We start from the raw sequence: 59,284 nt of genomic DNA on the forward strand, positions 1-59,284 counted from the left end.
GGGCTGATGAGGAGGGGAAAAGAAGTCTGAGACTGAGCAGGCAGTGAGATAAGGGGAAATCTAGGGGGAGCGGTCCTCCAGGAAGCCTGGTTCTTGTCTCATAGAGGAAGAAGGGATCTATCAACTTACTGCTAAAGTGTCAGTACTGCCCAAGAGTCAGCTAAGATGGGGATTGAGAATTGACCATTGGGTTAGCACTGGGGACCTGGACACAATGTGTTTCAGTGGAGTGGTGGGGATAAAAGTCGTCTGATTGAACAGGGTGCCAGAAAGAAAAGAAAATTAGAGGATCAACCCAGGAGGTCCAATAGTTTGACCAAAAGGTGTTCCAAGAACATTCCTTTGACAATGATTTACTGAGCCTCTACTAAGGGCCAGTCACTGTTCTGGGCACTGGTGATACAGAGGTGAACAAGAGATGAAAATCCCAAAGCTTACTTCCTGATGGGGAAACAAATAAAATCTATAGTAGGTTGGACACTGGAAGTCCTAACGAGAAAAATGAAGTGTCGGGCTGGGAACAGAGGGGTGGGGTGGGGGAAGGTTGCAGTTGTGGGGGGGTGCAATCTACAGGCACAGACACAGGGAGTTTGGTAGGTGTAGGGGAGCTTAAAGAGTCCTTCCTGTTTGCTTCCACATTCTCAGAGAAATAGGAAGATCATGAGGAGGAGGACAGGGCAAGGAGGTGTAGAGGCTGGAGAAGAAAACACGAACTAACCGTCCAGGACAGCACAGGGTCTAGATCAAGGAGGAAGGATGCGAGAAGGCACCAAGCGCTCACCAGACGTGAGCTGTAGTAGAAAGCAGAGAAAGACGGTTTCTCACGAGCCTGGCTCAGCTACCCATGTGTGGGAAGAGGGCAGGGCTGGTGGTTTACCAGGTTAAGTTGAGTAGAGGCTGGCGAGTGGATCATGGTGCCATGGGCCATGAGGTTTAGCCTGGGAAGGAGGTGGACAGGGACAGGAGGGGCCTGAGGGGCAGTGAAAAGATGAGTGGATCAATGGACTGTAGGTCCTATTGAGGATGAAGAGCTGGTGGGGCTGGGATCCGGGACAGGGGAGCTGGAAAGAGGCAGTGGGAGATGTGCAAGAAGACCAGTGGGAGGAAGGAGGGGATCATCACTCATGTGTGACTGCCCCATGTCAAGTTCACTCCCAGCACACCCCAGGCACCTAGGTTCTCATGCTTACAGGCTGCACGTTTTTGTGCAGGTCGCTATACCCACTGAATCTTGTGTTCTTCCATCTGTAAGACAGGGATAACATATGCTTGCTACACCAGCCTTGCCGGACTGCAGGGCAGATAATGGTCGGGAAAACCAGGAGTTGATCTGACTTCAAAGTTGATATTCTACTCTGCAACCACGCTGTTTTTCCACGAAAAGCCCCACCTACCCATGCTTCTCTCACTGGTTGTATTTCTGAGTTAGAGCTGATAATGACAGCGTTTGGGGTTGCTTTCAGACACTCTGATCCTTTGTGCAGGCAGTTTTATAGGCTAGTAACTTATGTGGTGCCATACAGGTAACTGCATTTTCACACGCTTGATCTCACTTGGATGTTCTAGCGAGTGCTATGGACACAACTCATTCTCTCACAGAGGCCAGTAAGTCTGCAGGGATGTGAGAGGAGGAAGCCCAGTCAAGTACCCGAACCCTGGGCAGGTATTTTCAGGTGGATGATGAGATCATTTGAGCCTTGTATGAATGCTGAAAGAGCTTTATCTCATACTGTAGAAAAGAAAACCCAGAGAAGATTCTGAGAGGTTGAATAGCTTGCCCATGGTCTGACTAGTAAGCGGCAGCCAGGATTCGGGCTCTGTTCTGACAGTTTCTGAAGCCCACTGTCCCAGGATGGGCAAACTAAAACCGGTACTTATCCTTGCAGGGTGAGTCCTCAATGATATTTATTTTTATACCATTATGGTCTTTAGATTAATAACAATGTTGGAGAAAACATACAACATTATATAGAAAGACAAGTTTCATTTATTCAAATTAAATTATAGTATGAGTTTCATATACAAATAAAATCTTTGTGTAAATAAAAATACAAAATGCTACAAATTTCAATCACGTAAAAATGCAAAAATAACATCTGTATTTTACAAATACATATATTTTTTTCCCTTTAACATGACCAAAATGTACAGCAGCTGACCCAAAGTCTGTACTCTTTCATGCTGAAGTCAGCGAAATGGTCTCTCAAGCCTTTGGCCTCTGTGACGCAAGCCTTCCACCCCTGCGTCTGCTTCCACGGGGAACCAGTAGGCCGTTCTTCCCAAACCCTGAGCTCAAGATGCTTCCAATTATCAGCCACAGTCAGGAGGGAAATGGTCCAACCATGCTTGAGCTGCCTAGAAAGGGCTGTCAGGGAGAAATGGCTCCCTCCTGAAGCGTTGAGACCAGTCTGCTGAACTCAGAAAACGCCTCTCAAGTTGAGAACTGCGGATGGAGGGCATTACTGCTCTAGCTCATTTTCATTCTGCAACGTCTTCATCGCCAGCCCCCACAGAGTCATGCTGGAGAAAAACTGTCCTTCGGAGTTCCTGTAAGCCGTGGCAGACGCTCGGCTGCCCAGGGGGTCGCTGCAGTGATTGTCCAAAGCGGCCAGAGACGAGCGGATCATGGACATGCTGTCGGCCTGCAGTGGCTCATCGCTGGCTGAGGCGTCCACGTCCGAGTAAGCATATGCCTGATGCTGCGCTTGCTGCACCTGCGGCTTCCCAAGTTTAACAGGCTCCAAACCGAGCTTCTCCTGGTCACTGAGTCCATGAGGCTGGATCATGGACCGGAACTTACAGTAGGAGCTGGCAGAGTGGCTGTCAAATTCTGTCACTGCATCTTCCACTGGGTGGACGGGGAGCTTGACAGACACGGGCATCAACGTCACTGACACGTCTTGGGAAAAAGAATCTGAGCTCTGAGATTTCTCAAGATCAGAGGTCTCCATGGCCTGAGTGAACTCTTCCAGAGCGTCCTGCCCGTCGTCGTCGGCTCTGCAGTGCATCTTCTTGTGCCGCCGCAGCACAGCAGAGCGCGTGAAGCACTTGTTACAGATCTCACACGTGTATGGCTTCTCCCCAGTGTGAGTGCGGACATGCCTGCGGAGGTCCCCGGACCCCCCAAAACATTTGCCTGGAAAAAGAAAAAGGGATCCTTTTAGAAGAGGACATTCCGGAAGGATCCCCTCCTAAAACACTGGATGACTGTGCTTTGACACGAGCTGAGTCGAGCTCTGCCGTCATCTGCTCACTCTGGAGGACTCCTCCATTCTTCTCCAACTGCAGCCCCCTCCAACCTGCAGCCTTTTGGTTTTGGGTGTCTCAGTGCGAGCCTTCTAGAGACTGTCTGCCTGCACAGGAGTGCCTTGCTGGGTAAGCCAGGGTGCCCCTGCCGGCCCGGCCCATGCTGGGAAACCTTGTCAGTTTTGTTTAAATTTTCATTAATCTAACACAGCCAATCTATAATTTAGAAACAGCTTCTCTAAATGTACTTACGTATTTATCTTTTAACATAATTTTATGCATACTTCTCCTAGTTCTATTTCCTTTCTCTGTGTATATGATCAAGATAGGGGATCTATTTCCATGATTACTCAGAGTAGGTAAGATGATCAGAAGAGAAAAATTAATAAATAACCTTATAGAAGTCATAATATATTACAAAGGACTGCAAACAAACCTCACAATCTATGTGGACATATATTTAGAACTTTTCACTTATCCATATGTCACCTTATTTGAATTCTCAGCTATCCAGCCCTAGTCAAGCAATGGTGGGCTATTTTTAAAAAAAAACCTTTTTTTGAACAATCAAACTAGATGTCAACACCCATGGACTAAATTTTGGGCACTTTTTTCCCCACATAAAAATACTGAAAGCTACTGTACTAACTCTTTCTCTGTGTTTTTACTTCTACAATTTACACACAACATCAGGCTCAGTCTCCTTCACTGTCTTTATAACCTATATATAATATATACTTATTCAGACAAGTGACATTCTGTGGATTAAAAGCTGCACTTTTGGGCTGTTTCCACCTGTTTGCTACTATACTTGATGTTCAATTAGCATCGTTCTTTTTATTGTTTCCTTAAGATAAATTCTCAATAGCAGAAGTACTGGGGAAAGAAGATAACCATTTTTAGGGTCCTTATCACATGTAAAGTTTAGCCATAGCAGAGTTCCCACCAAGGAAGAGGAGTGTAGAGGGTGTTTCTCCTTTATCCCTCAAGTCTAGACAGGCCACAGGCTTGACACATGTCCCTGCCATGAGGACACAGTGGAGCGGCTGCTGCCTCCTGTGTGGAAAATTGAGGGGGAGACAGCTGGCAAGCTGCATGAGCAGCAGAGAGAGGAGGGTCACCTCTGCAGTGGTGATCCTCTGTGCTCTGCCCCTGGAGCACAGAACATGAGTGGTTCCACACATTGGATGAGGGTCATGCCTGCAAGTGAGCCGGCCTGGTGCCGTTATAAATCTAGCCTAAGAAGACTGCCCAGAGGGGCAATGAGACCCCCAAGAGAGAAAATTTCCTCAGAGTAAACTGCTACAAAACCGAGGGCTAGAGGAAGTCCAGCTGGAGGAAAATGCGTGTCTGCATCTTGGAAAGGGCAGTAAAATGCTGGGGGAAGGAAAAGAGAAGGGAAGGGAAGGGAAGGCTGTCTCTAGAAGCAACATGAAAAGAGAATGAGAGACAGCAAGAAAGAAGGAGCTAGGGGAGGGAGGGGAGAAGGGAGAGGGGAAGAAGGGGAGGGAGAAGCATTAAACATCACAAAGCCTAGAATGTGAAGCCATCTTAAAAGTGACCCTGTCTTTTGAATCCAAGAAAATGAAAACATACACCCAAACATGAACTTCTACATGAATGTTCATAGCAGATTTGCTAAGTGAAACAAGTCAGTAACAAAGGCCCACATACTGCATGATTCCATTTATATGAAACATCCAGAATAGGCCAATCTATAGGGATAGAAAGTAGACTAACGGTTGCCTAGGGCTGGGGGTGGGAATGGGGAGCGGTTGCTAATGGGTATGGAGTTTCTTTTTGGGGGCGATGAAAATGTTCTAAAATTAGACTATGGTGAGGTCTGCACAACTCTGTAAATATACCAAAAAACACTGAGTTGTTCACTTTAAATGGGTAGATTTTGGGGCCGGCCCGGTGGCGCAAGCGGTTGGGTGCACGCACTCCGCTGCGGCGGCCTGGGGTTCACTGGTTCGGATCCCGGGCGCGCACCGACGCACTGCTTGGCAAGCCATGCTGTGGCAGCGTCCCATATAACGTGGAGGAAGATGGGCACAGATGTTAGCCCAGGGCCGTCTTCCTCAGCAAAAAAAAAAAAAAAAAAAAAAAAAAGAGGAGGATTGGCGGATGTTAGAACAGGGCTGATCTCCTCACAAAAAAAATAAATAAATAAATAAATGGGTAGATTTTATGATATGCAAATTTTATCTCAATAACACTATTATGTAGGAATATTCTTGCTCCCTTTCCCACGGCCCCCAAGCTGGCCTTATCAGGTTGAGAAACCACGGTTAGGAAGGTGGGGAAGGGGTGGAAGCATAAGACGGGAAGAGAGGGTCCTGCCTGGCTTCCTCCTCTACAGGGGTCTTAGTCAACAGCAGGTCTGAGGTGAGGAGGGAAGAGAAAATTTAACCTTAAATCAAGTTGACGTTCTAATAATAATTTGGAACTGACATTTTAAATTAGTGATTTGAGACTGCATTCATGATTTAAAGTGATGCAATTTCATTTTTTAAAAGTGATCAGAATAGTCATGGAGTTGCCTAAATCTGTATACACTTAAGTGGGAGATAAAAACAAAGTTGCCTTCTGGTTACATCCCAGACGTCCTGCCCTATTTTAGATACCAGTTACAATCAGAAGGAGCCACTGTGAACAGTGCCCCAATTCCAGGCTTTCCACAGCCATACTGAGCATTTTCCCCATTTGTTCTAAACAGGAAATCATAAAAATCGTTATTCACTTATTCACCCATGATTCAATTCGCACTGTCAAGTACTTGTCATGGGCACACATGTGCGCGCGCGCACACACACACACACACCACACACACGCCTGCCCCTAGTTCTTCAGAGGCTCGCACACTCTGTGATCTCAGGTAATGGGTGACTTAACCCGGAGTCCCTGTTTCCTCGTCTGTGCAGTAATGTGCATTGAAACCAAGGGCTGCCACCTTTCCCTCTCCTTCCTTGATGACTTCACTGATGCATCAATTGCCCGCAGAAATGACCTTTGCTTCATAATACAGTCATGCACTGCATCATGATGTTTCGGTCCAGGACGGACCACATAAACAACGGGGGTCCTGTAAGATTAGTACCATAGAGCCTAGGTGTGTAGTAGGCTATACCATCTAGGTTTGTGTAAGTACACTCTGTGATGTTTGCACAATGATGAAATCGCCTGACACATTTCTCAGAACGTATCCCTGTCGTTAAGCGATGCCTGACTGTACATGAGCTCACAGAACCCTCCCTCTTGACCCCACCATGTGCTCCCGATGCTCCAGCAGCACAGACAAACCTGCAGCTCCCACATCCTGCTCTTCAGGCCACTGTGCTCCAGCACCTGCTGCTGCACACCATGCTCTCCTACACTTTTCCAACTGCCTACACCCCACAGACATGGACCAGGAGCACGCAGCACCTGGGACTCCTTATCAGTCACCTTTGTATCTGGAGCATCGAAGACAGTTCCTGTTACCTCAAAGACACTGAGTAAATGTCTGATACGTGAACACAGGAATGAAGGAGAGAAGACCAAGTGAGGTGGTAAAGAAATGACAGTACTCTCATTTTACCCATGATAAGAGGGATGACTTATGTGAGACTCCAAAATAGCCACTGACAGAGGGGGCATGAAGACCAGTGCCCTTGGGATGACCAGGTGACAACCTGGTCTGTAATGGTTAGAAACTTACCACAGGCAGAACAACTGTAAGGCCGCTCACCCGTGTGCCGAATTCTGTGCTTTACCAACTTCCTTTGCATATTAAAAGACTTTCCGCATTCATCACAGGTGAAGACTTTATCCGCCGTGTGTGTCTTTTTGTGCTCTTTCAAGTTACTGAAGTTACTAAACCCTAGAGAGACCATAACAGGTGTTCAGCTGAAGGACTGAGAACATTTTAATCAGTAATCTTCAAGAAAGAGAGAACACTCAGCTATACCTCGACCACAGATGTCACACAAGTGTGGCTTCTCTCCCGAGTGAATGATGATGTGACGCTGGACATCACCAGAGGCTGCAAACCTGCAATGCAATTTGGAAATTCCATTAACATTACTGCAGATCTTTATAACTGCAAGTCACTGAGGGCGGAGATGAACTGCTTCCTACACTCCTTCAGCATGTAATCAGAAGCGGCTTGATGTCACCTGAAATACGCATTTTTAAAAATCTTTACTTTTTTTCTCTTTTTTAAAGGAAAGCAGAAAATGATGCAAGTGTTTTGTGTTTAAAACATTTTTTTCTACCTAGTTTCATTAATCTTTCTTCTTCAGACATGGTCACTAACTTGACTCAGGGAGTAATTCCAATCCAGACCTATGCTCTTTCCTTTCTATTACACTCGATAATAGATTTATACATTATATTTTGGGGGGAAACGTTGCATACAGACGTGATTTTAAATGCATGCCTTACTTTTAAACGGAGTTCAGAAGGCTCACATTTAAAACATTATGCAAAACAAGACGTTCAGTGACCAAGAGTGAAGTGACACCATCTGGAGCAGTAGGGGGTTTACGCCACGAGGCCCCCGAAGTGCGCAGTACACGTTCCCTGGGCACTGAACTTGGCCTTCAGTGTTCAGCCAGCTATGGCAGAAAGGGAGACATGTTAGGCTAGGGAGCTTTTATTTGTTTTCTACCATCTGCAGAGACAAGTGTTTTCCCAGAACTGAATCAAGAGTTGCTTCTTCCCTGGTGTCCCACGGCACGTCCATCAGAGGACTTGACCTTTAACTGTTCCATGTCCATCTCTTCCCCCCAGACTCTTGAGTACGAAGTTATCAAAGGCAGAGAATCTGTACTGTTTATTTTTATGTTTTCCTCACAGCACTCAGCATACAGTAGGTGCCTAATAAATGTTGAATGAATGACTGGTTAAATAGATGAATCAATAAAACGCTCTGTGACTGGTACAGTCCTGGTTGATGCCTGTGGTCCTAGCATGACCATTAGATGAGAGTATGTGGAACTTGCGATAAATGACCCCAGCGAGGGGAGGAAGGGTCCACAGTGCAGTCCTGTGTGCACACAGGAGGGACCATCTCCTCATACTGCATCCACCTCCAGAATGAGACTCTCGGTTGCCAAGTCAATTCTTACTTTCCAAGTCGAAATCCTACCCAGCCCTCACGCTGAGCTCCCTCCTTCCTGCTGCTGAGCTCACAGTCCTATGGGTCTTGGCTGGGGCACTGCCTACCGCCCTCTCTGCTGAAGTCTAGCATTCAGGCTGCAAGTCTCATTTCCCTTACTGGCCAGTCACCTCTGTGGGGGCTTTCATCCATTTTAATACACATTTTTGGAGTGAATGGAAATTTTAGTATAAAATAATTTTGCTTCATGTAAAATCCCATTTCCTGAGACTTGTGTCCTAGATTTTCTTTCTTTCAATTAACATTTCTTTTTGTCATTCTTATATGTGTCACATGAAAAGCCAGAGTGTTTGACTTTAGCTGTGTCCCTTAGTGAGAGTGAGGCCACTGACTTTCAAAGATACCCAGACTAGAGCTGTTCCTTACACACGGGAGAACAAGCCCAGCACTGACCTCTTTCCACAGATTTCGCAGATGTATGGTTTTTCACCAGAATGCCGACGTAAGTGAGTCTGCAAGTTACCTGCCTGCAAAAAAGGAAAAGAAAAAGCATACCAATAATGAAAAGTCTTTTTCAAAAGGCTATAAAAATTCAAAAGGAAAACTGACAGACTTAGCCAGGCTCCAGTCCAACTTCCAAATGAAGACTACATACGCACAACTCAGAAGAAGCCATGCACAAGGCGATCAAGAACCAGCCCCATTCTAACTCTGGGGAGGGCCCCTGCCCAGTAATCTGCTGAACACCGATGTGTTTCCATTCTGTGCTCCTGAGCAAACGCGCTCCGTGTGAGCCCTGGGCTTGTCCCAGCTCAGGCAGCCCTGTGCTGCTTCCCTTTTAAATGGGCCCGGCACACTGTGGAGGCTGTGTTGGTGGCCACTAAGCTTGTATTTTAAACAGACCTTGATGTATTTTATTTTGTGTATTTTTTAACTTGAGCCATCTATATGCAAACATCATTTGAAAAAAAAGTAGCACTTGTTCTTGGTTATTTCAGTATTCATTGTTCCTTCCTAAAAGCATGCTTTCGTTCATAAAGAAGGTGAGACATTTCCAACAAGTACTTCCTCTGGTGGTATAGCTGTTCTGCCTGACAGGTCTGTCATGTTAACTTCTCTGCAAAAACGTAAACCAGGAGATTCACAGTAGTCATCCAGTTGCAGGCCTTTTTTAAAAATTTTTTTCTTTTGTGAGGAAGATCAGCTCTGAGCTAACATGTGTTGCCAATCCTCCTCTTTTTGCTGAGGAAGATTGGCCCTGGGCTAACATCAGTGCCCCTCTCCTCTACTTTACATGTGGGATGCCGCCACAGCATGGCTTGATAATCGGTGCGTAGGTCTGCGCCCGGGATCCGGACTTGCTAGCCCTGGGCCCCCAAAGCGGAGCATGCAAACTTAACCACTATGCCACTGGGCTGGCCCCCAGGTGCAGGCCTTTTATGTTCCTCATTTCTGAAACTAGCAAGGCTTTACAAAGAATAACTTATTTAAATGGAGATCATAAAATAGATTTCCATGTACTACTCAATAGGAAATCAATACTAAATTGCCTAAAGTACAGTGAAATTAAAACTGCAAATGCCTCAGATATTAAAAAAGCTACTGGCTAATGTTTCAAATTAGGATTTGGAAACAAAATCTTCCATTGGTATAATTTAAGTTAATAGTCTCAATCTTTTGTTTCCCTACTTAATTTTTTATAGTGTTCTGTTCCAAAAAAACCACTGAAAGGAATGAATACACCCAATGGTAATAATGTGCAGGCAAGATGCACAAAATAAGCTAAAAAGGGAGAAATAACAGTAGTACCCAACTAACAATCTTGGCTTTGTAAATTTGCAAACTATATTTTAAATAAAATGCAAGGACAGTTTATGGTTATAGGCTTCAAGTTGGGTCTGAAGTCCACCTGTGAGTGGAAACTTACAGGTATATGGAAAGTTATCTGGGTTTTATGATCTATAACATGGAAGATTCTTTATGTCTATGAGACTCTGGGAAACACTGACTTAGATACTACATTTCAGAATATGATAAATATGGCTTAGAAAAAACTCTGGTTTATTTCAGATAACCAAAGAGCAAGAATTTGGCCAAACATTGGGAAATACCCACCTTTCAATAGAATGACTATTAATAATGATAATAAAGCAGCAAATGTCAACAGCAATATACTTTTGGTCTACTGAGACCTTTACATGCATTACCAATCCCCCTTAGTAATTACTCTATTTTCTAGATGAAACACTGACATTCAGATAAGTAAATTAGTTGCTCCAGTTACATGGTTGGGTCAGAAATTAATATTGGCTTGTGTGAGTCTAAACTCTCGTCTTACATGAGGGGAAAACCTGAGGATGTGCAAGTTTCTGTGAATAACCTAGCCTTTGTTGAATACTCAGTAAGACAGAGTCACTCTGCCCCTCAGGAAACAGCTCACTGGAGTTAAGATAATGCACCACTGACTGTTTTAAATCAGTCACTTCCAAATTTCAGAAAAGCTCATCATTTATGTAACAATTTGAATAGCACCATCTGCTCAACTGTTAAATTAAATCCTCCTTGTTCCAAGTTATTTTGTAAACTACGTATTATGATTGAAATGCATTCTGAGTCAATTCTTAGCAACAGTGAATTTTTCCCTTTTTAAATAAAGCATAACAATTGCTTGTTTTCAAAGCAAATATAATTGAATGGTCTTCCACTTAATATTATAATAAACAATAGTAAAACATATCATAATGTTTCTTTAGCTATTTAATACTGGAAATGTATAATGAAAATAATTATCTTTCCCCTAGATAAAGGAGCACATATTAGTCTAATAAATGGCATAAAAGTAGATTAAATAATGGAAAGCTTCGGGTAAAAAAGTCCAATAATGCATTCAGATAATTTATACCAAATTACATAGCAAACTGAGGCCCAGATTATTTGACCTTTAGTCAGGTTTCTTTATTTTTGGTAGACTTTGATATATTTTAGTACTAATTATATCCTAACTACACAGACCATGTCTTAGAAATTATCTGTAGTTTGATCCATGAAAACTCCAGCAAGTGGTAATAATAATAGCTATCATTTGTTAGGAGCTTACTTATGAATGAAGCACTTTGCTAAGAAGTTGCCAACAGTATTTCACTTAATCATCACAATGTCCTTATAAAGTATCATTCACGTTTTACAGAGAAGTAAACAGAGGCTCTGGGAGGGAAATAACCAGCCTCAGCCCTTAACAGCAGGGTCGAATACTCTAACTCAGGTTTGTCTGTGGACTTGAAAGCTGGTCCTGCTGTAGTGCTAAAGGAGGTTTGTAGTAAAGGAAGTTCTATTCTTTCTAAGCAAACACCATTTTAAACTAGGATGGAGTTATCAGAATTTTGAACTGAAAAACTCTGTTGTAGAGAAGAACTAATATTTGATTTGCTGCGTAATTTTAAAAATAAACTCCTTCTAATATGTACTTGAACATCAGTATTTAAACATGATCACACCAACCATATATTCTCTACCAGAACTCTTCTAATAGCAGATGGTTGTTTATATAAAAAGTAGTCAGGGAATCATAAAACTTTGGAGATAAAAGGGAACTCATATCTTAAAAGTCATCTAGTTCAGGAGTTTTAAGACTTTAAAAGGGAAAAAAATCTGGAGATTAACATAGAGATGTCACTTAAAAAACAATGACCGTTATATTAATAAAATGACATTTAACACTGAAAGTGTGGGAAGTATCACCTCATAGTTGAAAATTTAATAACTTAGGACAAGCTCATTACAATATTCTTATTTTCATCCCATGAATGGGATGAAACTTTGTCACCTCTGGCCTCAGAGCCCTGGGAGCCACATTTCTAAGCAGCCTCCTCCAGAATGCAGTACCCTTCACTTACTCCCAGACCCAGGATACCCCACTCCAGACAGTGCTGCTGGCAGGACACCGAGCCTCTCAAATGCATCTTTCTGCACCAGCTGCTCACTGTTTCTATTTCTGCCTCCTTGGAGAGACAAAACAACCCTGCTCCTCTCCCAAAAGACAGCTAAAAGCTTCAAGGTTTTCTTCTCTTGTTTCTCATGGGACAGGCATTCTAGATGGTGTCACTACCTTGGTGTTCTCCTCTGGATCCACCAAATGGTCCAGGTTCTACTCTGCACAGGAGACATCACTCCAAACAGAGCCTCACTCAAGTATGGCATGACTCTTGCTTCCTGAGATCTGGGCATACACAGTGTCCAGAATTATAGTAACACATGTATATTCTGCTGTCACAATCTAGGCTTATTCTGCTTGCTGACTCATTATTAAGGCAGTGGTTAACATTTTTAAAAGACTAACCCTACTAAATACTAAATTGAGTAAACAGCATAAAAGATTAATTCTTACTGTTAAATCTGTTTTCTAAATTTTGAATCTTCCAGAAGGGAAAATACTTACAAACTCTCTTCTATGACAGCAAACACTCTGGCAACTACATGGGAGCATTCCAATGCACTGTAACCACAAACCTTTATTCTAGTTCATATGAGAAATGAACATTAGCTCAAGGCGAAGGACAGGTTAGTGGGCATTATTTACCAAGTACTCCTATGTAAACAACATGGCTGCTCTCTTGACCTCGGATGCCAGAGACTTCCAGGCTACCAAATGCCTCCTTGTCTTCACAGCTCCCCTAAGCAACCTCTTAATACATTTCACATCCTCATCCCACCCCAAACATCTTCCAGGTGGAAATGACTACTTTCTTTCCCATGTTGTTCCCTGTACGTATTTCTGTCCCAGCACTTGCAACATTTCACTGCACTTTATTGGTTATACATCTGTTTCTTCCTATAAACAATAAGCTCCTCGAAGCCTTATTCATCTTTGTGCCCCAGCACATGGCAGAACTTCTTGGACACTGTAGGCTTGCAACAAACACTTGTTGAATGAAGTTTTTTTAAGAGTCCTTGTTCACAAAAATTTCATCATTTCACTATGAAATAAAACAGCAATATACATCTGAAAACTGTAACTATATATAACTCTACATTCATAAAAACCTGACAAAAATACACACACCAACAGAGAAAAGAGGAGGATTTTTGCAGTGTCTATCAGAGAGGGCTGTCCTTGGTGGGACTCAAGAGGGAAAGCATAGGGGCCGGCCCCGTGGCTTAGCGGTTAAGTGTGCACGCTCTGCTACTGGTGGCCCGGGTTCGGATCCCGGGTGCCTGCCGACAAACTGCTTCTCCGGCCATGCTGAGGTGGCGTCCCACAAACAGCAACTAGAAGGATGTGCAACTACGACATACAACTATCTGCTGGGGCTTTGGGGAAAAAAAGGAGGAGGACTGGCAACAGATGTTAGCTCAGAGCTGGTCTTCCTCAGCAAAAAGAGGAGGGTTGGCATGAATGTTAGCTCAGGGCTGATCTTCCTCAGGAGAAAAAAAAAGAGGGAAAGCACAGGACAACGTCTGAAGCAGTGGATAGGGCTGCACATCAAAACTGTTGTATTAAAAAAACACCACCACTTGAGCCCCATCCCAAACCAATGGAGTCAATCTCTGAGGGTGGGCCCTGGCATCAAGGCCAGGGGAAAAGGCTGAGGGCAGACTCAAGATACTTGAAAGTCTGGTTTTACTTTATTTGGTTAGTAATGAAGAGTCATGGAAGGGTTCCAAGCAAGAAAAGGACAGAAATTTTTATTATCACAGTTTAAATGTATAAAGGGCTTTCAAAGGTCTATTTTTTCATTTAATCCTCCTAATATCCCCATGAAGTAGTAGTATCCATATTCTAAGAATTATAAAAATGAGGCCCAGAGAAGTCGTAATTGCTAATTATTAATGGTCATTAATCCAGGCCTTATGCTTTCCCACTACACCAAAGCTGGTGAGATTAAAATGGTGGTGGTGGGGGTGGGGGTGCCTTAGGGAGACAGATCTGCAAGAGCAGAGAGGACTGAAGAGATGAGAAAGGAGGTGATGGCAACAGGACGGGGAAATAACTATGTTTCCTGAGTTCACACCAACTATGTGCCAGGCAGAATTCTAAGCACTTAATCTTATTAACTCATTTACTCTACACACTCTATTGGGATCAGTAATCTTATTACCCTTGTTTTACAGATAAGGAAACTGAAGCGCCAAAAGGTTAGGTAGCTTGCCCAAGGTCAGAGTAGTAAGCCAGAGGCAGGATTCAGATCCAGACTGTCTGGCTCTAGAACCGAGCTCTGAACCCCCAGGCTAGGCTCATATGAAGAAGCACAGGCCTCAACCAGAATGGCAGCTGGAGGACTGATCGCTTGTTCAGTTATCAGAAACTTACTGTACATTTAGCGGGTGCTAGGCATTCTCCTGGATGATAAATGAAACACAGCCCTGGCCAGCAGTAATGACGCAAAGCAAGATGTCAGGACGTGGGGAAACGAGGGAGGGGAAACTGGAAGAGCTGGCTCCGCGGGGAACGTGTCAAAAGAGGGCGCTGTTCTTGCTGTTTCTGTGCTCCATAGGGCCTGCCTGCACAACTCTCACCAGAAGTCTCCATTCCTCCATCAAGGCCCAGCCCCAAGGTCCCTGCCCCACTGAAACGGCACTTGCACATGCTGCTACTACAGGATTTATCATGCCGCGTGTAGAAACAGCCGTGCGCTGACTGTTTCCTCTGCAGGACTGCGCATTTGCTCAAGAGCAGCTTCTGTCTTATTTACCTCTGGAACACCAGTGCCTGGCACGTGGCAGATGGATAGTTACCCTTCAATTTCAGAAGGAAAAGAAGGTTCCCATAAGCCATTCTATTACATTCAAAATTTTCTGTAAAACATTAAATCTCTAGGTTTCTTTATGTTTAGTGCCCAGATAAGTACACAGCCCATAGGAGGGCCCAACAAATGTTGGCTGAATGAGGGAATGAATACGTGTCCAAATGATCTTAATAGTGGTCAGCTCAAAGGTAGTAAGAGCAGGGAATGAAAACTGTTTGGTCTTTTCCCAACATCCTCACATCCACAGTCCCACTAAGAACAAGACGACATTTATCTTGGATCTAGCCCAGCATAATTTGCAGCCTCCAGGTGGATGCTCAATATGGTTTACTGGGAAAAAGAAGAAATATACTAGGATTGGATCCATTCCTTATGGGGGGATAAAAGGTATTGTGAGAGTTCACATGCTTATAAAAAATAGTATTTTTTTCTCAATGAACTAGAAATTTGTTTTCTTGAAAATTATTTTCTCCTGAGTCTGAAGTCTGTTAAGTTATCATCAGAGGCTTCTCTCACAAGTCCAAAAGTATATCTTACTTATAATAAAAATAAACACTGGGTTTCAGGTTTCCAATTATTAACAGTAAATAAGAGTATTCCCACCTGAGAGAAATGTTTCCCACAAATGTTACATTCAAAAGGTTTCTCACCTAAAACAAAACAAAACAACAACTTGTAAAATCATTAGTAATACTGGCACAATAATTTCTGTTTAAAATGTTTAGATGATCTCCTGTGTCCTATCTTTCAAAACAGAGCATTAGGGCCAGCCCCGTGGCTTAGAGGTTAAGTGCGCGCGCCCCGCTGCTGGCGGCCCGGGTTCAGATCCCGGGCGCGCACCGACGCACCTCTTCTCTGGCCACGCTGAGGCCGTGTCCCACATACAGCAACTAGAAGGATGTGCAGCTATGACATACAACTATCTACTGGGGCTTTGGGGGAAAAAATAAATAAATAAAATTATAAAAAAAAAAAAAACAGAGCATTAAGTTCTTTACCCTAATAGTAGGAAAATGGGGAGTTCTCTACATCCTCATAATCACCTCTCTCATCCTTAGATGACAGGCAGAGATGATAAAAGTGAAATCCATGTTAACTTTTCTCTAAAAAATTAAATTGTTCTCCAAAGATAAATCTATGTTAAAATCAAACATTTATTTGCATTCAAACCATCCCTAGGTTTTGGACACAGTCTTTCCCTTCAGTTGACAATCAAATGTGAGTTTTCTTGCTGAACAGCACGAGCCTTGTTCACCTGTCCTTCAGCCTGACTCCTCCACTTCACCACTGATTTCTAACAAAACTAGGGTGATGCATTCACACCACCCAAGGCGTGAACACGGGAGAGCCCAAAACGGAGTGGGAACTCCTGAAAGTGGGGCAGGGAAAAAGCCCCTCTCCACTGCCTTTCAGCCTTGGTATGCAACATACTAACAGGGGAAAACAAGATTTCATTATGGGAGATGTGCTCCCCTGCTGACTTCTTCCTCACCTCTGATTTTAGTGACTCTGAATAACTATGTTTTGGCATAGAATAGATCGTAGTGAATGCAACTCTACTACAAAGAAACCACAGCAGTTCTGAATATAGTCTCTAGAAAAGGATCTGCTCAAAAGTATACTTCAAGGTACCACCTTTAATCTATATAACCCTAATGAACAGACTTTGAAGACCAAGAACTTTCCATTTTCCCCATTCCCCTCAAATCAAGTGGCTTCATTAAGAGTCTCTTTAAGAAATAACAACATTTCCCTTCTTACTGTATTGCTGGGATGTGCTAGCTTGCTAGCTTTCTCGGCTCCTGCCAGGATTTTTTTTGTGAGGAAGATTAGCCCTGAGCTAACATCCATTGCCAATCTTTCTCTTTTTACTGAGGAAGATTGGCCTTAGGCTAACATCCGTGCCCATCTTCCTCTACTTTATATGTGGGACGCCTGCCACAGCATGGCTTGATAAGCGGTGCATAGGTCTGCGCCTGGGATCTGAACTTGCAAACCCCGGGCCGCCAAAGTGGAGCATGTAAACTTAACCACTACACCACCAGGCCGGCCCCAGGATATTTTTATTTTGATCTTTTCCTGAAACTGTTTAATGGCTTCCTCAAGGATGAGGGGGGAGCTTCTGACCCTGAGTAATTATAATCATATTAATTCTGTATTCTGGGACTATATTTATGTCTGAAATTATGGGGATAATAATGTTAAGTTAAACCTCCATTATGAGACATGAAAGTTTGAAAAAAAAGTCACTGGTTACTAAGCCTTACAAATGACCAGGGTTAACAACCCTACTCCAGTGGTTCTCAAATATTTTGCTCTCAGGACCCCTTCACACTCTTAATAATGAAGGACTCTCAAGAGCTTTTGTTTGTGTGGGCTGTATCTGTTGGTATAATCCACGTTAGGAATGAAAATTGAGTGATTTTTAAAACACACAACCAGACATTTCACTGGCCACCAGAGTGTGGCCTCATCACACATCCTGCAGCCCTTAGCTGACTCCACTGCACACTTAGAGAAGGAGAATGAAAAGGCAACACCCTACACTATGATGGAAGTAGTTTCGGCCTCACTGACTCTCTGAAAGTGTTCCCCAGATCACACTTTGAGGACTGCTGCCCATCTCAACTGAGTAACTATGTCCCAGGAAGCACCTTTGCCATATAACTGTATGACTACTGTCAATCAAAGATGTTCTCTCAGAATAAACAATTTAATTTTTGTTTCCTTTAAAGCTAAACAGTCAAGTTTCTCAATAAAAATTATAGTGATCATTAGGGTCTAGGAAATTTAAGCAAACAGAATGAGCTGTTATGTTTTTTCAGGGCAAAACTGAGTCAACAATATTGCCTTCGTATGGAGTAATTTTGAACCACTAGTAATAATAATGATTTAAAATACATTAGGATTTATAAAGGGCTTTCACAAATATTAGTTAAGTCTCCCAACAATACAATCAGGTACTAAACATCAAAGCAAACTTGTGAATGAATGTCGCATCAATAAATGCAATACATGAGCACCTTAAGAGCAGTGATTTTGGAAGCATCTTGTAGCATATTACTTCTCATGCCTATGAGGTAACTGTCATTAATTTATAATGTATATGAGAGTCATCATGTTTAATTACAGGAAGGAAAGTAATATATACGTATCGTATAACGTAATGTATACGTATAGTGTAACACTTAAAAAAGCTTTTGGAAAAAGTAAACTTTTTGGAAAGAGGAGGAGGTATGAATTAACATAATAAAACTTTGAAATTCAATGTTCAAAATGGAATAATTTTCATTTGAAAATATCAAATGGTCAAAGCTGATCCTTATTAAAAAGTTTACCCCCTGCCTCCCAAATCACAATTTTTAAAATCAGATATTTAAATTACTTCCAACAGAACTTTTAGAATTACACAAACTAAATTATTTTAGTCTGAACTAACCTAAATTATGCTTTTAAAAAATAAACAATCTAATTCTAAAGAGACAACTAAGTATCACTTATCTCTTTTAGAATTAATTTGAAATTTTCATTGCATCAAAATAATTACTATACTTCTTTAGAGATGGAAAGTTTATCAGATAAAACTGTAATTAAAATAAAAAGTAAAACTGGCTCTATGAAAGCATTTACATAACTTCAAGATTATTCTTTAAAAGGCATCACCAAAAATATAAAATAAAAAGTAGCTAACGCTCCTTGATTTTTTTGGTTAAATATCAATGATGTCATCAAGCAATAGCAAAACTTCTTACAAAAACAGGAGCAGGCAGTGGTGTCTGATCATCTGCATTACTTCCTCTCCGTTTGCCTGCGGGTACTGAATCAGTGTACCTGTATGAGACCGTTTGTGAAGCTCCAAATTGCTTGGGTGTTTAAAAGGTTTTCCACACAATTCACACGCATACTGTCTCTGTGACTGAAGCGTCTGGGACTGGTCTTCCAGTGCCACAGGGTCTTCAGGCCTCTCCATTTCATTAATGCAATTAAAATTCTCAGAATTGATGTGTTCTTCACTTTCTTTTGCCTCAGGACTTTGGCCGCTAACTTTCTCTACAGTATTTTCACGTGCAGATTCAATCCTCTTTGTTAAACCATCATCTGACTTGGGGTCAGACGTTTGCGCTGCAGATTTCTGTGACTTTAGGAAGTTTAGCTTCTTCAGGTGAATGGCCTTTTTGAGCCTCATCTGTTTGGTAGGTTGTTGGCATGCGTTGTCTGACTCAGGGTCCGGGGCAGATTCACTCAAAGCCTGGGCCAGGAAGTTGGAAGGCAAGTGCTCAGCAGACTCCAGGACACATTCGGAATGACTGACAGCACACGGCTCGTTTTCTACGGCACTGAGGTCTGTGGATGTGCTGAAAGTGAAAGGCTGCTCAATTATTCTCTCGTGATTGGGACAAGTAGCTTGTTTATAGTACTGCTTACTGTAAAAGTTTCTGAGTTTGTAGTAGTAATTTGGCTGTTTGAAAGGCAGTTCTGTGCAGCTGCCATCTAAAGTATCAGGGGCTTGTTTTGATGCTTCACCTGTAGAATGATGAAGATTAACTGATGGCGGAGCATGAGAATGTGAGTCATCCAAAACTTTACCATGCTGAACGTCTGCAGAACACTCCTGCAGCAAAGGAGGAGGGTAGTTTTCACTTATAACACAGTTATCGTGAGGAGTCAAAGTGCTCTGCAGGGAGAATGCACTGTTACAAGGCATGCCAGATGGCTGGTCTACTGTGGTTGATTTTAAAAATGTGTGACACAGATTCAGAACGTTCTGAACTTGCAAACACTGTGCTATGTCCAGCATGACTTGTATATTGTCTTGGTTAAGATCTAGATGAGAAGTGTACATGAAGTCCAGGATCTGCCCAATGCCGCTTACATTTTTAATATCCAAGTGAAAAACATCATTCTTCTGGCCTGAAGAATTCTGAAAGAGACTCCTGATAAAAGAAAAGATATCTGCTTACAGTGTTAATTCATACACTGATAACTTTTTCTTATAAATAATATTCATGTTAATATTCAAAATTACTATCCTTCTACAAATGCCAAGATTTTAAAATTATGTTTTCATCCTTTAAAAAACTGTGGCAAGCCATCCAGTAAAGCAGTTTGCATGAATTAGTGTGTTTAATATCCAACCTTTCAAATAGATCTCAAAGAAAAATTTTGAAATATACTCTTTGTTCTTTTTTTCAAAATGTAATTATCCATATATATTATTAATTGCATACAGATAGGATATGCAAACTAAAGGACACACATTTTTCAATATTTCATGTTTAGTCTGACAAATTATATATTTCAGGTCATAAAACACATACAAAAATATTTCCATATCTAGGTGCCTTAAATGCATTTAAAAATAAACATAGCTATAAAAAACCAATACACATACACACTCATTTTAAAAATGATACACTCATTTTAAAAATTTTAATATTTTAATTGTGGCAAAATATACATAACATTAAATTAAACACTTAAATATGGTTCAAATGGTAAATTCAGTGGCATTAAGTACATTCACATTGTTGTGCAACCATCACCACTATCCATTTCCAGAACCTTTTCATCATCCAACAGAAACTCTATACTCATTAAACAACAACTCCCCACTCCCCTCATCCCCCGGCAACTACCATGCTACTTTCTGTCTCTCTGAATTTGACTACTCTAGATACCTGACATACACTCATTTTGTAATCAGTAATTTAGTTGGCTGTCAGAGGTTTTTCAGCCACCCAGTGATCCCAAAACCAGGAGTGGGAAAAGCCCTATGAGTCAATGAGGAAAAAAGGACACCATAAAGCCCAGACACTTTATTCTGGGCACAAGTTCACAGGAGAACAAATTTGTACTGTGTATAAAACGCCAAGCTGAGTAAGGTAAATTGTCTTGCAAGTTTGTTGAAGACATTTTATCAAATGCAATAATCTGCTTCCCCCAAACAGCCTTCAGTTCTGTTCTTACCTAAGGAAAAGCCAAATTAGAAGTGGGGTGGAGAAAACTCAAAACAGCCAATGTATCACAACATGTAAACCCAACTGTCTTGGAAGACGGAAGAAACAGTAGCAAAGCCCGAGTCTGGGGCCATTTTGCACAGGGACAATAAGCACCGCCTACCTCAGTGAGTTGACCCATTACAATATGCACTTACAGCATCTACAATAGCTGAGGTTTAACCTGATGATTCAGGATTATAGAGGAAAGACTAAATCATGTTCCATGTATTGTTTACTAGAGCAGTAAAATGGCATACATTTTAGGGAAAAAATGGTACTAAAAAAGAAGCTTTAGCACTTAAAGAGAGATAAATCTCAGTTAATCAGAAAATGTATGTAGAATACTTAACTCTAATAATGTTAAAATAGATGAAATACTACTGCTTTATATTATTTGTAAGTAAATCTTTCATATAAGCAATAATGACTACAGGAATAAGTAAATTCACTTCAAACCTGTTTTCACAGAATACTCAAATGAGAAACAAAAAGTTTTAATTTAAAAACAAAACAAAACAGTATGTAGGAAGTTTTCCTCTCTCCAATTTCTTATCACAGAAAAGTTCTTACCAGAAATTCTATTCCTCAATCTTTATTTATTTATTTATTTTTGGTGAGGAAGAGTGGCCCTGAGCTAACATCTGTTGCCAATCCTCCTCTTTTTTTTGCTTGAGGAAGACTGACCCTGAGCTAACATCTGTGCCAATCTTCCTCTATTTTGTATATGGGATGCTGCCACAGCATGGCCCAATGAGTGCTGCAGAGGTCCGTGCCCAGGATCCGAACCAGCGAGCCCCGGGCCACCGAAGCAGAGCACATGAACTCAATGACTAGGCCACTGGGCCAGCTCCTATTCCTCAATCTTTTTATCCTAAAAGGATGAGAAATATATACATAAGACTGACATTAATTAGAATTATTAAAATCAAAGACAAAGTGCCAAAATACTTTCAATAACCCCAAATATATTTTAATTAAAAGGCTCTCTTCCTCTCAGGCTACTCTAAATACAAAAGCAAAATACGCACAATGTGCTACAAAAGGAGGATTGTGAAATTTCAGGAAAAAATAAAATGTAGTCAAAATATTTCCATGCTAGCTTTTTCTCCATACAATCTGAAGAACAAAGTCTAAAATACATACCTAAAATACTGACTGAACGCTGCTAGAACATTCTTATGTGCTTTAAAGCAGACTCCTTTCACCACCAACATACAGTCACAAAGCAGGCCCTGAATACGCTGCTCGTGCAGTTGCTGGAGGAGATGGCAGCTGTGAGTAGCAACTGGGTCCATGCTCAACCATTCAGGAGACCTGCAACAGAGAAGGCAGATCAAATAGTGATTGTCGATGACATGAATGGAAACCAAATGGCACCAAAACCCACTGATTGATCTGTGGTTCACTGTCATGATTCCCTGTCACAATTAAAACAAACAAACATACAAACTTTGTCTCTCAAGCATCTAGACTAGTGCTGTTCAACAGAACTCTCTGTGATGATCAACTGTGGTTGTTCCGTATCTGCACTGTTACAGTAGCCATCAGCCACATGTGGCCACTGATCACTTGAAATATGGCTGGTATGATCAAGGAACTGAACTTTTCATTTAATAATATGACCATGATAATACGATATGCATTTCTCTTATTTCTACTTAGGAATACTTCAATGAAAAAATATACATATATAAATACTTATAAGGTCAGAAAAAAGCCAACTGGATAAATTCAAATCAATATTTATTGAGCACCTGTATATGAGGCATTCAATTAGAAGTTGAAGAAATTAGGAGCCTATTTAGGGAGATAAGGTTCAAGTCAAAATAAATTAACACCACTAGACAATGATAAAAGAGGTATCTCAAAGCAGCATGTCCATTCATTCGTTCATGCCGCTCTCATAAGGCGCCACCTGAACAGAGACCTGAAGGGAGTAAGAGACTGAGCTTCGCAGGTACCCGGAGCAGAAATACTTGCAAGCATGAAGGGTTTGAGGCAGGTGCTTGATGAGCTCGCGAGTGTGGCCGAAGCCAAGAGAGTTGTAGGAGATGACGAGAGAGACAGACAGACAGACAGAGAGACCGAGAAGGGAAGGGGAAGGGGGGTGGGGGAAGGGGAGAAGAGGGTCAGACCACGTAGAGCCTTGCAGTCCCTTTTAAGAATGCTGACTTTGATTACAAATGAGATGAGAAGCCATTATGTGGATACAGTTTCATCACTCAACATCTATTTATTGACTGACCACTGTGTGCCAGGTTCTAGGGCTACAACAATGAATAAAACACACCAGGTCCCCAACCTCATGGAACTTAAATTCTAGGGAAGGAAACACACACACAAAAGTACACGATACAACTAAACAAAATAGTTCAAGCCAGACACTTGAATACACAGATGAGTAAGACACAGGTTCTGATGTCCAGGAGCTCAGGCCATTAGGAGATGATTCATGGAAGGGGAATAGTGGAGAGAAATGAAGTCAGCTTGGGACAAGACTGTGGTCGTTAAAATGGTAGTTTGGTACACTAAAAACCTAAAAAACCATTATCTCCTTTATTTGCTTTTAATCTCAGTGCATTATATAAGTAATATTCAGTAATTAGCACTACTGAAAAGTCACTAAACCACGAAGCTAAAATCTAAGCTTTTTAACATGGCTCCTACTTCGATTACTATTATTATTATTGCCTTATCTCCTATTACTCCCAGTATGTACCAGCCAAAATAAACTACCTGCAGCTCCCCAAACAAGCTATGTTCTTGGTCAGTTTTGGAGCCCTAGCCCACTACCCATTAGCTATACGACCTTGGGCAAATGACTTCTCCATGTCCTACCTTCCTCATCCTATCTCACAGGTTATTGAGATAACTGTGAGAGAACCCCTGTGAACTTTTAGAATAGCACTTGGCATATATAAGTACTCAACAAATGTTATCTACAAGGAACACCTGGAGAGCCTGTTAAAAATGCAGATCCCTGGACACAGGCCCCAAGTTTTGTTTGCTCTAGGTGGGGCTAGGTATCTGCACTGTAAGCATCTGGGTGATTCTGAAGTAGGCGGGTTGCAGACCTCTGCCTTGCTCTCTCAACCAAAAGCCTCTGGTTCTGATAGTTCCCGTCCTGGGAAGATTTTATTTACATCTGACTTTCCCACCTTCCATATAACACCCACTCCCCTATCAGGGCTCAGCTGAGCTGCCACCTACTCCTATAAGCCTTTCCTGATATTCTTAACATATTCCCTCTTCCCCACTGTTCCCTCCTCAAGTCTGTCTTTGGGGTCACTCTTCTGCCATCTTACCCCATAACATACTTCCATAAGATAACCCGTCATTATGTTCCATCATTTGTGTCTCCAACTCTGCTGTGAGCTCTGAGGGTACTACCTTATTCATCTTTGCCTGGCATGTAGCAGATATTCAACCACAAAAATTCATGCTAGCTAACCTCTGTTGCTAATTAATGGTGGTTAGTAATGTTTTCTATTTGTCTTTTTGACTCCCTCTACATTCCCCACAATGGCTCTTCTAAATCCTTTCCATTCTCTCCATTCCCACGTTTGTCTCCTTCATCCATAAAAATGACTGTGACCCTGACTTCACTAAGAAGCTTCAGCCCATGGATAACTTGATATAACCTGAATGCCTTTAATTTCTTTTCTCAATTCCAAATTTCCCACTCACCCCTCCCTCAATTCCTTCAGCTTCACAGGATGAAGTGTGCCTTCTCCTTTCCAAAGCAAACTTCCCCTCTCCCCTTGCCCTATTCCCACCTGCCTCCCCCAGGATTTGTTTCATAATCACTCCTTCTACTGCTTCACTCTGTCCTTCACTGGCTCATCAGTTCCTACAAACACACCAAGATCACCCCATGTTGAAAAAAAGGAAAACAAAACACGACAACAAAACCCTCCCTCTAGGTACATCTATTCATCATGGACCTCTCTTACACTTTTCAAAACAGCAATCTACACATCCCACTTTTCTTTCTTACTACTCCTGTTTCACCTTGCCACCCTGCTGCCATTCTCACTATGCTGAAACAGACTTGCCCAACATGGCCTGGACTCAGTCCCACCCTGCCAGCTTTCTGCAACATGTGGTACTGTAGTCTGCCCACCTCCAACTCAAAGTTCCTCCTTCCCTAGAATGCTTCTGGTTCTCTTACTGTATCCCTGATCTGTTCCATCTCTATGCTGTACTTCTTTCTCTGAAGCCCCCCAAATGTCAACGTCCCTTCAGATTCAGCACCTGCACCCTCTTTTCTTTCCCTTGACAATCACATCTATTCTTGGCCTTCATCTGTTCTAAGCAGACAACTCCTCAATTTGAAACTTTAGCTTTGACCACCAGTTCCAAATGTTCAACTTTCTGCTAAACATCTCCAACTGTAAGACCCCTCAACTTAGCATCTCCAACACTCCTCCCCCATCATCTCACTCCCAGCTGTATACTTATGGTTCCCCTATTTCTTTACGGAAAGCTTAGTTTTTGGTATGTTGAGTTTGGAGCATTGGCATGACCTCCTGCTTTGAAATCAGAGTGGTATTCAGAGAAAATGGAGACCAGAGATGATGTCATCTTTACAGAGCAACACTGAAACACTGGGAGTGGATAATATTAACCAACCCAAGAACACAGAAACGGAAGCATTATGTCAGGCGGTGGAGCACTGTCCCCAGTGTTGAGTCCTCAAAGGTACTGAACAACCAAACGATTGAGTAATCAGTTACCTACCCCTGCCCCATTGGTTGCCTGAAAAGAAAAGGCTTCCTGGTTTATTATTATTAGCTATCATTTACTGACTGCTTACTACAGGCTGGGCACTGTGTTAAGCACATTATACCCATTAACTCAAATAATGCTACAAGAACCCTATTACGACCATTTTACAAGTGAGGAAATTAAGAAATGGGGATTTTAGGTAACTTGCCCAAGACTGTAAAACTGTTTTGTTCCAAAGCCAAGATTTAAATCCTGGTTCCTAAACCCTGGAGTCTATGCTATCTTCCATGAGAAAAGGACATTAAAAAACACAACACAGAACCTTCCTCCATAGACTTAAGTGTTAAAATGCAGCAAATATTCTGAATCTACATTAGATATTTTCTAGCTATATACAAGTGATAAAGAGGAAAAATTCTTTGGAATGACTCTTAGAGTTATGATGATATGCAAAGTTATGAACCATTCCACAATTTACTTTGACCATAAAAATTTTAACTATTCTATATTATTTAATGTAATTCTCTAATTGCTTCATGACTTCAATCCTGTACTTCCTCAATAAGATTATAAAAAGCTCCAGAAAAAGAATCAGCATCTTATATTTCTTATGTGTCCTATGAATAACAACTATAAATAATAATGTATCCTGCACCTAATAACACATATTTATAAAATGTTTCCTATATGCTAGCCACTATTCTAAGTTCTTTATACATATTAACTCATTTAATTCTCAGGATAACTGTAAGATAGGTACTACTACTACTATCCTCATTTTATAGATGAGGACATGGAGGCACTTGGCAGATTAAAGATGAGAGCAACTTTTTTAACACTCCTCCTAAGGGCAGGATTTAGGTTTCTTCCCCTTGAACCTGAGCAGCTTCTGCCTTAATCAGTAGAACAGGCAAAAGCAAAGGTGTGAAGCTGTGCTCATCTCTGGGCCCAGGACCTAAGAGCTGACAGCTTCCACCTTCCACCTTTCAGAACACTGGCCCTGGAAGGCCTGAGTCAGCAGTCAGACTGTAAGATGCCCAAATGGAGAGCCACAGGGAGCAGGAGAAAGACTCAGCTGACCCCAGCCTTCCAGCCACCCCTTCCCAGGTACCAGATATAGAAGCAAAGCCCCAGTGAACTCTCCAGCCCAGCCCCCCTCAAGCTGAATACCACGTCCAGTCAACACCATGTGGAGCTGAAGAACTGCCCAGCAGAGCCCTGCCTGAATTCCTGACCCACAAAAATGTGAGATAAAATAAAATAGTTTTTAAGTCACTGTTTTGGGGTAGTTTGTTGCATAGCAATAGATAACCTGATCAGGTACAGAGAGGATGGTCACACAGCTAATAAGTAAGGGATAATCAATAAGGGGCAGAGTTTTGTTTTGTTTTTTTTTTGGTGAGGAAGATTGGCCCTGAGCTAAGATCTGTTGCCAACCTTCCTGTTTTTGCTTGAGGAATAATGGCCCTGAGCTAACATCTGTGCCAATCCCCCACTTCGCATGTGGGTTGCTGCCACAGCATGGCTTGATTAGTGGTATAGGTCTGCGCCCGGGATCCAAACCCTTGAACCTCGGCCGCTGAAGTGGAGCACACTGAACTTAACCAATACACCACCAGGCCAGCCCGAGTTGGGATTTAAACCCAGGAAATCTGACTCCAAAGCCCACAGCTTACCCACTACTTCAAGTTACATGTGACAGATCAAAGGCTTTCCTTGGATCAAATCAGTTGCTTCTTCAGTCTATTGCCTATGCCTGATTGTTCAGGTAACCCCACAGATAAGCACCTTACGGCACAGCACACTGAGGACTAATGCACGGCACACAGGTGGTCTGGTGTGATACAAGGAGCACAGGGCTCTCTTCCAACTTTGCAGCTAACTCACTTTGTGACAAGGAGCAAAAATCTTCGGTGGCAAGACATGTTCTACATCTGTGTTACTGGTCAGCTTATCTCTGGTACCTAGAAGAGTGCCCTGCACACAGCAGGTCCTCAACAAACAGTTTTTGGATGGATGGAGACCCTGGGGCTCAGTTTTCTCATCTATAAAAATGGAAACGTCCCCCACTGGGTTAGATACTCTCTAAGGTATCTTCCTGTTCTAAGTGCTACAAACCTATACCAGGAATGTGATGGTGGAAAGACAGACTGACTGGCATCAAAAAGAGTGGAAATATAGGAAAAGAGAACAAGAACAAACTTAGACAGATGTGAATGACAGGTGCTTCTAAAGGGAACAAGAGTCAGAACGGAATTTTAACCTACAGAGAGGGCTCCTAGAGCAATGGCCCTTCTGTTCTGCAGGGCAATTCCTCAACCGGTCAAACACCACAGGACAGAATCTGGGGAAGTTTGTTCAGCAGGCCATCAACAGATTAGTTCTCCAAGGGTCCGCAGTTCACACCCCTCAGCACCAAGCCTGCCTGAGAGTGGTCCTCCCTTCCTCTTTGGCCACCATGTTTTTCAGATGGCTTATTCCCACCCCACCCCAACCCCAACGACAAAAGCAGTGGCTTCCAGCAGACAAGCCTGGATCCTTGTCTTCCTCTATAATGATCTCCCACCCAGGCAGGCCAGTTCAGTTAAGCTGACACCGTGTCCTAATCTGCGGAGACATCCGGTGAGGACGGCATGCTGAAGAATTGAACCACACCCGTTCCCCGCCCTCCAGCGGCTGGTCTCGGTCTCCCCGTCACTCAGCGACTTCACAGAGCGCCCACTGTGTCATGTTCACCGAGGACGCGACGGTGAACGGCTCGATCCGGCCATCCACGCCTTCACGGGGCGTCAGTGTCGCAGGGGGAGCAAGGACAGCCCCGGCCCAGGGTACGCTGAACGGGGAGCAGCAACTCATCTGGGGAGGAGGGAGAGGGACAACTTCCCGGAGGAGGACACCTGCGCTGAGACCCGAACGTGAAGTCCGCCGAGGACGAGGACGAGGACGGGAGCTCGCCGCGCGTCTGCAGGGGATCAAACGGCACCGACGCGGAAGCGCCGGCAGGAACCGGGCGCGGCGCCCGGCCCACGAACCGCATCGCGAGCGCCCTGCGTTCCGACCCGGTGGCCGTGCTGTCCCCTCTCGGAAAACACGTCCCTCCCTGTCCACTGCGCTGACTTCTTCTGCCATGGGCTGGACTGTCCCCCAAATTCACACGCGAAGTGCTCAGGCCCAGCCCCCGGGCGTGCGGCTGCATCCGGAGAGGGGCCTCGCAAGAGGAGATGAGCTAACAGGAGGTCGCTGGCCCCACCTGGCTGCGTCCTTGTGAGGGCAGGAGGGACACACAGGGACCCCAGCGGCGTCCCGCACAGGGGAAGCCGGGCGGCGAGGACACGGCCGGCCCGGGGAGCGCCCCGAGCCCGGCCAGAGCGTGGGTGGGGATGGTGAGCGTCGTCAGCCCCGGCCTGCGGGACCCAGACACCCCGCCGCAGGCCCAACGCCGCCCGTGCCCGGGGACCGCCTCCCCGTCCCCGGGCGCGCGCGCGTCATGTCCCCCGCTGCCCCCGCCTCAGGACGCGCGGGGGCCGGCGTGAGGGGACGGTGCCGGGGCGGCCGAGGCACCCGGGCGCGGCGCGGCCGCGGCGGCGGCGGGGAACAGCACCCGGGCGGTCGGGGCGCCGAGCAGCCGGCCAGCTGCGCCGGGGGGCGTCCAGGCCGCGGGAGCCGCTCGAGGGGCAGGCCCCGCGCCCGGACGGGGACCGGGACCGCACCCGGTGTCTGAGCCGCGCCCGGCGCCCTCGCCGGTCACCTCACGCCGACCCCACCGCTCCCCGCCGGCCCTCGGCGGCCCTGCCCTGCCGGCCCCGGCGCTCGGCCGGGACTCCGGGCCGCTCCCACCGCGCCGCACCCGCCCGGCCTCGCGAGACCGGCCCCCCGGCCCGGCGGCCCCCTCACCCTCGGAGGCCGCTCCTCGCCCCGCCGCGACCTCTTCACCTGCCGTCCCCTCCCTCAGCGCCGCTCGCCGGCCTCCGCCGGCCGCGGAACCATCCCGGCAACGCCCCCACGGCCGGCCGGGCCCGCCCTCCGGCTTCCGGCGGCGTCACTTCCTCCTGGGGGGTGGGGTGTGGCCGCGGCGCGCAGGCGCGCGGGGAGGCTCCAAAGCGAATTCGGCGCCGGGAAGCTCGGGAGGGAGGTGGTGGCCGCGTGGGGCGGGAGGCGGCGATTCCACGTGCTCCCCGCGGCCGGTTGAAACCGTTGGCGGGCTGTGGCCGAGAGGTGAGGGGGTGGCCCAGAGATCCGACTCGGGAGGCCGGGCGGGAGGGAGGCCGCTGCCGCATTTCCATCGTTAGAGCCCCTGCTTCGGCTCGCACGCAGGGCAGGAGGAAATCCGCTCAGATCTTATGCGTGCCCTGGGGTGGAAAGAGGCCTGGATTCGGGGTGGCCAGTTCCTCCCGATCTTAAACGGAAAGGCCCTCGTGCCGGGAACCCCCCTGTCCTGGGCAAACCAGGGTGGTTGGTCGCGGCCGGCCTGGGCTTCAGGCTTGCTGTATGCTGGGGACAAGGCTCTTGTCTTCCCCGAGTCTTGGGGAGCTCGGTCCCCAAAGAGGAGGCCTTAGAGCATAGGGGTTGAGAGCACGGACTTAGGACCAGAATGACTGCGTGTGCATCCGGGTTTGCCACTACCTGGATGTGTGACCTGCTGCAAGTTACTTAAGCTCTTCGTGCCTCAGTTTCCTCGTCTGTCAAAGGGGAATAAGATAGAACCCAACTCAGAGGACTGTTGGGAGGATTAGGTGAGCACAAACGTCTTACCACCTACGACGCGGCTTGGCACGTGGTAGGTGCTCAATAAATGTCGGGATTTTCTGCAGCATCTGCCTCTGAGGAGACAGGGAGGGGAGCAAGGGGGAGCGTATTTGCAAGGCTGACTTCCTGCAGAGAGGGCCCACCTGGCACTTAGTCACACTGCACCCCCCGTCTCCAGCGCTCAGCGTGGTGCTGACAGGTGGTAGACTTCTACAGATGGTTTTTCCACCAGCAAAGGGATGCTGATAAAACAAGGCTGGTGATGGAGTCTGTGGGTGAGGTGGAGGGGTAGAGACGTGGCTTAACTTCTCCCAGCCTGTTTGCTCCTCTGTCAAGTGGAGATAGGTGTGCCTGTCTCCTAGGGCTTCTGCAGGGAGCAGGGGAGAGGTCCAGGGTGAATGCATATCGCGACTGTCATGGCCCCCACATTCAGGTGGTTAGGCAGGATGGGGGATAGTGTGTACTTGTGTGTCCTTCCCTTTCACCATACCCTTGGTTTCTTGGAATTTTACCCCCTGGAAGGGGCTCAGGGCTGGTCCAGTTGGCCCGACCCATTGTTTCACAGATGGGAAAACTTCAAGTTCAGAGGGGACAGTAACTTGCTCAGGGTAACAGTGCTCACTGGGGGCTGTTGCCAGCTTGGCCCCTCAGGTGAGCGGTGATGGGGTTTAGGTCTGTGTATGTGTGAGAGAGAATATTTTAAGAATAGTTAACGTAGTTTTTGTAAAAAAATAAACACCAAAATGTATAGGGAGGAAGGTAAAAAAATAACTCCAGATATAATCCCAGAAGCAAACCTGAGTTGATGTGATCAGGGAACAGGGCGGTGGCGTAGGCTCCCGTGGGCTGGAGATCCAGAGGAGACTGGAGTGAATTTATGAAGCTAGACAGTGGATTGAGGGTCATATTTAAAGAAGCATGAGTTTGGGAAGCGACTGGGTGCAATCGTATTGATGTGTAATTAATAGGTCACTGGAAATTCTTTCTACTATTGAGTAAGGATGAATCTTGCACATCTGGTATCTTTTTTAACTTTCCACTCAATGCTCCAAGATAGATGTTAGACCCAATTTACAGATAAAACAGATGCTGGAAAGTTAAGGTACCTCGAGGTCATTTAGTTTTGAATTGACAGATATGGGCTCCACCTCAGATCCTCTGGCCCTGTGTCCAGGCCCAGTTCAACAGAACCTGGCCACCATCTTGCTAAGAGGAGACTGAGGAGCCTGGATTCCTTCACAGGTTCCCAGTCCCTTACTGATGCTATCTGCTGCCCTCAGCTCGGCATCACTGTGCAACACCAGACATCCTCTGCTGAGACACGGTGGTCTCCTTGCCCGGTACAGGCCGGCCTTAGGATGAAGACTTAGGGTCCTAGTATTTCAAATGGAAGGTCATGAAATGCACGACATCTGAGCCTGGGAGACAAGGTGTCCTAAAAGTCTTACTGCAGCATGTTTTCAGCTTTTCTAACTTCCGAAGTATAAATGTTACAGATTTACTAAAAACATCGTTTGAAAGTTTATTTAAATTTCTTTGATATTTATTTAGTCTTGTGAAATCTGAATAAGTTTAATCTTCTGTTGTAGGCAATGCTTGCTATCATCAGTTGGAGGGACTGAATTTTCAGGTGGGATCTGTTTGTAAGTTTGTAGCATTACGCTTCTGACGTTGTTAAGCCTGCACTGACGCTGGGGACACCCCGTCTGCCATGCACTTAGGAGGATCCTGAGCTTGCGGTTCACGGCCCACCCCCGTAGACACACACGGCGGTGTTTCCTGCTTACATGAAAGGTGTTTCCTCGGGGGAGGTCAGGTGTGAAGTGTAATCAAGGTGACTCTTGGCTGGTGGTGGCATGTCCTCTGGGCTCTGAATAAGGAGGGATAAGCTCCTTACAGACCGTATCTCACTAGCAAGCAGGCGGTCACACTGTCCCCGTTTCAGATCAAGTGTAAAAATGCAGCGATGGCTCTGAAAGTCCAGAGGAAGGCACCAAGAGACTGAGTTCTGATTTACTGTGCAAGCCACCCATTCTGCCTTTAAAAAAACTTAACAAATTTCTAAATGTGAACATTCGCCACAAAAGACCAAATGAAAATGGTTGGAGAGGTATTTCTCCAATGGACATGTGACCACATTCTAATCCTCTCTTGAGGTGATGTTTACACTGTGTGTGGTTAATCCCCAGAGGGATGACACGTTTTGCACAGATACTCCGAGCATCTTTTTTGTCAACATCACTGGCTTCTTTCTGCTGATAAATTTTGTTTTCAGCTGTCCTTCTCAGGCCTTTAATTCCTGACCTTTCATGACAGACTGAGTCTCCCCACTGGATCTCAAGCTTGCCGAAACCTTCCTCCCCTCCGCCCGCCCCCTGGATCCAGAAACAGAATAGACCTCCACAGTGAAGGTCGGAAAGCTCTAGGCCATAGCTTAAGTTTGAGGGGGTATGTTTTCATTGTTGCATCTCATTAAGAAAGTACTTTTAAATTTTTCAGCAGATAATTTGGCTCCTCGCAGCTGTTTCTACCTTGTGTGTAAGATGACAGTCCATTTCTTGGTGACTACTTAATGGTTTACTCTTGTCCTTAGACAAAAGTGCCCCTGCAGACTCTGAATTTGAGAACGTGGTTTTTGCTGTTGTTCTGGCCTTGCTTCTCCTGTGTGAGGCAGGATGGCTGCTCTCGTTGCCCGTCATTAACTAAGCATCCATCTGCCATGTGCATGTGCAGAATGCTAAGCTTCGAGGGAGCTGGGTCCTAGTCCACGTGACGCCAGCTCCCCGGGACTTGTGACTGTTTTCACACATCTTTACCATAACCAGATGAGAAGATGGTCATGGTTGCCGCACGTCCCAGGACACTTGTGTTTGCTCTCCTCTGGATTCGGTGCTAGGCTGTGGCTGACCACATGTCCTCCCTTGCTACCCTTCCCTTATGGTGAGCTGAGGAGGGGGACCTGGGGCCAGGGGCCTGCATTTTATATGTAGCATATCAGGCAAACTGAAGTCCAACAGTGCCCCGCGGGGCAAGAGGCCTCCACGAGAGGCTGGCTGGGCCTTTGTAAGCCCTGGAGTAGCAGCCAGGACGTACATTTCCACTCAAGGCTGGATGGACAGGGACAGCCCTGATCCTTGCCTAGGGGTGACCTTTCCAGCAGTGACCCGGAACTTGGGAGTGGAGGAGAGGTGGGAATTCCATGCGTGAGAATTCTCATTTGTGCCGAAGGATTCTTGGATGAAGTCTTACCCTGAAGCAAATTGCCTCAGTTTACTTGATCCTTACCTTCATTTTCATAATGAGGAAGAAAGTGCTGCGTTAAACAGTTCTCAGAATTTTTGTTGTGAAACTTATTTATGACGTAAAACGACAGGGCTTTTAGAATCTAGTGATTAAAAAATTATATAACCATGCAAAGTTACTATGACTTCTGGAACACTTTTAGGTGAATTTGTGTTTTGTTGAGCACAATAGCATATCCATGAAATTTTAGAATGGGGGTTATATATAAGTGCAGACAAACTTAATCTTGGGCGGTACTCGGGACTCCTGGGTTGTGAACACCCTCCAGTAATTCAGCACCCAGCTTTTGGGACACCTGGATATGGTTCCATTTCTTTCTGATTGACCTGAGAAGAAGCCACACCTACTCGCTGTGCACTAAGATGGAAGGGCACATCCTCGTATTTTAACACCTGTGGATACATTGTTGTGCCTATATGAATGCTTTTTGTGCTTATAGAATTGTTTTTAGGCCTCTTCTCCACTTTCTAAACCTCCTTCAGTTTCCCTTTTGCTCTGTTCTTATGGTATTTGAGGACCTGAAATAATTTGCAGTGCACACCTAAAGGCATTAGAGAGAGAAAGAACACATGTGCACTTAAAGTTATTAGAAAAAGTAGGATATTTTGCTTAATGCCCCCAAAACTCTTCATCTCTAGAGGCAGGCTGCCAAGTTTAAATCTTGGTTCCGCTACTGTGACCTTGGGCAAGTTATTTCATCTCTCTGTGCCTCAATACCTCATGTAAATTGTCGACAATAATAGTCCTCCCCTCACAGGGTTGCTGTGTGGATTAAATGAGTTGATAGATGTAAAGCCCTTGGAATAGTGCCTGGCACACAGTAAACACACACTCCACAAATGTTAGCCATTATTATCACTGTTAATTGTAATTTTACTTACATGGTGGTAGGGTTTATATAGATTGCTAATCACCTTTGATTCTGTTGTGTAGTTATTATCGTGAAATTAGGGTTGAGAAGTTAGCTGTATGAATCATTTATTTGGAATGGAAGTTTCAGATTATAATGATAATTATCTTTTTAACCTTTCTAATCTTTTTTTAGGACAAGACTTCACCCTATCTTGGATAGACAATATTTAATCATTTAGCAAAAATGGTATTTTTTACATGCAATGCATGTGGTGAATCAGTGAAGAAAGTACAAGTGGAAAAGCACGTGGCTATTTGCAGAAACTGCGAATGCCTTTCTTGCATTGACTGCGGTAAAGATTTCTGGTAAGTTCCACATAATTCATGTAGATCCACAGTAAAGGTCCAGTTTTGGAAGCCCTGACCCCACAAAGCTTTAAAAGAAAATGAAGCAAATTTGAGGAAAGAAATTAAGAAAACATTAAAAGTGCTTTACAAGACCATTTGCATTTTAAGGACGATTTAAAGAGAAGACTAAGGGAAGGGGAGTTAAGATGATTAGAGATCTGATCAGTCAGTGGCTCTCGCTGTCTTCTTCCCACCATTACCAGACCCAGGGAGGTGACCACACTGAGTAGGTTTTCAGAATTGTGGTGTGTTGATCACACTGAAGGGATGGATTTATAGACCAGGAAACGAATTTATTAGTTCACAGTGGAGGGTATTGGGGAGAAGAGACTAGGTCCTCCCTAGAAAATTAGAGGTAATAGGGGAGTGAAGCTCCTCCTGGCGCTTCCACTGAGGGGGTCTCTGGAAAGGTGAGGACTTAGGGGGAGGGGACCAGATCCACTGTTTCTGAAGGAAGGCCATTTGCAGATGGCTAATGCTGATGCCCCTTCAGCTTCAGAGGGTTCAGGGGAAAAGGCGGCTTTTGGTGCATCTGCCCCAATGTCCGCTGTGGCATTTGGACGATATTTGCTAACAATTCATTTTAATTTCATTTCAGAGAAGTGATATTTAAAAAATTTTTTTGGGGAACTGCTAATACCTAATCCTAGGAGGAAGCTTGGTATATAAAACAGGTGAAAATTGGATTTTGCCCCTGACGTTGTCCCAAACATCTCTGTGAGGACCCCATAGAGCTTCATAAAGATTATATGAGACAGAATTGAGTTTCCTTTTTTCCAAGACTCTGAGATCCAGAACATGTTAGTAACCTGATACCACCATTGTATACCAGCTTTTAACTTATTCTATAGCTGATTATTGATTGCGTGCTGTGTTAGCAGGAAATCATACAGATTTTGTAATTTAGGATAAAACCACCCTATTGCACAGAATTGTTTTCTTTTTTCTTCAGTATATATTCACTTATGACTAAAAAAAAATATTACCTATCAATTTGGTTTAAGACATTTGTATATAAAGATGGGTGGAAAGTTTGGTGGTGAGTTTTATATTGAACAGTTTGGAGGAAGGAATGTGGTTATGACCAGGAGGTTATAAGCACAGTAAGTGAAATGGTAGGGTGCGTATGCAGTGGACAGGTGTGAAATACAAGTGTGGACTGCAGATGGTCAGAGCAGCATGCTAGCGTGAGACAGAGACTCCAGTTTGAAAATCAAGCTAATGGTGGAACCTTTTATCACTTTAAGGGGTGACGACTATAAAAACCATGTGAAATGCATAAGTGAGGACCAGAAGTATGGTGGCAAAGGTTATGAAGGTAAAACCCACAAAGGAGATATTAAACAGCAGGCATGGATTCAGGTAAGGTCTTTCTAATTCATTGAGTAGCTTCATCTGACACCTTCTACTTTCTTTGGAAGCCTGAGAAACTAAGAATAAATGCCTCATTCCTACAGACCAGACCCGGAAACATCATGTGTTAGGATAGACTGAAGCTGAGCAACTAAGCCTTCTTGAAAAAGAGTTCTTTCTTTCTCTGTTAATACAATTGCAACGTATTTTGTCTTTAATCTGTATGTTTGACAGATTTCTTACAAAAATATTTCAGAATTCTCATTAGCTTTCCCTTGGCAAATCTGTATCTGCCTCTAGTGGTAATGCAACTTTTATAACTCAAACCATGTTAATCTATCATGTCTGTCAGTCATCAGATTTGGGCAAAATAAAGACATTTTCACAAATATGAGGAATTTTCTACTTAACTAAAATAAAATGAAAACATGTACAACAAAAATGGCAAAAGCAACGAAATCTCTAATTCACTGAGAGGTATAACTTCCAGAATGTTACTCACCTTTTACAGAATAGATAGCAGGAGGAAGGATTCAGAAAGGAAGGTGGGAGAAAGAAGACAAATGTCATCTATGTGGAAATTCTGTATTTTCCTAGAAACAAAGTAAATAGTTACTCTCTGATGATAGAGCTTAAATGTGAATTTGCTGATAATGACTAGCTTACTCAGTCAGCCAACTCCTGGGAGGGAGAGTCTTGGGTTCACAAAGGACTCACAAAGTCTGCCCAGTGCAGGTTGAGAAGCTAGTGAAACGCCCTATCTTAACTAAGATATTTAGGCTGGCCACCATCAGCCACACTTTTGGGCCCTGTTATCTGTAATCTCCCTGAGAACTAGACATTCCTAGGCCCCTAAGCTGAGGTACCTGGGTGTATGAGTTCCATCTCTGTTGACATCACATCTTGAATGAAACCCTCTACAGCAGAGGTCATCAAACTATGGCCCATGGGTCAAATCTGGCCCACCACCTCTTAGTAAGTAAGGTTTTATTGGCGCACAGCCATGTCCATAGTTTCTGTATTGTCCATGGCTGCTTTAGTGCTGCAAGGGCAGTGCCGAGTAGTTAGGACCTAAACTGGATGGTCTGCAAAGCTTAAAACCTTTACTTTCTGGCCCTCTACAGTAAAGGTTTGCTGACCCTGCTCTACACTGTCAGGCTTCAGCAGCCGTGTCACTGGGTCAGAGATCAAGAACTTGACTTTGGGTTCTGCCCCGGTCCACTCGCCATCTGATTCCTCCCAACTCCCTAGTTGACATTGTTAACAGATGGATAAGACTAAAGCTGGTATGCTGGGAGGATAAACAGGGCCTCCTGTGACCAATCTGACAGAGATGGATTTGGGGGTTTTGTTCTTTTCCTTAACTCCTTAAACCATTTATTTTTCAAGATTGAATTTTGGAATCCTGTCAGTGTTAATGTTCGCTGAGCATCCTTCCAGATGTCTCTGTGCTGACATACAGAGAGTGGATAAATGATCAGGGAAAAATACCCGCTTGCATGGGTCACAGTGTTTCCTCCAAACTTGGTCACCCGTGTTCTGTTCTCTTCTGACTCTCAGCACACCACTCCGGTCAGCGCTGAGCCAGCCTGACGTCTGCCTTGTTCATGTTTGGCTCCTTTTCTTGATTTGTTTTTCTGCCTGGAGAAGCTTTGCCTTATCCTCGTCTTAGTATCCTGTATCCATTTTTCTAGTCTGTTTATATATAGCTTCCATTCTTTCCTAACACAGGGGCATTTTCCTGCATTGTATTTGTTTAGCTGCATCATTTGTCCATATTTGGCTCATCGGTGACCATCTTTCTTGTGTGCTGTCATCTCGCTAACTTTAATCATTATCTTTTTCCTCTGCCTTCACTGATTGCCATAAGCATTTTCTCTAGGTCACTTATTTAATTTTCATCTCTGTTCTGTTCTTGCTATTTCAGATTTATTTATTAGATCTTAATGCTGTTGTCTTGGTCCTCAATTGATTTCCTAGTCCCTATAATATCCTTTTTTTGTCTCATTCTTTTGATTACTTTTGGCTTGTTATATTCTTTTTTTTCCAGTATTTTTAAATTCTGGTAAATTATACATGACATAATGTTTACCATTTTAACCATTTTTAAGTATAAAATTAAGAACATTCACATTGTTATGCAACCATCACCATCCATCTCCAGAACTTTTTTATCTTCCCAAACTGAAACTCTGTCCCCATTAAACAACAACTCCCACTCCCTCCTTCCCCCACGCCTGGCACACAGCATTTTACTTTCTGTCTCTATGAATCTGACTGCTCGAGGTACTTCATATAAGTGAAATCATATAGTATTTGTCTGTTTGTGCTGGCTTATTGCACTCAGCATAATGTCTTCAAGGTTCATCCATGTTGTAGCTGTGTCAGAATTTCCTTCCTTTTTAAGGTTGAGCAATACTCCATTATATGGATGGACCACATTTTGTTTATCCATTTGTATGTCAATGGACACTTGCCTTGCTTCAGTCTCTTGGATATTGTGAGTAACGTGGCTGTGCACAAAGGTGCGCAAATATCTGAGTCCCTGCTTTCAGTTCTTTTGAGCGTATACCCAGAAGCAGAATTGCTGGAGTTTTACATTTTTTGAGGAACCATCATACTGTTTTCCATAGTGACTACACCATTTTATATTCCTATAAGCAATGCACAAGGGTTCCAATTCCTTCACGTCCTTCCCAACACTTATTTTCTGTTTTCTTGATAATAAACATCCTAAGGAGTATGAAGTGGAACCTCATTGTGGTTTTGATATGTATTACCCTGTTGATTAATAATGTTGAGCATTTTTCATGTGTTTATTGGCCATTTGAATGTCTTCTTTGGAGAAATGTCTGTTCAAGTCCTTGGCCCATTTAAAAAAATTTTTTTTGCTTGAGGAAGATTAGCCCTGAGCTAACATCTGTGCTAATCTTCCTCTATTTTTTTTTTGTGTATGTGGGTCACTGCCACAGCATGGCTGATGAGTGGTGTAGGTGCGTGCCCGGGATCTGAATCTGCAAACCCGGGCTGCCAAAGTGGAGCATGCCGAACTTAATGACTACGCCACGCCTTTGCCCGTTTTTAATTGGGTTGTTTCTGTATTGTTGAGTTGTAGGAGTTCTTTACATATTTGAGTAATTAACACCTTATTAGATAAATGATTTGCAAATATTTTTTCCCATTACATGAATTGCCTCTTCACTCTGTTGATAGTGTCCGGTGCACAGAAGTTTTTTATTTTTGATATAGTCCAATTTATTTTTTTCTTTTGTTGCTTGTGCTTTTGGTGTCATATACAAGAAATCATTGCCAAATCCAATGTTGTGATGCTTTTTCCATGTGTTTTCTTCTAAGCGTTTATGATTCTAGCTATCAAGTTTAGTTCTTTGATGCATTTTAAGTTAATTTTTGTAAATAGTGTTAGGTAAGAGTTGAACTTGATTCTTTTGCCTGTGGATATTCACTTATCTCAATACCATTTGTTGAAAAGACTGTCTTCTCCCCATCGAATGGTCTTGTCACCCTTGTTGAAAGTCATTTGGCCATATATGAAAGGGTTTGTTTCTGGGCTCTCTATTCCATTACTCTGTATGTCTGTCTTCCGATCCACAAACACAGAATGTCTTTCCATTTATTTGTGTCTTTAATTTCTTTCAGCAATAGTTTCCCGTGTACAAGCCCTTCACTTCCTTGGTTAAGTTTATTCCTAAGTATTTTATTCTTTTTGATGCTATTGTAAATGGAATTGTTTTCTTAATTTCCTTTTCAGATTGTTCTTTGTTGGTGTGTAGAAATGCAACTTAATTTTTTTTTTTTTTTTTTTTTGGTGAGGAAGATTAGCCCTAAGCTAACATCCACTGCCAATCCTCCTCATTTTTTGCTGAGGAAGATTTGGCCCTGGGCTAACATCTGTGCCCATCTTCCTCTACGTTATATGGGATGCTGCCACAGCATGGCTTGACAAGCAGTAGGTCGGTCTGCACCTGGGATATGCACCTGCAAACCCTGGGCTGCCGAAGTGGAGCACGCGAACTTAACTGCCACGTCACCGGGCTGGCTCCAAATGCCACTTAATTTTTGAGTGTGGATTTTGTACCCTGCAACTCTGCTGAATTTGTTTATTGGTTCTAACAGGTTTTTTTGTGGACTCTTTAGGGTGTTCTACTTATAAGATCATCTTGTCTGAACAGAGATAATTTTACTTCTTCCTTTCCAATTTGCATGCCCTTTATTTCCTTTTCTTGCCTCATTGCTCTGGCTATGACTTCCAGTACTATGGTGAATTTGTAAGCATAGAGATTAATATAGAATGTGGACTTGAAATGTGAACCCTCTAGCCATTAGAAGGACACTTAGTTTGGCTTTCATGAAACTCACGTCAGTTGTTTATTGTTTTTGTTTTGTCTTCCTTTTTTGTAGAAAATTAATGAATTAATGAAAAGACCCAATGTCAGCCCCAAAGTGAGGGAACTTTTAGAGCAAATTAGTGCTTTCGACAATGTTCCCAGGAAAAAAGCGAAATTTCAGGTATGTATTTGATACAGCTTCCCTGACTGGAGGGGGTGTAGCCCATTGGTGATTGAGCATGTACCTGTCAAAATGGGGTAAGTTGGTTTTTTTTCTTTTTGTTCTTTACAGAATTGGATGAAGAACAGTTTAAAAGTTCATAATGAATCTATTCTGGAGCAGGTGTGGAATATCTTTTCAGAAGCTTCCAGCAATGTAAGTCAGATCTAATTTTAGATTTGTAGTGTGGCAAAAATGATTAGTAATAATGAAATGGGAATGTCTTATTTTTGGAGGTCAAGACAGCTTTCTTTTTCAGAGAGCCTCTTTGTGCCTTCATTTATGGGAAGGAATAAACTGAATGCACTGCAGAGAAGATGTCCTTATTGTGCAGAGAAAGGTACTTAATCCCAATGTTTGATAATGGTAGCAGCTAACGTGAAAGTATTTGCTTAGAAATCAGGCAGCAGGATGTATTGGAAAGAACATGAGCTTTGGGTGTCTGACAGACCTGGTTTGAATCCCTGCTGGGCTGTTTGCCACACATTTGATCTTGGGCACATTATTTAACCTCTCTGAGCCTCAGTTTCCCTTTCTTAAGAAGAAGGTGGGTAGTCATCGTCATTCGTTTACTCAGTCCTTACTGACTGCCTGCTCTGTGCCAGGCCCTGAACATAAAATATAAATTCTCTCGCTGGTGATAGTGCCAGGAGGAAAATAAACAGGTGAGGACGTTGAGAGTGACTGCGTGTTCTCTCAGGTAGGGGTGGGTCCCGGAGGGCCCCTTACAGTTGTGGTATTATAGTAGACGAGGCTCTAAAAGCATCCATCTTGTGCCCAGCATTTAGTGGGCACTCAACGAGTGTTTGTCTCCCTCCTTCTGGTGGAGGGAGAATTCCTTTGGAATAATTCAGTCACCTGCCTGTCAGTGAAAATGGTTTGATGGGAGACACCCCCGATGTAATATACACATGAAGAGAGTCTCAGTTTGATATCTTGTAGCCACACTGTTGGTTACATTGTTAATTTCAATTTTTTCCCCATTAATTCAGTGTTACTTTGCTCCTATTTGGAGCTTATATCTTTGGAGACTTATATTATTAGTAGTTTCAAAAAAACAGTGGGGTCTTTTATTCTAATCACATTGTCAAGTGTTTTTTTGCATTATAGAGAATAGTTTTGGTATTAAATTGGGATAAAAATGAAACTTTATCTTAGCAGTATTTCTAGCATTTGTCTCTTTCAGAATATATAAATTGGGCCTTTGAAACCTTATAACCAATCATTTAATTGACATTTATGTGGCACCTGTTTTTTAAAGGTTATTTCCATTATTTTAACTAAGAATCAAAGATTTGAAATTACTTAGTTCGACTATAGAGTTTAAAAACAAGTCTTTCCCATTTCCCTTTTGAAGCTGTGAGCATATTAAGAATAAAATACAATAATCGGTAAACAGCCCGTGGTAAACTCTGAGCGCTGACAGATATGCCTGTTCTTGCTTTGCCTTTGCCCCTGAACCTCACAGCACATCCCAGTGTTTGTGGAGGTGCCGTTCGTTCATACCTCCAGTGTCTTTCCCTCCTGCTTACTATGCACTGGGCATTAGGTTGGAGGCTTTATATCCTTCTGTGCTGTAATACCCTCTATACCCCAGCACAAATGGTGCCTGGTGTCTGTATGCAACCATAATCAGGCCAAAGTCCTGCCCTCACAGAGCTGTATTCTAGTGGGGGAGACAGACAACAACATATGAATATGGGTTTATGCTCTAATGTCAGGTTGTGATAAGCACTAGGAAGAAGCAGATGGCAGGAGGAGGGTCACAGAGTAAAGGAGGGGCTCTGTTAGGTAAGAGGGTCAGTGAAGGTGTCGCTGAGGAGACCACATTTGAGGAGAGACTGGAATGAAGTAGGAAAATGGGGAATGAATTTGTCACTCATGTACTGAGCAGCTGCAAGATGAGGTGAATGTGCGTCTACCTTCCTCCCTCTCTTTCCTCTTTCCCTCTATCCCAGTGGTGAGGAGTTGGTTCGGATGCAGGGGTGAGGCACCAGCTAGAGACTTGGTCTGAGTTGTGTGGAAGGAAGCCTAAGGTCTTTGGCACTCGGTAGTTATAATAATATCTGACTATAAGATATGAACAAAATTGTAGGATGGGTGTGGAGTGTCTTTGTCCCCTTCTTCCTCCTGAGTCCATTTCTGAACTCATTTTCTGCCTTCTGCCCCCCATGCGCTTGGACTAGTGGATTTCTCTAAACTGCTACTGAAAAGACTCCAACTAGTTAGTTGAACGTTTGTCTCCTAAATGTTACTCTTGTGGCCAGGGGTTGAGCATTAAGGTCTGAGTGAGGTGTGACCTTTGTAGAGTTCTTGTACTTGAGTGAAAGCCGATCCTTCTTTATTTGGTCCACCTTGGGGGACAGTAGTTCCCTCCTTGTGACCTCGTCTCCCGAAGGAGGAAGACTGGAGGTGACTTGTCTGAGTCACCTGGCTGGTAACTAGCAGAGATGGAACTTGGACCCAGGTCTACAGACACTTAAATCCAGTGGTTTCCACCACCCCTGAAGCTGCCCCAGAGCTGCTGCCATTGACCCCCTCCCTCCGCCTCCAGGTGCATTAGGGCTCACAGAGCAGTTCAGCAAATTGCTCTGTGTCATCTCTTGAGAAGGGGCTGGTGGAGAGACTCCGGCATATTTAGAGTCAGGGAGTACAGCAGGCAATGGGGCTAGCCATGCTGAAGTCATTTTTAAGACGGATCTCAGTGCTGATTTGAATAAGGTAGTGCAGTAAAGGAGAGTGGACCTTATTCCAGTGCTTGTGGTTGTTTAGTTTTCCATGGTTCCTTGCTCACCATTCTTCACACTCTGTCCTGGTGTCCTGACCCTTCCCCTGAGGTAACCATCTAATCTGAATGATGATGACAAAAATAGTACCTCTGTCTAGTACATGGTAGTTTACAAAACCCTTCCCATACATTGGGCCGGTTTATTGAGCATCCACCGTGCTAAGCACATGACATATCTTTTCGCATTTTATTCGTACATTAACTGCATAAGGTAGGTGTTACTACCTTTCATTTTATAGATGAGGAAATAGATTCAGAGCAGATAAATAACTTGCCCGGCGTCACCTGGCTGGTAATGAACAGAGCTGGAACTTGAACCCAGGTCTGCAGATGCATAAATCCAGTGGCCTGCCACACCTAAGCTCTTATCTTTTATTGCAAAGAAAGGTGGATAGTGAGCCACAATTAAAGGTCTGGCTTACGTGACGAAAGGATTCTTCACTCTTCCCATGGAACGAAAATGTCTGTTAAACACAGAGAGGGGTGTGGCCGGGGAGAGTTATTCCTAGTTTGTATATTTATTGCTGCATTTTAGCTATTGTTCAGCATTTAGCACAGTTATAAAATGGTAAGTAATAAAGACATTTTTCTTGGAACAGTTTCTTCAGTAGATACATATAGTGGTGTGAACAACTGTGTCTAGAGAGTATTTATGTGTTTCTTGGTTTTGCTTAATAATGAGGAACCAGTCAGTAAGGGGCAGGATCAACAGCAACTCAACCAAGTGGCCAATCCACGCGCAGAAATCTCCACCAAGCTTCTGTCTTCCAAAGCAAATGACACCACGGAAGAACAAGCAGAGGTGAAGAAGAATAAAAGAGAAAGGAAGGAAGAACGGCAGAAGAAGAGAAAAAAAGAAAAGAAAGAACTAAAATTAGAAAACCATCAAGAGAATTCAAAGAGTCAGAAGCCGAAAAAGCGCAAAACGGGACAGGAGGCTGGAGTGGCAGACAGCCCCGAGGCCAGCGGCTCCGCAGGGAAGCAGAGCCAGAGGAAGAGGAGCAAGGGCTTGTGTGCTGAGGAGGGGGGAGTGGATGGAGACGTGGATGAGGAAGAGACAAAAACCGGTCCAGGAAAAAGAAAGCGGAAACATTCGGAGGGTATGTGGCTAGCTTATGCTCCGGGGCTTGTTACAAACATTTCAAAGCTGTGAATTTGGGATATATAAAATCTGTTAGCCCTTGCATTTTGAACCAAGTAAGGCAAAGAGCATAAGCTTTGCGATCGGGCCAACCTGGACTCAGTCCAGGCAAGTGACCTTACCTGTCAGCTCCCCGTTTCCTCATCTGATGTGGAGGAGGGGAAACCCCGCGGTGCTGGGTTGCTTGGGGAATGGGCGAGATGATGGATGTAAGGGGCCTGACCATGTATGGCTCTCGTTAAATGGTAACTGTTATCATAAATACAAAATCTTTTTTTTTTTCTTCAATCTTTCTAATTACTTAGTTGAAGCAGAGTCTAAGAAGAAAAAGATGAAGTTACCAGGACATTCTGAGGGTGGAGAACCAGAAAACCATGAGGCTCCTGCAAAAGGTATCGCTGCCATCATTGGGAAAGCTCTGTCCTCTTTAGGGTGGGGAAGGAGGAGAGGAACTGGAGCCTTCTGGCGGGTCTTACCCTCTAGAGGCACATGGAGGAATTTGAAAGCAAAGTAAGTTCTGTAGGGTGTGACTTCAAAGAAATGAATGAGAGCTGTGTGAGGCACTCTTACAGTGTCTCTGTCTAGCTTTAAAGATAAAAGGTAAAGCTATCGGGATTGGAAATATATGTTGTCTTTGGAATTTAAAATAAACCCAGCATGGCTTTCCAAGCCCGTGTTCCCTTTCCCCTCTCCCTGCTTCGCCTGTCCCTCCCTGCCTCTCATTACTCTCCTAGAAGTAACTTGAGGTGCAGGCAGACTTGGCTGTTCCCTCTCCCCATCTCTGGGCCTGTTCCTGGTGTCTCCTTGCTTGGCACTCCATGGCCACCCTCTCCCTAAGCCAGAAGGTGTACTTGTCAGAATCCAGTCCCTGGTCTTCCAGGTTCCTCTTGAATTGTGCCTCCTCCACAAAGCTGCTCTTGCTCCTCGGGCCTGAAGCATTCCCTAGGGTCCTGCCAGTCAAGAACAGACCCAAGGACTCAAGTGGGAATTGAGGCTTTATTAACAGAGGTTCAATAACTGCCCAAATTGGGTTAGATCTTTTATTTTTTTATTTTTATTTTTTGTGAGGAAGATCAGCCCTGAGTTAACATCCGTTGCCAATCCTTGTCTTTTTGCTGAGGAAGATCGGCCCTGGGCTAACATCCGTGCCCATCTTCCTCTACTTTATATGAGATGCCGCCACAGCATGGCTTGACAAGCGGTGCATCGGTGTGCGCCCAGGATCTGGGCCTGCGAATCCGAGCTGCCGAAGTGGGGTGTGTGCACTTAACCCCTTGCGCCACCGGGCTGGCCCCTGGGTTAGATCTTTTAGCTTGGAACCCCTCCCCAACCTTGTGTATCTGAGGCATTTTTTTAAATTAAATTTCGTGTTTTGAGATAATTGTAGAGTCACATGCAGTTATAAGAAGTAATGCAGACTTGTGTATCCTTATGTATCCTTTACCCAGTTTCCTCCAAGGGTAACGCTTTGCACAACAGTACAGTATGTCACCAGGGTGTTGACACTGATACAGTTGGGAGACAAATGTTTCCATCACCATGAGGATCTCTCCTGTTGCCCTTTTATAGCCATGCCCACTTTCCTCTCGCCCCCACCACCTCCTGTACTCCAGCAATCACTAATCTGTTCTCCATTTCTATAATTTTGTAATTTCAGACTGTTACATAAATGGCATCATTTAGTATGTAACCTTTTGAGATTGGCTCTTTTCCCTCAGCATTAATCTCTGGAGATTCATCCAGGTTGCTGCACATATTAATAATCCATTCCTTTTCATTGCTGAGTCAGGTTGCTGCACATATTAATAATCCATTCCTTTTCATTGCTGAGTCAGGTTGCTGCACATATTAATAATCCATTCCTTTTCATTGCTGAGTGGTATTCCATGGCATGGATGTACCACAGTTTGTTTAACCATTCATCTATTGAAGGACATCTGGGTTATTTCCAGGTTATGGTTATTATGAATAAAGCTGCTATAAACATTCATGTACTGGTTTTTGTGTGAACAGATTTCATTTTTTCTGGAATAAATGTCCAGGAGTGCAGTAGCTGTGTAGTATGGTAGTTGCAGGTTTAGTTTTTTAAGAAACTGCCAACATTTTCAAGAGTCACTGTACCATTTTATATTCCATGAGCAGTGTGTGCATGATCCAGTTTCCCCACGTCCTGGCCCACATTTGGTGGTGGTATTGTTTTTTATTTTAGCATTCTGATCAGTGTGTAGTAAAGCTCATAGTGGTTTTAGTTTGTATATCTCTAATGAGATTGAATACCGTTTCATGTAGTTATTTGCCATCTGTGTATCTCGTCACTGAACTGTCTGTTCTTGCTCATTTTCTAATTGGATTATCTGGTTTTTTTTTTTAGTTGAGATTTGAGAGTTCTTTATTTATTTATGTATTCTAAATATTAGTCCTTTGTGCGATGGGTGGTTTGCAAGCTTTTTTTTCTTCAGTCTGTAGCTTGTCTTTTCATCCTCTTAAGAGAATCTTTTGTAGAGCATAAGTTTTTAATTTTGATGAAGTCTAATTTGTCAATTTTTCCTTTAATAGATCAAACTTTTGGTGTCAAGTGTAAGAGCTCTTTGCTTAGCCCTAGATCCCAAAGATTTTTTTCCTATGTTTTTTCTAAATGTTTTATAGTTTTACATTTTACACTTAAGTCCATGATCCATTTTGAGTTAATTTTCTATGTAAGGTATGAGACTTAGTTCAAGGTTCATTTTTTGCCCATCAGTGTCCAGTTGCTCTAGCACCATTTGTTGAAAAGGCTATCTTTTCCCTCATTGAATTGGTTTTGCACCTTTGTCAAAAATCAGTTGGGCATATTTGTGTAGGTCTATTCTGGGTTCTTTATTCTATTTCGTTGATTGTGTATCTGTCCCTCCACCAATAAATACTACACATTCTTGATTACTGTAGCTATATCAGAAGTCTTTAAATTGGGTAGGCTTATTCCTCCCACTTTATTCTTTTTCAAAATTAAGTTTAAGAATAATCTTGGCTATATCTACAAAAAAAATATTGCTGTGATTATATAGGAATTGCATTATACCACTATATCAGTTTGGGGAGAATTGGTATCTTAATTATGTTGAGTCTTCTAGTCCCTGAACATGGTATGTCTTTCTATTTATTTAAATCTTCTTCGATTTCTTTCATTAGCATTATGTATTTTCAGCATACAAGTCTTCATCTTCCCAGGAGCAGAAGTCCCCTAGATGAGTCTTTTAGCCCACTGTATAGTAATTATTTGTGGTTGTCCTCTCTCTTATTCAAGGTTAAGCTCCTTTTGCTCATCTTTGTCTTGCTTACTGCGCTTAGACAGCCCCATGATCTTAGTGGATACTTAGTAAATCTTCTTGAGTTCATTAGATACAACTCTGTCTTCTCACAGGAACTTTGTAGTGGTGATGGTACTTATGATACTTAGTTAACCTGCTCACTCTAAGAACGAGTACTGTGAAGGGTAGTCAGTGCTTCTAGGCCACTGTGATTGGATGGGTCAAGTGCCTGCTCCACGGTACCATGGTATCCTCTTCATTCAGCGTTAGTTCATTTCCTGGGTAGCTAATAGATGTTGTAGAAATTGTTTCTTTACCCTCCTGGTAGTACAACAAAACAAAATGTTTTACACATTATTCTTTATATTGTAGGTAAATTCAACTGGAAGGGGACTATTAAAGCAGTTCTGAAACAGGCCCCAGACAATGAAATAGCAATCAAAAAGCTACGGAAAAAGGTATGGTGCGTGAATCCAGGTATATGAGCTGGGAAGAATGAGTTCTTTATTTTAAAATGTACAGTTTTGTTTTTTAAAAAAATCTAAAATACCATAAACGTGTGTGTGTATCTCTGACTTTACGCTGCTCCAGGAGCCCCTCAGGGCTTGTGGGGAGGGAATGGGCCAAATCCCATGCCACTCCTCGGCCACAGCAGTGCCTGAATTAAATTTGAAAATTATTTTTGTAGATATTTTAGTGTCTTTTGATTATTCCAGAGCAATGGTTTCTTCTCTTTTTGTTTAACCTTTTATCTGTCTGACATGGGTGGAGCAAAGTGCTCACACGTGTACAGCTGCACGAGTTTTCACAAGCAGAACACACCTGTGTTACCAGCACCTTGGTTGCTTTGTTTTTTTTACTGTTGGCCTACTTCTGGATTAAAGAACATTTTAGGCAAATTTTCAGGACAAATGCACCCACTTGACAATTGTTTTTTTTGTGAAGATTTTAGCTCAGTATTATGCTGTGACAAATGAACATCACAAATCTGAAGAGGAACTCCTGGTCATCTTTAACAAGAAAATCAGCAAGAACCCGACCTTTAAGTTATTAAAGGATAAAGTCAAGCTTTTGAAATGAGCATTTTCATATTTAAACATTGAATCCATTCTGCTGATTTCTTCCTTTCACTGCTGTTTGTAAAACATGTAATGAATCATAACAACTCAAATTTTCCTTTCCAAAACTGTATTTTTAATTTAAGAAAAATATATATTTTTGGTAGAACTTTTATGAGAAAATAAACTATATTCTTATCCAAAATTCTAAATTTGTAGTGGTGAAAATTACTGTACCTTAAAAAATACTTTTATGTGGAAAATATTTTTAAATGTGACAAGTCAAAAAATAATTCCTCCTTTGGTCAGACTAAAAAGTACTTGTTTTAACTACATCATTACTATACATTTTCAATTAGAAGTTTTTTGTGGATTTATTTTTTGTGTTGTTAAAACATGTATATGAATTGCAGTATTTCATCCAGGAACAGTCATAACAACGATCTTTTGTGTGTGATAATCCTTACCCAGCCAGAAGTTCTGCTCTGTAGAGGAGGTTTCTCTAACAGTTTGGCCCATCTACACTGTGGCCCAGTCTATCTTCAGCTGAAGATTTGCCCGAGACTAGATTTCAGGGTGTGGTCTTTGACCAGGTTCAGAGAAATAGATCATTTGAGACTGAATCCAGTATTTAGCTGTATTGCTGTTCCAGTGCTCTCGTGGACTGAAATGCTTTCAGGAATGGTATTGTAAATCCTAGTTGATTGTACTGGAGGAGAGTAGGCCACTTTTTGATATCTGAGTAGGTTTTGCCCACAAGTCCCTTAAAAGCTGCTGTGTGTGATAAGCATCACCCCCTTAACCAGTGTTAACTATTATCGTTAACAGTATCTCATAGCACGGGGGAGAGCAAGGATGGGAAACGGAATAAGTGTTAAAAGGATTAGGAGGGAAGATTTACAGGAGGAGGGGGCAAAAGGGCAGACGGAGATGCTCTCTGAGCCTCTGAGTTCCCTTGTGAGCCGAGGAGCCAGCCTCTCCCTGGACTTGCGGGCTGAGCTGAGCAGCAGTGTGTCTGCTTCTGATCTGGGGACAAGTCGCTGTGTAATGAGGGGATTCAGTGGCCCTGTGTCAGGATGAAAGAGGGCCTAGGCTTTAGAATTAGGCCTGGAGTCAGGCCCTGGCTTGGTCCCTTAATAGTTAACCTTTCTGAACCTCACTTTTTTCATCTGGGTAATGGGATAGTACAGGTCCCTCTTAGGTTGTGAGTGAATGAACTAATTTGTGTAAAGTTCACAGCACTGTACCTAAGACCCAGTAGACAGTCATTCAGTGGTTGCTGTCACTACTGTTATTGTCATCAGTAACAAAAATTTTTGAGTCATGAGAAGCTTTAGACATTTTGGAATGCAAAGAAAAAGTGAAGTTTGACCCAGACCACATACCTAATTAGGGACAAAAGCAGAATCCAGCTGTGACTCCTAAGTCCAGTCCAGGACATCTTCCTGCTCCAGGGAGCAGGACTGTGTTCCACTGTCCTCCCAGTGCACAATGAGGGGTGCAGAGCTGCTCCCTAAGAGTGACTCGTTGGTGTACAAGCACCACAGTCTTTCAAGATTTATGCTGATTTTTATCTTTCTTTCAGTTTTACTGTGATGCATTTAAAGCAAAATTAGACAAATGTGACAAAACTAAAACATAGACTTCAATTATGGTAGGATCCTCATTTCTGCCATCCTTGTCAGCCGTTACCCAAGGTTCTCGAGTTAGAACTTGCCAACAGCACAGGGCAGAGATGGGGTTGGCTGCTCAGGAACGCCAGCAGAGTGTCCACGCATTGGGGCTGGAGGAGGTGGCCTCTCAGTTCCCTCGAGCTCCGCGAGGATGAAGCAGCAAGGCCAGCAATGGCCATTCTGACGGTCACTGTCACGGGAGGGTCTCTTCACTGGAAACTGTGCAGTGGTGGTGGGAAGGGCTCCCCATGCCTGCAGTTGCCCCTGTGGGTTTGGCTGCAAAGCACAATCCACAGGTTGTTGCCAAGGTCCTTGCACAGAGACCACCCTGGGGTTTTGGCAGTTGCCTGCCTGACTTGGACTCAGACACACACGCTATTGGAGCTCCAGGGACTTCAGAAACCAATCTAATGATAGTTTGTGTCATGCTTTGCAGCTCAGCTGCATTTTGTCGCTGTGGTTTCCTTATGTGGTACCTTACTTTCTGGCGTTCCTGGCATTTGTCCACTGTGTGGAGTGGCCATTTTCTGTGATGCTGCTTAGAAGCAGGATTTGGGAGAAGATGGGCTGTATCTTGTCCTCCAAAGGATTAAGACGTGCGACTGTTGTAGGCTGGGGACCTCCTAATGTCAGACACGCAAGGCATTTTGCAGTCCTGTGAGGAAACCGAGGCCAAGGAGGACTGCCCTCCCCTCGGGCTGATGTAGAAGTTGTCTAAGAATTCAAGCAGCTGATGGCAGAGGGGCATTTACGTGGAGAAAGCTTAAAAATTGCAAATCACTCAAGTTTCCCCAGGTTAATCTTGCTTCCGGCAGGTACAAGTGGCTTGCTGCCTTGGTGAGTGAAGTAAGATGACCCCTCTGAGAAAGGAGGCTTTCAAGGACCCCGCTCCCAGTCTCTGTTTAAACCCACCTCACAGGGTGGTTATGAGAATAAGCTAATAAAAGTCAAGATCAAGAGCATTTTTACAGGTCTGCAGATTTTTCTCTTTGAAAAGCCCTTATATATCCTTCTAAACATGTCATTTTTCTTTCAAAGTTAAAAGTTGAGCTGACCAGTACTTATTAAAACAATTTACTTTGATAATCTCACTAGCCTGTAATTACCGCTCTTTTCTAAAATAGATTTCTAGGAATTGGGGAAAAAACAGCAGCAGCAGTCTTGGATATAGATTATTTTCCTTTAGGCAGCACTTTCGCAGTTGAACAAGGAAAGTTTTAAGAGATCAGTGGTTTTATCCAATTCATCTCCATTAGTGAAAGCTATTGATAGTGTATCTTAGTTCCTTATTCCACCATTGAAAACTGATCCTCCTAGCTGTTTTTCAGTTTTTGTGTTTTTTTGTCTCAATGATGAACCTGGACTCCAGCATAAAGTAGATAATTGTATATCACTGACTTTTACCTGGATGCAGAACCATGCACCATAGCACTCTTGAGATGGTAACTCCTTCTCTTATGGAAGGAAACTGGAGGTCAATTATTATACTCGGGTAAGATAAGAGAAAAGGCATATTACATATATTTACCAGTATTTTGTGGTTACTGGATCTCAGTGTACATTCAGCCTTTATCCCTTCTCCAATTAAGCTTTCAAGAAATGGTTAAAATAGCCTTCTATGTTTCTCTTTTACTTAGCCAAGGAGAGCATATTATATTTCTCATTTACTAGGTACAGAAAGTGTTACTTTATATTGATTCCTAAATTACACATGAGCAAGAGGTTGGTTGCATAGTTAATCCTCGTTCTTGTTCCAGGAAGCTGGATTTTGGTACATATGAGAAAGCTCACCCCTTTCAATTTCAGAAGAGGAATCACTGACCATAAGCATGTGGTGGGATTTCACATTTAAAGACATTCTGTTGGGAAGCGGTCTTGCATGCATGATTTTTGCTTTTCCTCAGAAACATGTTTGGACCTGAATCCTCCAGAACCCTCAGTGCCCGCAGTTCTGCACTAAGGCCTCTTGTTGATGAAACCACTCTAAAGCATGAGGACTAATGAGATAATTCCAGAGTGCCTACCCTGGGTGGGCTCTGCGCTGTCTTTAGGGAGAGGGAGACAAACAGCTTCGTGGCAGGCACAGGAAAATGTCTTGGGGGTGTACTGGTTGTAATGTGGGCCCAGAGAGGGCGGAGTCATTCTGCCTGGGGTGAGGATGGAGGGAGTTAGGTTAGCAAAGGCCCCCTGAACTGATGCTTGAAAGGCGGTTTTTACCTACCTGATGCACTATCATCTTTCCCTTATTCCTGCCACCTCACCTGCTTCACCCTCAGACTTCTACTCCCACCACATGGGAGGCAGTGCGAGGTGAAGTGCTCTACACGGGACTCCGTGCGCCAGAATGAGACTTGACGTTCAATCTGACTTTGTATTTTATTAGCCCAGGGCCCCTCTTGGGCAGGTTATGCAGCCTCCCTGAACCTCAGGGGTTTTGTCTATTGTACTGACTTCCAGGGGTAGATAGAGTGAAATTAAAATATTGTACACGAAGTGTCTGCCTCTTAGTAGGTATCTGGAAGTTCATGACATATGCACAGCTGCAGTGTCTACCATTGACTGAGATGCTGGCCCGGGGCGAGGCCCCATTCTCCTGACGTCTTGCTCTTGCCAGCACACAGCTCTCCAAGGGCCTGCATTGCAGCAAGAAGAGCCACAGTGGCCAAACCGGGCAGGGTAGCAACATGTTTAAATGAACAAATCACATCAATTCTGAAGTAACACTCGAGTTTACAGTTAATATGTAACCATTTTTCAGGTCACATGTACAGTCACAAAACTGCCCAACAAACCCAGATGAGTTCATTTTTTAATGTAAACTTTCTACTGAAGTATACACATAGAAACATACCTAAACAGACAGTTCAATGAATTTCACAAAGTGTCCACACCTGTGCCATCACTGCCCAAATCAAAGAAATAGACTATTTAACCCAAGGGTAACCATATCCTTCCTTCTGTCAGCATGGATTGGTTTAGCCTGGTTTTGAACTTGATGTAAATGGAATCATACGGCATGTAGCCTTTTGTGTCTGGCTTCTTTCACCCAACATTCCATGACACGCATCTGCATTGCTTTGTAGCAGGTGTTCATACCGTCTTCATTGCTGTACAGTAGTTACCCATTCTACTGTTGATAAAGTGTGCGACTATCTCCAGGGTGGCTGGGTTCCTAATGAAATCGGCGTCGTTCACATGTCTCCTGGGGCACGTACTTTTCATTTCTGCTGAGTGTGTGCTAGGAGTGGACCTGCTGGCATCAGGTATGTTTCAGCTGTAACAGACACAGCTAAACGGTTTTCAGAGTGCTGTTACCAGTCTACACCACCACCCTCAGCCTATGAGGGCAGATGAGTTCATTTGCCCAGAAATGCACTGAAATTTAATGTTTCTCCAATTTCCATCTCTGTGTCTGTCTCCTGAAAATAGCTGTTTGTTATTCAATGCTGTCAAGTAAAATCACTGGGGGTCACCACTAGATTATAAAACTGTGGAAAATGGGATCTCCAAGTTTTCACAGCAGATTTCAGTCTTAAGTGATGTTAAAAATAAAACAGAATAGCAATTTCCCCCGGCTTAATGAATGACATCTTAGATACTCTACCTCTGTCCTTTTAACATTTAAAGAAACTCAAGATCTTGCTCAGCTCACTTACTAGATTTTTCAACTTCTGTGATTTGGGGTTGGACCTTCCTTCTAACTGTCTGTCTGGGTTACAAAACAGGATCTCTGAGAAACAATTGTATGCACTGGCGAAAAGAGAAGTTTCTTTGTTTTGAGTGCAAAGGCTAGTTTGGCTTTTTTTGTTATGGGATCCGGGGAAGCTTTAATTTGTTCCCTTTGATATAAGTGATTAAACTGCCCCTTTGGTAGTTTAAATTGTAATTGCTGAGTAAGTACATATGTTTGTCAGAGTTGAAAGGTCAGACATCGCTGGGAAGGTCGGGCCTTTGTTTGGCCACAGAGCGGGTATTGTGAGCTGCTCTGCCTTCCTGGTGACCCCAGGCCGGCTTCTCCGGGAGGCCCTGGGTAGTCCATATATTAGATTTCTCCACTGTAGATCAAAGGTGGGTGAAGACTCACTTCTATTGGGTAGTTCCTAACAGCACTGCTCTTGGGATTTGCATCAAGTTTGCCTCAGGACACTAAGGGTAACGTTATAGGATAGCCCTGCTCCGACCAATTTTACCCTTAGCAGGGAGGTATTTTATAGCTAAAAGTGAAGCGGCAGTCTCTCTTCTGGGTTTCAGAAAAAAGTTAAGGTAATAGAATTTTCTCAATTTTAAGGTGTCCCTGCATAAAATTTCTTAAGCCTCTTGGTACTTGTTACCACAATTCTGGTTTAGATACTATGAGAATTGGCATAAACTTTTATAGCACTTGGCTATTTTTCACTTATTTTATCCATATTTCATGATGTTCCACAAAAGTGCCTGACACTCTACTGTTTGAATGAGTTTGAGAATCATGGGTCTGCAAGGAGAGCCAGTGGTTCCACAACATTGTCCTGACGGCAGGCCCTGTATCTTGAGAGTTCCCTCTGCCAGCGCTGTGGCGGTCTCTAATATCAGGTCTCCTTCCAGCTTCATCCTGGCCCTGATGCTGTGATTCATGATGTGGCCGTCCATTTCCTTGCAGCCAGGCACTCTGCTCTCCAATGCTCATCTTGAAAGGCCGGTGTCTTCTCCCCCTTGTTTTGTTTTTTTAACTTAAGGGCCTCCAGGTGACCTCAGGAGTTATGGCTGTGGTATGGGAGGTGATGTCCAAGGGGAGGTTGCAGAGTCCAGTTGACCCTCTGTGAGCAGGAATTTGCCCTCCTTGAAATACCTTGGTTTTCCTAAGCTTGGCAGGGGATTTCTCTATGGGCTCTGTTCAAAATATGTGTGATTGCATATTTACTTTTGTGATTTTCAGTACATCTAGATGAGCAATGTGTTGAGTCTCTTAAGGAATGACACGAAATTTCTTATTGGCATAAAAGCAATCCCCAGTTTGCATTTCTGGACTGTTGTCTGGCATGCCCTAAGCCCTCAAGCTAGGGACAGCAAATAGGTTTTATCTGACTGATCAACTCTAGTCAATTGGTGGTCATTTTCTGGTGTTCTTCGTGATTTGGGGGCCCTACCCTGGCTCTTAGGAAGGGGAAGAAATGCTATGATCGATTAGCAATGTCTGCCATGGGTCTGGGTGGGAAAGGGGCAACCAGGTAACCATATATTCCCTTTCAGGCTTCTAATGGAATGATGTGTTCCAGCAGCGTGGAGCCAGCTTTCAACAAGAAGGAGCCCCAAGCACTCGGACTTCTCTATAACTTATGTCCTGAGATACTTTGAGTCATCAGAGTCAGTCAGCATGGCAGCTCAGAGCTTAGGCCCTGACGCCAGACACGCCTGGGTTCAAATCCTAGCTCCACCTCACCAGCTGTGCGGCTCTGGGCAAAGACCGGAGCAATGATGGACCTTTAAACTCTGAGAAACACTAGGTGTTTACTCAGCAATTACAATTAAACTACCAAACAGGTAGTTTAATCACTTATATCAAGGTAATAAAAGCTTCCTTGGATCCCATAATAAAAAACTTTGTGCCTCAGTTTCCTCATGTATAAAATGAGAATCATAATACTAACTACTCCAGATGGTTGCTACAAGGATTAAGTAATTACTACATATAAGGTGCTTGGTTAAAGACAGCCACTGTTTTCACAATCGTCAGTCCCCTCATCCCCCGCCCATAGCCTGGACTCTTCCTACTGGCATGGCCACCAGCCTCACCCCTTCAAGCCCTTCACAGCTGCACTGCTGTGACCTGCTGCTGCTTCTCTGGTACTGACCATATGCCACTCCTGGGCTGCCTTTCACCACTGCCTGGATTCCACTTCCCCAATAACAACAACAGTAGTAACAGTTCCCTTTTATGGAGTACTTCCTATATACCAGGCATAGTGCTAAGCCCTTTATATGTATCATTAAGTCTTTCAACAGCTCTAGAAGGGTGATATTATTGTACCCATTTCATGGATGAAGAGGTGTAGAGAGCTTAAGTGACTTGCCCTAGGTCATATAGTAAGTAGCAGAATCAGGATTTAAACCCAGGTGTCTCCTTGATAACTTAGATTTTTTTTCTCCTGGCCAAATTTTTCCTTTGGTCAGGACCCCCCTCCTTGTTTCTACCTGGCTTTTCTTAGCACTAATGATTTAGATGATTATAATAAAGATATTCCAGGTAGAGCTTTTTTAAAAAAAGGTCCAGGCCAAGGATTTCCAAGTGGTTTCCACAATGGGTCATGTGATCAGAAAGTCCTGGTTTCTGATCAGGTTTTATCCAATTCATGTACTTTGTTTTTATCCAATTCATATACTTTGTTTTTATCCAATTCATGTACTTTGGTCTTATCCAATTCATGTACTTTGTTTTTATCCAATTCATGTACTTTGTTTTTATCCAATTCATGTACTTTGGTCTTATCCAATTCATGTACTTTGGTCGTATCCAATTCATGTACTTTGGTCGTGTCCAACTCATGTACTTTGTGGTTACTGGATCTCAGAATATGTTCAGCCTTTATCCCTTCTTCCAGTTAAGCTTTCAAGAAATGGCTAAAATATGCCTTCTAAGTTTCTTTTCTACTTATCGGAAATGGATGATAATGGGAGGTAGAATATGTTATTTAAAATACGTGGGTTGTTTGAAAGAAAAAAAATGAGCTTGTTTGATTGCATGTATGCCAGTGACAGGCCAAGTTCTAGGCACTGAAGAATTTAGGTTATATCAACGACAAGACTGGCATTAACAGCCTACAGGATTCTGGGCACCTGGGGAGGCCAGTCAGCCAGGATGTACCTCCTTTCTCTTTTAGGTTTGCAAGCCTGGTAGCAGCTCTCAACTTAAAGGTGAGCAAGTCAATACAAGAGATTGTCCTCTCACAGAACCCAGTGGACCCACACATTGCTCCCAAATTGGCCATGCAGCCAGAAATTTCAGGAGTGCTTGGGGACACTTACATGGTCAAGGATTCCTGCCTACTGGCCTCTCAATTCTAGGCCGGTTCCCTCCCACTCACCTCCTCCCTTTCTTTCTTGTTTTAGGAACGGTCCTTTTCCCTGCCCTGATGTTTTGGTTGAGACCAACATCTCTTCTGATGAGAGAGAGTGGCAGCCAGAAGGAAGCTTCTCCACTCTTCTCCCGAACACCCTACCCCAGAACACAACACACTGCCTGTCTGTAGATATTCACTAGGGGCTTTTTTCTGCTAGTGCAGTAGACACCTGTTGGGCTCACACTGATTTCCCTTCTATGAGAATTCCCTCCATCTCTCACTGCTTAAAAAGGATGTGACCAGAGAAAACTCCAGGCAAAGCGACACAGGTGCTGAGAGCCGGAAGCAGGCTGGCATGCACTGAAATGGGAAGGGCCTAAGAGATGATGGCAGGCACACCCCCATCTGCCACAGACACAGTCTCAAAGCTGAGGCATGTCTGTGTGCCCGGAGCTATCCTGGGTGTCACCTCACTCAGACTTGATTGAAATCCTGTTTTTCTTTCAATCTTGTGAAATACTTCAGAGGAATTCCAATAAGCTTCTTTTAAAAAAATTGTGCATGTATTTTGTGATTATAATGGTTATTATTATGGCTGTTATTATTGTTATTATTATTTTGCTTAGGCTGGTAAGAGTTGGTTTCAGTTGTGGTTAACTAAAAGAACCTCTCCAAATACACCTAGTTGAGTAACAAGTAGGCAGGGAATAACTAGGTCCATTTGAAGAGGGATCAAGTGATATTTACTATATACTGTGCCCCCCAAGTGATATATACCAGCACAGACTGAGCACTTCCCACCTGCCAGGATTTTCCACTTACACCCCACCAGGAAAGTTCACTCAAACTCTCTCTTCATCACAGGCTATGAGAAGTAAAGAAAACAAAAAAAACAAAACATAAGTATGAACGTGATCAAACTTAAAAAGTAAACAGTAAACTGGAAAAAACATACTTGCCACAGATCTGACATTCAAAGATATCCTTGATCCATAAAAATAAGCAATGAAAATCCCAAAAGGAAAATGATGTACAAATAGCCAATTAATATGTTAAAAAATCTGTTAATAAAGAAAAGAAAATTAAAATAGCAGATTTCCCCCCCACCCCAATTATCAATTGGGAAAAACTTACCAAAATGACAAAGCCAGTTGTTGGTACAAATGTTGAAGACAGTTTCTCCTGCCCACTGCTGGAGGGAATGTAAAGCAGTACAGTGTACCCTTTCTGGAGTTGGCTTGAGAATATCAATCAA

General features: G+C 43.4%; 2 protein-coding genes across 5 annotated transcripts; one reads left to right on the forward strand and one right to left on the reverse strand.

The window, feature by feature from the left end:
• Positions 1-1,970: 1,970 nt before the first annotated feature.
• On the reverse strand, positions 1,971-29,801 carry ZBTB49 (zinc finger and BTB domain containing 49). Its single transcript, XM_058546719.1, has 8 exons — positions 29,712-29,801; positions 22,233-22,403; positions 18,922-20,024; positions 15,694-15,740; positions 8,801-8,874; positions 7,196-7,278; positions 6,947-7,108; positions 1,971-3,136 (listed from the first exon to the last, which is right to left on the reverse strand). Exons 2-8 carry the CDS (start codon positions 22,382-22,384, stop codon positions 2,460-2,462), a joined length of 2,298 nt encoding a protein of 765 aa, XP_058402702.1. The 5' UTR covers positions 22,385-22,403; positions 29,712-29,801; the 3' UTR covers positions 1,971-2,459.
• A 124-nt stretch (positions 29,802-29,925) lies between these two features.
• LYAR (Ly1 antibody reactive) lies at positions 29,926-49,535 on the forward strand. 4 transcript variants are annotated; one of them, XM_058546721.1, is made up of 10 exons: positions 29,928-30,032; positions 33,157-33,503; positions 34,912-35,084; positions 36,374-36,488; positions 40,899-41,006; positions 41,118-41,201; positions 44,516-44,933; positions 45,280-45,366; positions 48,634-48,719; positions 49,207-49,535. In XM_058546721.1, the coding sequence occupies exons 3-10, from the start codon at positions 34,963-34,965 to the stop codon at positions 49,339-49,341; spliced, it is 1,155 nt and encodes a 384-aa protein (XP_058402704.1). In that variant the 5' UTR covers positions 29,928-30,032; positions 33,157-33,503; positions 34,912-34,962; the 3' UTR covers positions 49,342-49,535. The 4 variants fall into 4 exon arrangements, with proteins under 4 accessions (XP_058402703.1, XP_058402704.1, XP_058402706.1 ...); XM_058546720.1 differs by lacking the exon at positions 33,157-33,503 and having other exon boundaries at positions 29,926-30,032; XM_058546723.1 differs by lacking the exons at positions 29,928-30,032; positions 33,157-33,503 and adding an exon at positions 30,081-30,550.
• The last annotated feature ends 9,749 nt before the right edge of the window (positions 49,536-59,284 follow it).

Source organism: Diceros bicornis, chromosome 8 (genome assembly GCF_020826845.1).
Source record: "Diceros bicornis minor isolate mBicDic1 chromosome 8, mDicBic1.mat.cur, whole genome shotgun sequence".
Taxonomy (NCBI): domain Eukaryota; kingdom Metazoa; phylum Chordata; class Mammalia; order Perissodactyla; family Rhinocerotidae; genus Diceros; species Diceros bicornis.

Excerpts from the sequence above, each read along its gene's own strand:
- LYAR (XM_058546720.1), top strand. The coding sequence starts at position 34,963 with ATGGTATTTTTTACATGCAATGCATGTGGTGAATCAGTGAAGAAAGTA. Across the intron at positions 41,202-44,515 it reads TTTCAGAAGCTTCCAGCAAT|GAACCAGTCAGTAAGGGGCA; the intron begins GTAAGTCAGATC and ends CTTAATAATGAG. Across the intron at positions 45,367-48,633 it reads CCATGAGGCTCCTGCAAAAG|GTAAATTCAACTGGAAGGGG; the intron begins GTATCGCTGCCA and ends TTTATATTGTAG.
- ZBTB49 (XM_058546719.1), bottom strand. The coding sequence starts at position 22,384 with ATGGACCCAGTTGCTACTCACAGCTGCCATCTCCTCCAGCAACTGCAC. Across the intron at positions 7,279-8,800 it reads TGCGAAATCTGTGGAAAGAG|GTTTGCAGCCTCTGGTGATG; the intron begins GTCAGTGCTGGG and ends ATTGCATTGCAG. Across the intron at positions 7,109-7,195 it reads GTGTGACATCTGTGGTCGAG|GGTTTAGTAACTTCAGTAAC; the intron begins GTATAGCTGAGT and ends TGGTCTCTCTAG.